This window comes from Xiphias gladius, chromosome 7, assembly GCF_016859285.1.
Source record: "Xiphias gladius isolate SHS-SW01 ecotype Sanya breed wild chromosome 7, ASM1685928v1, whole genome shotgun sequence".
NCBI lineage: Eukaryota > Metazoa > Chordata > Actinopteri > Istiophoriformes > Xiphiidae > Xiphias > Xiphias gladius.
Genome location: NC_053406.1, coordinates 13,978,894 through 14,050,982, shown reverse-complemented (window position 1 = coordinate 14,050,982; position 72,089 = coordinate 13,978,894). Strand labels below are relative to the sequence as shown.

General features: G+C 39.5%; 1 protein-coding gene and 1 long non-coding RNA gene across 3 annotated transcripts; one reads left to right on the top strand and one right to left on the bottom strand.

The window, feature by feature from the left end:
- The first annotated feature begins 12,970 nt into the window (after positions 1-12,970).
- LOC120791749 (cGMP-inhibited 3',5'-cyclic phosphodiesterase A-like) lies at positions 12,971-65,771 on the top strand. The gene is made up of 16 exons (XM_040130399.1): positions 12,971-14,185; positions 39,230-39,280; positions 47,234-47,479; positions 50,737-50,882; positions 51,023-51,138; positions 51,260-51,503; positions 51,715-51,791; positions 52,254-52,450; positions 52,893-53,030; positions 53,701-53,812; positions 54,527-54,634; positions 55,714-55,913; positions 58,740-58,943; positions 59,203-59,364; positions 63,250-63,523; positions 64,857-65,771. Exons 1-16 carry the CDS (start codon positions 13,265-13,267, stop codon positions 65,171-65,173), a joined length of 3,513 nt encoding a protein of 1,170 aa, XP_039986333.1. The 5' UTR covers positions 12,971-13,264; the 3' UTR covers positions 65,174-65,771.
- On the bottom strand, positions 38,103-59,286 carry LOC120791750. 2 transcript variants are annotated; one of them, XR_005707738.1, is made up of 3 exons: positions 59,181-59,286; positions 51,230-51,337; positions 50,925-51,125 (listed from the first exon to the last, which is right to left on the bottom strand). It is a non-coding gene; the product is annotated as an uncharacterized LOC120791750 (long non-coding RNA). The 2 variants fall into 2 exon arrangements; XR_005707737.1 differs by lacking the exons at positions 50,925-51,125; positions 51,230-51,337 and adding an exon at positions 38,103-38,359 and having other exon boundaries at positions 59,181-59,280.
- Positions 65,772-72,089: the final 6,318 nt, after the last annotated feature.

The window sequence follows — 72,089 nt, the reverse complement described above, 5'->3', positions numbered from 1 at the left end:
AGAATCTCTGAGTTATCGTTGATCAGGATATGTCCTTTAACTCCCACAAAGAACAAACCTCAAGGACTGCCTTTTTTCACCTATGTAACACTGCAAAATTCAGGAATGTCCTGTCTCAAAAAGGTGCAGAAAAAGTAGTCCATGTATTTGTTACTTCTAGGCTGGATTATTGCAATTCCTTATTATTTGGCTGCCTCAACAAGGCTCTCCAGTTGATCCAGAAGCCTGTAGCGCGAGTACTGACAGGAACTAGGAAAATAGATAATATTTCTCCCATGTCAGCTTCTCTGCACTGGCTCCTCTTAAAATCCAGCAACCCACAAATCCCTTAATGGTCAGGCACCATCATATCTTAAGGACCCTTAAGTATCTTAAGTATCTCATAGTACACTATTACCCCACTAGAACACTGTGCTCCCAGAATGCAGGCTTACTTGTGGTTCCTGCTCAACACCCACTGCTACAATTATTATTATTTGCATTATGTTCTCTTTCCTCCTGCTCTCTCTCTCTCTCCTTTTCTCTCTTTTTCACTCAACCCAATCAGTCAGGGCAAATGGCTGCCCACCCAGAGCCCTGTTCTTCCTGGTTTCTTCCTGTTAAAAGGGAGTTTTTCCTTGCCACTGTCTCCAAGTGCTTGCTCATGGGGGAATGTTGGGTCTCTGAGATAATTTCTGTTATGATTTGGTGCAGTGTAAATAAAACTGACTTGACTTGCCTAAACTTCCTCCTTTGATTTCCGAAGCTGTTCGACCATTCAACAAGCACTTCAGTTGAAGCATACCGGCCCCCTTAAGTTTGTAAGATCCTGAAGTCCTGGTCTTACTGCAGTCCAATAATGTAAGAAAGATGAAGTCACCCTTATGTTACCAAAAGGATTAGTCTGCAGACCTTAGCTGCTCCCTGGGATATTCTGACAATGAACCTCATAAATGAGAGAGGGGATAAAGTCCTTTCTAAATTACAATAGACACCTTCAACATGCTTGACTCTCAGCACTGCACTCAACAGGATGGAGTCTGCATCATTAATCTGGAATCTGAGGTTCAGGATTTGACTGGAATAAGAAGAGAAATTCTTCTGCAACAAATACGTCATGCTTTGTATATGTTCTATAGACCATAATTCCATATGATGACCAATAAAAGATAAATGTGGTATCCAGTATAGCAGAGTTATAATTCTTCCCTTCTTTTCGCAGAAGCTGTCAGGGTATAACAAATGATTGCAATAACGGACTGGGTGTATGATGGAATTCAGTTCTCACACATATGCATTTCCATCCTTTTATGAGGAAAAATGTGGGGGTATGTGACAAGTAAATTCGATAGAGCAGAAGAGATGAATACACACAAAAGAAGAAGAGCAGACTTGTGTTTCCAGCAGTATCCAAGTAGTTCTACCAGGATCTACCAGAAAGTCATTCATTAGAGGTATATTCACTCAACAAACTCGGCCAGTGTTGACAATGAGTACTTGTTTCCAGAGAGTAGGTTTCTTTATACTACCACTGACATCATCTATCAAAACCAATGACATAATAGTAAAAGTCTGGTTGGTCTGCTGTGGCAGCATTTCACACTTTCGCCAGGAAATTAACTAACCTAAAACATCCGTAGGGCGATCCAACAGCAGTTTCACTGGTAGCTGTCCAGAATAGAAAGGGCTGCAAAAGCTCATCCTCTATACTGTCCCTCAGGAATGGCTTTTATATCAGTATAAGTACACTGCATGCCAATAGATATGGATGAATTGATTGGAAGAGGTTTGTAGAGGAGAGAGCCAGGAATATTTTATCCCACAGAGAAGCTGCTTGGCAAGTCCTTCTGGCTGTTAAGCTTTGATCGTCTCATGTATTCTTGATTGGAATGGTTAGAGCTGAAGAGAATATACAGTGTGTATTACTTATTACAGTACAATAAGGGAAGGATTAAACATTCAAAACCCAAGATGAGAACTACTTTTACTTTACAGTGTGAAGCAACACACCATAAATTCCTACTCCGTTTAGCTGATGAGAGTACCATTCTTCAAGCTGACTAAATGATCAAACTTTTTTCTGTTACAAGATGTTCCTGACGTATTAACTTTTCATCACTTCCCAAGTCTCACTTGAATGTTGATTCCCTCTGCTTCATTCCATTCAAAATATTGAATGTGACTGTGGCTTGAGTCATTGTCAAAGCAGAAGTGGAAAAACTGTAAATAAAATCATATTTTTTTATATTTACTTTGATCTTTTCTGGGATCACGCTTACACCAGTGAAACAGTAAAATCCTCTTACTTTTCTCTACGGACCTTGCACTCTGACCACTCTGTACTAGAATCAATGCAATCCGTAGGAAACACTAGTTAATGTGGCTACAAATAGATTTCCCTAGAAGGCCTGTCACAGATCTCAACCTCTGTATTTACGGATGGATTGAGGCAGTATGGTGTGCAGCCATGATCTCATTTTTGTGTTGTGCCTGCCATTCAGGATTTAAGTTCAGGCTCCTTATATCACAATAGCAGTTGAATTAAACCAGGCAATAGGATGGGTTATGGAAATTAGTAATAATAGCTTTTCCCAGAGCTTTTGGCTCTTAATTGGTTTGTATTCAAGCATTTTGTATCCTATGCGGATGTATGTGTGTGTGTGCGTGTTTGTTTTAATGGTGTCAGTGAAGTAACATTATTGTGCTGTAACGTGCTGTAGGTGCCCCGGTGCAGAACAGGGAGGGTGGGATGTGGGTAGGTGAGAACCAGAGGAAAACCAAGGACCTCAAGCCAGTGAGGTAGGGCCGATGAATACAGGGAAGGTCCAGTATCGTAAAGACAGACAGGAAGACTTTGACTGCTGATCTGCGCTGACCAGAGTTCAACCAGGGACAGCAAGAAGGGAGGGCACAGTGTTCAGATGATGGGAGGACTGTGCTGAATGGACTGGTTCTGTCACTAACAGTAGGATCAGAAAGGATGTGAGGTCTGGGCCTTCTCATTGAGGATGAATGTTGCATGATACTTACACAAAAGCAGATATAAACAAAGACTGTCTGGAAGAAATATGCTGCCGCTCTCTGTAAGGATTATTGTTACGGAGAGAAAGACTTTTTGCATCAATGCCCTCGGCTGTTTCTGACCTCTGAGCAGGAGCTGTTTGTATTGATGCTGCATCTCCATTTTTTTTCTTGGTGTGTGTGCGTTTGCTCCTGTGTCCACATCTGTGTGTCGTCGATTGTGCACTTTTATGTGCTGGTGTTTCTGTTCAAGCAGGTGCAACTATGCTTAGTCTTTGTCAATAAATGCTTCAGAACTATGCCTGCATGCTGTGATAGCTTCATCATGTTATGGGGATTAATTTCAGTGGACATTTTAAGGAGGGATTTTTGCACCTAGTTACAGTGTTTTTAAAGCAATAATTTTGTTGACAGTAGAATTTTAAGAGGGAAAAAAATTGGAAAACGGTTCATATGGATAATTTACTATATTACTTTTTATTACTGAACAAATTACCCATTGGTAATTAGAATATATTACCATCCAGTTGTCCCAGTTCTGCTGTGGAGAAAAGACAGTAGTAGGAAGGGAGTGAGTACTGGATCTTACACAAGGTGATCAATGGTAGAAATCATCAGTCTCTCTTTATATGTATACACAGTATGCAGTTAATTGAAAGTTCAAGTTTAACATTTTGGGAAATTCTTTGCTTTCTTGCCAAGAGTTAAATGAGAAGATTAATATTGGTCTTGTGTGCGCACAGTAAATATGAAGCTACCGCTAACAACTGGTTAGCTTAACTTAGCATAAAGATCAGAAACAGCTAGTCTCAGTAAAGCTCTCTGCACAAAAATGTATATATGGTTTCTTTAAATCATACGGAGCGTTATGTGCCAGACTATTTTTTGGCTCTAAGCATTTGCCAGGCAACCAGTGGGTCTCCAGCAATTTACTGCTCCATATCAAGAAATTCAGTCCGGCACATAACGAAGTGATGTGTTGATTAATGAACCTTGAGTTGGTGGAAGACATATTTTATTACATTCAAACAGAGTCAGGCTAGCTCTTTCCACAAGTTTCCAGTGTTTATGCTAAGCTAAACTAACCAGCTGCTCACTTAAAATCGAATAGACGGACATGACAGTAGTATGGATCTTCTCATCTGAGTCTCCGCAAGAAAGCTAATAAACATTTTCCAGAATCTCCAAATATTCCTTTACTAGTCATCCTTTATGCATAAAGGTAACCTGTCGATAAGAGACATAAACACAAGATTGCTTGCAAACTTGAGCTGAGTCACAAAAACTGCAGGCAAAAACAAGTGCAATAAAACATAATACATGTATCAATATCCAAAAGTCTCGCTTTAAGTGTTGCTTGTTGGCACAGGTTTAACAGATTCATAATCCAGTCGGGACCCAGTTTTTTAAATGACCTATTTTTTGTGTTTTGTTTTGTTTTGTTACATGCTTCAATTAGATTGGTCTTGGTAACTGTTACCTTTAAAATTAAATAGAAAAGCGAAGCTTTGCAGTTATGATAATATGATGCTCTGACTATTGTTAAACCACACCATTAGGTAAGTACTGACAATTATTTAATCAGCTGCCCACATAGATCGACATATGCAGTAGTGGGACAAACAACAACCAAAACATAATTGTGAATAGTAAACAGGTATAAATAGACTATTAGCATAAGGTTCAAAAGCAAAGAACAACTCACACTGGAAGGGCCACTTGTCTGGAGGACAACAAGAGGCCCTTGGAGTTGCACACAAAAATACACACAATCACACGGACACATGGCCCGTGAATAATAGTGTTCTGATACACTTCTAAGTCCCTCCTCTCTCGCTCTCTCCTCCATCTTGCCTTAATTGTCTCTTTTTGAGCCCAAATTAAGCAAATTTGAGATTTTTTTGTTAGGCCACTTGGACACATGTTCTACACAAATGCAAAATTTGCATTTACATATTAATGGAAGAGTAGATACAGCATATTGTTCATGTTTGATTTTGTTTTTATTAATGAATTCATGTATGGTATGTGTGGTTGCTTGCTCACTGCTCTGTGTGTGTGTGTGTGTGTGTGTGTGTGTGTGTGTGTGTGTGTGTGTGTGTGTGTGTGTGTGTGTGTGTGTGTGTGTGTAGGATTGTGTGTGGATTAGGTGTTTGGCCATATATTTACTGTACATGATTTACGTGTGGACATGAATGTATCTTGTAGCTGGAGAAGTATCGAAAACAGAGTTTGGAATATAAAGCGAGCTCTCTGGTGCTGCCCCGTTCTGTCTAATCACGTGGACGAACAGGGAGCAGTCAGTTTCTCTTCGATCATTCTGTTCACTGTGAGGAGAACTCACTAACAGCTGTCTGCACACAAAACATGCACATGTGCCGAACCCTTACAGATTCCTACACCAGCAGCTCTATTCTTTGGTCATGGCAAACTTCAGTGTAACAAGCCAGTGTAATTCCAAGGCATCCCAAAAATGAGTTTCAAAATTGAGTTTCTTGCAAATACTCCATTTTAAATGCAATTGCACAATTACATTAAGGCTCAAATTGCATAATACTTTTGGAACTATGGTGCATATACAAGAGAATATGACATTTAAAAAAAATCAAGTGCATCCCTTAATCAGACTTTAAAGTCTAAAGATCTTAATAGCGTCTTAAGATCAAGAATCCAGATACAAGACAGATTTTGCATTACCCCAAAAGGACTACTCAATGAAACCACACTGACCCTTTTCCTTTCTCTTTTTAAATCCACTTAAAATATCAACACATTTAAAGTAACAGCCTCGTCCTGCATCAAACTGTGAAAACTGTTCAGCAGCCTCATCTTGTAGCATTAGTTGTCTGATATTGTAGCTAACATATAGGATGACAGTCTGTGAAATATTCATAACATCAGGCCTTTACATATAATTCATTGGTATTTTCCGTAGGCAGCCACACCTTGCATCTCTTCATCTTAAACCCCTAATGCAGTCACACCAGAATTGGCCTTATATTTGTTCTGTTTGAGTGGTATTTACAGTAGAATGAGGAGCCCTTCTTTGTGTACGTGTGTGGTTTGTAGATAGCCGGACAAACACACAGTGAGAGAGGGTCAGTCAGAGGTGGCAGATGTGAAAGGGAGATACACAAGAATAGGGACACCGTGTACAAATAAACTGGATTGAGACCAGTGGTGAAGCACAGGTACAACTCGTGATAAGACATCTTTCTTTTTTTTTCTGTCTCTTTATACAGTGAGGTCTCACAATACCATGCATACAAACAAGGGGAGCGGGTGAATGCTCATACTCCAACCACATATCCTTTTCACCTGCCATCCCATAGATACTACACACACACATATAAAGCACACACTACTAAATACATACTACATACCTTCATGCATGCAAACATACTGTATATGTACAATGGCAGGCATGGCAGTGCTCTGAATTTTTCACAGTCTGGCCCTTTCCTGTTCCCGGGCCTTTGACTACCTGAATTAAAGACAGACACACACACACACACACACACACACACACACACACACACACACACCGAGGCTGCTATCGCACTCCTGATAAGCAGGTTTTTTTATCCATGGATTCCTGAAGGGTTAGCAGACACAGCTTATCACGCTGCTGACGCAAGGCCATCCTGCTGCCCAGTACAGACTCTTTCTAATTTGACCAAGAGAGACTTACTGGTTTGGTTGTGTTTCTTGATCTGACCTGAGGAGATCAAGGAGCAACACAAGCCTTTATTAGACTGGACACCTGTTTCAGTTTGAGAGAAAAGTTTGAGCAGACTGTACTGTGGCCTTTCTGCCAGTGTCACAGATCTATAGCAAGTTTTTTCCTCCTCGTAAGACTTGGAAGCAAGACACAAAAAACATTTAAATGTATTTTTCTCGATCACAATTTCTCTTCTGGGTTACCACACTATCAAGATAAAAGTATTTGAGCTGCATGTTCCAAGTCATTACTGGTGCGAACAGGCCACTGTTGGAGATTTATTCCTGGTGGAGAGGAAACAAAACAGGATATGGTACATTTTCTGCTGCACTAACTCATAAACAACTCCTCATCAGTCATATGGTTACTATTAAGGAGAGATAGAGCCAGGCTGAACAAGGTGTGTGTATGTGTGGGATGCCTGTTGGGATCTTGCATGTGTGTGTATCAGTGTAATTATTATATTTTCCAGTTTAGCAAAGGAGGTCCATCAAAAGAAACTGAATAAAATACAGTCCATAGTTATGATAGCTATCCAACCATGCAGTGTTGCATTATTTGCCATTTGAGAATACCACATAATTATAGATGACTCAGGCAAATTTAGGGTTCTAAAGTAAACCATGGTCAACTGTCCAAATCTTAGATTATGGGCAATGACTTCTGGAGGACATGACAATATTGTATTTATTATATTTAATTATTTTTTAAAGGGTAGCACTGCATACAATGCCTTTCTGAAAATGCAAATTCTACCATGCACCCCGTCTCTCTTGCTGTGTGAAAAATCAGTGATGCCATGTACTCTTGTACACTTGTAGTACGATTATGTATTTTGTTTTTCTGTAACAGATCTCTTGATTAGCTTACTCTGTTAGCCCTTTCATACCTGTCATTAACATGCATCTTCACATGTGTCTCGACTGACCACTTGTGATTGGATCTCACCTCCCCGCTCTATAGGTAAATAAACGCAGACACCAATTTGCAAAGACCAGATGAATTGTTGTTGTTTTTAACAGGTGGGAGGCCGCAATGCAATTCCCGTGCCTAGTCCTAGACATTAAAAGAAGAAGAAATCAAAACAATAAAGACTGGGTCTATTCTTTAGCATGTTCCAGATAAACCAAATCACCCAAGATGTTTGACGTAGTCATTATATATCTCTATGGGCTTTTCAAAATGTTCAGATGTCCTGGACAAAGCCAGCTTATGTGATTAGTACAACTTGTATTTGTTTGCGAATGAGTATGTACATCCACTTACGTAGAGGACGTCCCTTGAGTAGGCGGTCCTTCAGTGTGGGCCAGGACACATTTGCAAACCATGTGCGGCCAGATGCAGCCCAGACCACCTCCAAATGTGGTGTGAGTGATCGGATCTCAAAGTGTCCTCACTGTGTCTTAGGTGCATTCACACCCGAGCTTAGAGCTATCCACTTGTGATCGGATCACCCAAGGCGCGTGTTAATGCCAGGTACGAAAAGGGTCTCTGAGACATTCCATAGCTTCGCACATCATCTGCAATCCGGTCAATGTTTCTCCCTAATCCATCAAACACTACTTGTTTCATGTAACATTCATCAAAGCTCTTGTGAAGATTTTCTTTCAAAGGTCTCAGTGCAGATGAGCTTTTATTGTCAAGCCTCTTCCTGGACTTCCCAAATCACAAGATTTGCTTGTTTTTATTGTAGTTAAAAATTTAGTGAGAATTCAGCAAAGGTTTTAACATTTCAAACCATAATAGTATTATCTCATCATTGTAGCTGATTGTAAAACTTTGAGTTTCAGTTCCGTGACTTTAACCCAAGTCATCTGACATGCTCTTGTTCATCTTTTGGGGAAAAAAAAAAAATCTTCATGATCAACAGATTTCTGGCTCTCAAGAGTAACTTTCTTCATGCTGTCAGTTTTGCATCCTGTGCATGTTCAGCTGCACAGAGATGGCAGATGGTACTACAAGCAAGTGACCAGCATCACAACACATAATGGTGTAGAGCCAAAAGGAAGATGATATGATATATTAATGGATATAGATGGACCAGTTAGTAACTCTGTCCTGAAGCTATGAATTTTATATTCCTTTTCTGTTACCTGCTACCATAAGCAAGGACCAAGATTGTTTTTATGTACCTTGGTTACAAATAAAGAATTAAAAAGATAAACTCCTTTCTGACTTCAACAATAGAGAAATGCAAAAAGAAAAAAAAAACATTGCCTGTATATGAATTGTTTTCAGTGTTTTTGGCTGATCATAGCAATGTTCTTTTAAAATGCCCATTGAAAAATGTTGTATGATGGGCATCTAAATCTGTTTGACCAGAAGGTGATGGCTCAGGAATTTACCCCAAGAGATGCACTTTTCCTTTAAGATTTTAAAGCAGCATTTACAGAGATATGCTGTATATAGTACACACATGGGTATATTTTGCATCCACCTCCACCCATCTTTATTGCCCCTACTCCACATATAAAAACAAACACAGAAAATCATTACAAGCGTACTCTTTTTTCCCCTCCAAGGTATTACAAGCCTTGCGTAAGAGGTGCTTCTTTCTGAACCTCTCGTATGATCAAACTCAGCTTTTTCTGTGACATCCGCGGGCAATCACTAATCTGGTGTACATGGTTTAGAGCAGTGAGTCGTTTGTCCTTGGAGTACAGGCTCTCCTCAGTCACTGTTGGAGTGTGCCACTGCACCCTAAACGGTAGAGTGCCACAGGCACACATAAAGAGTTTCCTCCTCGGAGCAGGAAATGGTCAGAGGAGAACCTTCAAAAAAAACTTTTCTGGTGTTTAGCAAATTATATAAATATATATGCGCACACACACACACACACACACACATACACACACACACACACACACGCACACGCACACGCACTCAACTACACACACACACACACGGGCAGCAGCACAGCCCGTGTTCTCCTTTATAGGCACTAGCACAGGCAGTCTGTTGTCTCTGGCAGCCAAACAACTAGCCAATGACGTCTCTGAGTGTGTCAGAACATGACAGATAGTTCTTACGTGCCATTATCCAAAAAGGTTATGACAACAGAAACACATTCTATGATGTCTAAAAAGCAGAAATGTATTCAAGAACACCTACGGTAGGACGAGGCTGTTAACTGTACACTTGTATGGCTTTGCGATAAACCAAAGGCAGTGACGTGCTCAGTGTCGGTTTACATTTTCACAGCCAGAAAATGAAATACAGGGATGTGTCACTGAATTGCATAACAATGCAGTGTGTGTGTGTGTGTATGTTTGAATGTGCGTGTGGGCGTAAGTGTGAGAGACACTGGGAAATTCCAGGCTCATTAACAGCAGTTAGATGATTACTTGAACTGATGTGTTTTGTACTTAACTATTTTTTCTATTCCTCACAAATACAGCAATTCAAACATAAGGCCTGACTTAAATGACAGAAGAGAAGAGAAGAGATTTTTGGATTTTTAGGTGACACACCCTGGAGTACACTTCTACATCACTGCAGCAAGGTGAGAAGTTGAAAAGATTTCCAGTTGCTGTTAAGTTGTTCTTTAACTGTTCACGTCTTCCTCTCCTACTTAGTCCAAACAACCACAGATGCCTCTAAAGTTTAATACATTATTTCTTTCATGCTACAGATTTTGCACAGGAGACATTAACAGTTCCTGACACAGAATGTAGCAAATGTTAAAGTCACAGTGAAACAAAAGTTAGAAGGTCTTTAGCTTCACTAATGTGAGTTATTTCTGAGTGAAGCTGAATGTTTGGATGGGATTTAGTTACTAGTCTGATTTAAATCAAATCCTTCAGATGTGATTGCTTTGTTTGCTCAGAAGTGGTTTGCATGGTTTAGTGAATAGATCCCCATACAGAGCTGTAGAGGACTGTTCACCTCTACCTACATCGTTAGATCAGGAGGAGAAGGTGAAGGGCTAAACTAACAAATTAGACCTCAATCCCATTCTTTGGAAATGTAAAGTGTTTGTTTTTGGTTGCGAAAATCTAAACACACACCTCCTATGATGATGTTCCTCTTCTAGCTAGCGGCCCACTCCCTAGCGATCAAGTGATGTTTTATATGGTGGTCAGGGTTAGCTAAACCCAAGTCAAATTTGATTGCAAAAATTTATGCAACCACCCACTAGTTCAAGGAGAGTCACCAAACATATTTTACGGGAAGAGGAAATACTCAAAAGTTATTTTTTGAAATACAGTATGTTTAGAATGTAACACATGATATGTGGATAGGTATTTTTTTTATTTCATTGTGTCTTAGAAGTTCTCTGTAACTTGATCTTGTTTGAATGGCTACTGTGTTGTCAGCAGCAGAGATAATTCAAAACATTTATTCATAAGAATGTGTAAATGAACAGCCTACAGGAACATTTTCTGAAGAAGCCCTGTCATCCACTCCAACAGGTCAGAACATAAAGCGGGATGTTTACATGGAATGACAGTATAAATATATACTTCCAGGATTTAGAAGTGTGGTTGTGTAAGCACCCGCATACAGATAAGCTGATGAAAGTCATCAATGACACGCACAGTTCTGGTCAGGCAATTCAAAATGATAGATGACACTGTTACAACACTTCCTCGGTACAACTGGGGGAGTGTGTCTGGACAACGTCTCTGAGGGCAAAGGGCAAAGAATGTTATTATCATGGCTACCTTTGCCAAAATGTGATTTACCATGTGTTAGTGCTGATGTACGGCAAAGACAGGGCTGAACCCTGCTGGAGCCAGCCCAGACTGAATCTGCTCCTTCACTGTGGCCGTGGGTCGCCATATATTGGACCGCGTCACAGTTCGGTGATTAATATTTTGTCTTTGAGATTGTTGCACAGTTGCCAACTGACTTGTAAATATTCAGCAAGCGAAAAAAAACCAAAACTGATTACCCGTGTAAGTAAATAAAACAAAATAAAACAAAAAATAAAATCTTTGGCCTTTTCTGCATTAAATTGTCCTCCCTCGGCCCCTTGGACTTCCAAAGGCTTCAACAGAGCTTAAATAAAAATGAACAGTTCATACTGGCAAATGTCCACTGTCCATTGTGATGGGATAACTGAAACATGAGATTTATGCCCTGATTGCACTGACCCACGTTGTATAACACCGCTATAATAAAACGTTGTTTCTACATTACATCATAACTCAAACTACTAATAGGGGAAAGAAGACACCTCATAAATTTCTGATGCATATATACACAAAACAATTTATACCCGATCTATCAAACAGATGTTTTGACAGATGGTTTTGTTTTCTCTTTCAGCAGTTCAGACACTGTAGAGCATTTGTAATGCTTTTCTTTCAGAGAAAAAATGTATATAATTTAGTTGAATTAGTAATGCTACAGAAAGAGATGACAGACTTGTAATAGCTTTATGCGATTGCATCGCATCCTTTTAAATCCTTTCATAAAATGTAGGGCACACAGGTGACGGCTGCTAACTTGGCCTAGGTCGCGCAGTCTGCCACACAGGAGGCAGAGGATGATGTGATTTAGGATTTTAATCCAGAATAAAAAAATCATGGGTAGCAAGATGATTATTACCAGAGCTATATTCTGCTTTTTTGTTTGTTTGTTGGATTGTGCTTTTTTTTTTTTTTTCTTTTTTTTTTTAAAATGGTACGGCTGTTTTTTTTGGAAGTACATACAGTGCATCCATGAAAATGACATGTGTAGTAAGTGCATGTCAAGCGGCTAAAGGAAATTGAAATAAGTAATTTAAAATTACACTTACAGGCACTGAAGATATTATGTAAATAATGAATTCACACAGGTTCCTTTTATGGTAAAGTGTCTTTGACATGTGATTTTTGACCTTAGGCAGGGAAATTGTATCGTTTAAAGTTGCGGTACCCCTGTGATCTCCTGTCATATTCATGCAGTGTAGTGTATCTCCAAAATGTATCACAGGATTACTACAGTTCATTCTTATACTGGCCTCTCCATCTTCCAGAACAAGCCAGGAAATCTTCATATAAACATGGCACCCATCCACAGTGAACTGAGTCACATCCAGGGCAGCCTGAAGAGTGAACAGAAACACTGGAAAGAGCTAAAACGTGACGGAGGAATCACCGGAGCGGCACAAAAAGAGGGATACAAAAAAAAAAAAAAAAAAAAAAGGGATAGTGTCCAGTGGGAGGGGAGAGAAAGAGAGGGAGGGTGACCGAGAGACTATGTGGAGGAGTGGAGGCAGTGGCCTAGATGTGTGAAACGCCAGGGGTTGCCTTTTGGTTCACTGGTTGGCTACCAGGGGCCACTCAATAGTAAACCAAATGTATGGGGATGTTCTGAGCACCCAAACTACAAGAGAAGTTGCGAACCCCATAATCTGGCAGTTTTGAAATGATCTGAATACTTTTTGAACTTGGGTTTTGGGAGGCAAGCATCACTGACCAGTATTTTGGTGCCAGCCGCGAACAGACAACATGCATTATCACGGGAAGTGTAGGTGGAACATGTAGACACTCACACAGAGGCTAAATCTATTGTTTTCCCGGACGGTCAGCGCCGCGTTCCACTTGACTGATAGCGATGGCCTTGGAGGCAGACGGCGACAGGGGTTCATCTAGAAGCGCTCATGAAAAACATCCCCAGGCAGCACTGGAGCGCTACATGAGGACATGTGTCACCCCGTTGCACCCGGACGCGGGGAGCCAGTCGTGGCTGAGACTCGCCGTGACATGGACTTGCCGAGGAGTGTCGTCTGCGGTCTGCGTTGCCTCCGTCTCCGTTATTCTCGCTCTGCTGCTCAGATTGGTTGACTGGGATGCGAGCAGCAGCAGCAGCAGCAGCAGCAGCAGCAACGGAAATAGCAGCGGCTCCGGCTCTCGTCTTCATTTCGCGGCGGGCTGCGCTGTGGAGCTGCTTCTGACTGCGTGTTACTGCGTCTCCCCAGTTTTTACACTCGTCTGTGCCTTCTTCTGGGTCGGGCTGTACCTGATCCGCTGCGGGGTGCTCATCCGCACCGCGTTTTTTTTGTTAGCGGTGTGCCACTTGGGCGAAGCCGCGGCGCAGTCCCTGCTGCGTGGCGCCGAGGAGCAGCTGCTGTCCCTCCCCGCAACCCTGGTAGTCCTCGGCTGCCTGGGCAGCGGGGCTCTGCTGGTCGTCCGGCTGGGTCAGGGAGTGTCGATCCTCATCTTCATTAGCGTCATCAGGGCCGTCTCCCTCGTCTCTCTGAGCAGGGTCCGGGCCAGCTGGAGACCCTACCTGGCCTACCTGCTGGGGCTGCTGGGGGTTTTGCTTGCGAGGTATGCTGACCGGCTCCTGCCGGCCTCAGGGACCAGCGGGACGGGGTGCTGTGGCTCTGTGACCGGGGCGAAGGAGGAGGACATCCGTGTCTTCAAAAGGAGACGGAGGTCCAGCTCCATAGCGGCCTCGGAAATGATGGCTCATAGTCAGAGCAACAGCAAGTCCCACCGAAGGACTTCGCTGCCTTGCATTCCGCGGGACCAGGTACGACTTGTCCAACTTTGGACGTCAGAACCGGAGCATAGTGAATGTTTTGTTACTGCTTTGGTTGTGACCTTTCAACTACTGTAGGCCCGTAACGCGTTTGGGTTTCCTCCGTCTCTCTCTGATGGCATGTGCGACGGCTTTACGCGCACTTCCCTTATGACATCGGGCCAGGCGGCATAATAGAGATCGTAGAATCGGGGTTTGTTATTATGATACTAACGGTTTCTTCGCTCCAAGGGGCCAACATCGACAGTTCACCAAGACCCATCACTAGTCTAGTCTTTTCGGGATGTACGCCTGCTACGGTGTTTTGATTCGCAGCCTCTTTTGCGCCGCGCAAACACTGCGGTTTACCTTCGGTCTGACACTGCTGTTAATTTGGTCGTTGTGCTGTGCGCTATGTTTGTGCTGCTGATAAGCGAATGGATGGAGCACTTAGCATGCCAAGTCGCTGTGTGCCCGTGCGCGTGTGCGCGTGTGTCTGTCTGTGTGTGCGCTGTGCGTGCATAGGTGTGAGGTCACATCTAAATATTTTGAAAGCCTCTGTTTATCCTGGGTGCTGGCCAGTGGAGTGGTGCACGTGTTCCCGAACTTTACACATTATGGAGCCAAACTGGATGCAACTGTGCCCTTATAAGAACCTGATCTTGTGCTGCACGTTAAGACTGTTGCTGCGGGGTCGGCGTCGGTGGAAAGAGGGGATTGCGAATAGTCCGAGGTGAATTGTATATCACCCCGTTCTTGCTCTGATGTGTTAATTAAAAGAAAGGAAACCAAAGCTGTTGTATAACTCACTGATGCCGGAGGTTTTTGGAAACTCTCAGTGTAGAGAATCGGTGGGGGGGGTTGTTTAATGTTACCCGTGATATTTAGCTGGACGTGACCAAAAATCCATGAATGAGGTGGAGGTAGTCTGCCCTGAATACTGGTTCAATGAGCTAACTTTGAGCTTGAGGCGCATCTCTGTTTGTTATCCGACTTGAGTTGCTCACGTCCCAAAATAGCCCTGATTTCAGCTCCTGAACACACTTTCTTAGATGCGTCAGTTTATTTGTCATTGAAAAATATTTATCTTAAGTTTGACACTGTTTAGGATTGATTTTCTCAGAATCAATTAGTCAACATCTTGTTTATGTTCTGATTCAGATGTGCAGGTGGAAAGATGTATATGTTACAGAGCAGCCTCCCATCAAATGCTTTTCACTGTGATTTACTCCTGGTTGTGCACTGGCATGCCATGACATAGCTATCTTTATGTTTTTACAGAGAGAATTGTGCTTTCGTGAATGCTCTCTGCTTTGCAAAACAATGCTCCTTTTAAACTAAAGGGCATATACTTGACAACCAAAGTTTGAAGTAATTCATAAAATCTTTTCCCTTATTTCTACATAGGCATAATTACTTTGAATTAAACCATGTACAATATATATATGAGGTTTTACATGTGCTGAATCTACAATATTTAGCTTAACCTCAACACTGAGCCTATACCAAGACGCCAGCAAGACTAACAACTTTGCAGTTATGGGTATCACCTATAACTCACTACACCTTCAATGTCACACTATGACTTGACAGAAATTGAGTGTCCACTAAAAACTTACATCCAGTTTTAAGCACTTTTCAGATGTGTAATGCAGTGCATGATTAGCCTTACATCCAAACCTAATCTATATTTTTTTGCTTCAGTTATTGTATTATATTTATAATCACGGAAGTACTGGAACACATTTTTCCATGCCAAAGGTGAGCTGGACAAAAATTCAGCCCTAATAATCTACTTGGTAACACAAATGTGTAGAGGGGAAATTTAAGATCGTAAATGCATCGTTTAAACCAGAAAAGGAGGAAAAATGTTAATAATCTAACAGGCACAGAAAGGGGAGTGGAAGTTTTCAGCACGTACAGTATTAAACAAATGTCGCACAAGATTTACACAACTTGCAGTTATCTGAAAAATAGCATGATACACAAACTTGTACACATGTCCATCCGCTCGCTTGTTCACTCACTCACTCTTGCTAATACTTGTGCTCTGGGCAGCAAATATTCCATAATTAACATATTTGGATAAATTGTTATGTATATCATGTTATGCAAATGATACCTGAATCTGATCATCCCTTCATACCCATGAATGTCTCCTCTACTGAAGGTTGTTCTCTTGCGGTCTTTGCCCCCAATTGTGCTCATGCCCTCTTGTGACAGACTGAGATAAAACCAAGAGATGTTGGGGGAATAAAAGAGAAGCTGGTGATGTTGTTGCCGCATGAGAAACAGAGACGGGGATCCATACGTATGTACAGTGGGGATAACCAATGATCGTCCTGACTGGGTGAGCCTGTGCCACAATCATCCACGTGTGACTTAGCTAGAAATCAATACATGAGAAAAAAAAAAACAAAAAAAGAAAGAAAAACTTAATAGCAGTAATTAAATGGCTCATCTATTCTCTCCCTTTGATTTGTGGTGTACTGTAGTTGACTGGGTAAATGCTCAGAGGTATATACACCTTACACAGAAGTTGAGTTGATTTTCTGTACTTTTTTTTGTAAAGTAGCAGATCAATTTAAAATGAGTTCCTGTCACTTTGTATTAAATCATTCTTAACTTTCCCACTGCAAAGGGATCACTAGCTATCATAGTTTACAGTTACTGAGCTCATTTGGTGAAAAATCCATGATAGGGATTTTCAGAATCCTATTTTATTTAGTTCCTTATTTATTTATTTTTTTCATCTAAATGTTTATATTATTAATTTTTAGTAAACATATATTTAGCCTTTTATGAACAAGCCTGAATTTAGTGTTAGCATTTGAAGCATAGTTTACCTGAGCTTGTACTCTTTCTACATGTGTGATAGTGAGCCACCAAGGGCCCCACTGCAGCAGAGTCGTTCAACTTTCATAGTACCCTGATCTGGAATCACACAATTGGTCCCATCCCACAAATTGAATTCCCTCATTTGGAAACTTAAGTTGATCCCACATCAGCTCTCCAACTCTCAATGCTTGGTTGTTCATTGCTAACTGGTATCCAGGGAACGCTGAGTTAGGGGACTATCTGAACTATTAGAACAGCTCCATTACCCGTTCTACCCCGCCTTGTCTGGAACAGCAGTGATGACAAATTGAACTTTAAAACTTTAAAAAATCACAATTGACCAGATGCTGAGGACAGCATGTCCCTCTGTCGCATCGTTGTGTAATCTATGGGACCAGTGAGAGGAACATGGAGATTGATGTAGGGCACAGAAGGGGAGAAACACAAACAAATGGATTGCACTTTGGGTGCTACCAAAATGCTACCAAAATATGCCACTTTCTAGATTATTGATTCATTGTACATCATGTAATAAGTGTAGTTGTAAATTTAAAGGACTTTTACAGTATATATATACTACAATACTACATAGAGAGGTGTGCTGATATCTAAAAATAATGGGTGATTCCAGTTTTTGGCCACTTGCTCAATGTAAATCCTGTCATTTCAGTTCTTTTATGGTCCTCTTCAATAATTAGTTGCCAACTTTTCTCCGTCTGCTGTTTGCTGCTCAACAATATACAGTACTTTGTCAGAGCTTGTGTGCTAAAAACAGTTGCCCGCTGCAGCTGTATACAGTTTTGATGGGAGTAGTGAGCCTGAGACAAAACAATAAATGTGCAGTCTGTAAAGCCACAACAATTGCTAAAAAACTGCAGAGTCAGGTGCTAAATCTCAGCTGGCTCCTCACTGTCAGCTCCCCCTTTCACATTCTCACTATTTCACTGTAATAGAAAAATGTTACTGAAATAGGATTCACATTTTACCAATGGTTAGATTAGTTTTACCTGTGAGTGCCTACACTGCTGTAATGATAACCAGCAGTTTAATGCATCTTGCTCTGTGATTTAGAATGGTGGTTAATCAGTTTATTTTGCATGGGGTATATCCTGATTCACAAAGATATTTTGCTCAACACCTGCCATCTAGTAAGAAACAAGTATATGCCATGGTATGAGAGATATACTTTGAGGTTCTATGTTTCAAAATTAGCAACATTATCATATAGTTAGTTGTAACATAGATTTAGATTTCTGTGACCCAGGCTGTCTGAAATCCTTCCCTATTTGCTACTTAGTGCAAAAGATCTTTCCGTCAGCTTATTTTGTGTCCAAATTCTAAGTGTAAAGTATATTCATTATATATTGTCCTCAAAAGTTTACATAACGGAGTGATAAATCTATTTACTATTTACAGTACTTTGTGCTAAATATGTGAAAATGCAATTCTTCACCTTTGCTAGAAGTGTAAATTAAAGTTATGCAACACTAAGCCTGCATGTCAATGACAATGCAAAATGAAGGCGATTCATCAGTGTCAGAAACGTGTAACTCACTGTAGAGCAGCCCTGCCGTCAATGAGTACAGATGCCCCTGGCCCAAGGCCCAAGCCAATGCCGAAGGTCATGAAAAGGTCTATGGGTGACCCTTAAATGGGATCAAGCATGACAATTAACTTGTTGACTTATATCACGACTGCTCACTTTGTATGTATTTAAATATGACGAAATGCTGAAAAAACATTTCAACCTGTCATCTGAGGCTGATCTGATGTGATGATTTTATCCCCCCGTCGATAATGACCCAATTCCCAATGGCCGGCCTGCGATAGAGTAAACTACTGAGTGTTAATGGTGAATGAATGAACAAGGGATTGATTTTTGGACATAGCCCCAGTCTGCATATCAACTCATATGGGATCAGGACCCCACACTTAAGAACTCCTAATTATTCAATATTTTAAGAATGCATTTTACATTTCCTTATGCCTTCTAGTACTGCTGCATGTTATCAAACTGACTGATACTACCTTTGCATGAACACACTCACACACGCTACTTGTGAAGGTTTAGTCAGTCACTGACTATTTTGGAACCACCATTGGTCCATTCGCTTTAGGCATTACAGTGCAGACATCTGAAGGCGTTGAACAAATTAGTCAAATCAAGTACTCACATTTTCTTTCTCTTCCCTCCTCCTTCCCTCTCTCTTTCACAGTCTCTCCCTGACACAAACACGCTCGGTTTGTAGGTACGGTTTATCCATACTGTAGATAATGAAGCTCTCAAGAGTGCAGTTGTACCTGAGAGAAGTGGGGGTTTTCATCAAGCATTGGTTGTGCAGTATTTATGAAGCAGGCTGGTGCAGCCTGCCAAGCCAGAGGCAAGACAGGCACTCTGCTGAACTTGAAGCTGCAAAATAGCACTGGCTCGGGTTTGGTGCTTTATTTCTGTGTTTCTTTTTTTGTTTTTTATTTTTTTAAGATGAATAGGATTTATTGTTTTGCTATTGTACTGTTATGCAGGACAAACGAGCTTATATTAAAGTCATGAGAGGTTTCTGCACTATCCACATGATACAATGTTGAGTCTTAAGGATTTTGATGTGAATTGTACTTGGTTATGATCTTTCTGGACTAGCTCCACACAGAGGCCTTGTGTTTTGACAGAAGTTGTCTTTTAGCCAGGATCTCACTGGGATGGGGATTCTGGGGAAAAAGGCCTCTCCTAGTGGTTTTTGGGTCACATGCAATTGAAAAACACTCACTGTATACAAGATAACAACAGCCATAAATAGAATGTCTAAAAAAAAAAAAATCAGCAATATTTCCAAGTGTTTTTTTTTTTTTATGTTTCACCATGCAGTTTTCTTTTCCTCTCGATTACACAGTGGCAGTAGTTCATTACACAAAAGCTAGCAAAGGACCAAAAAAATAGTTCAAGAAAGTTCCGATAAGCCGCTCTACATCACATCATGTTAAAGTACAAAGCTGTAGCCGGGTGGAACAAGTTAGTTTTCTTGTAATGTTGAAGTCTTTGGTCACTTGAAAATGGATGTCAGACCTTGAATAAGGCTATCACTGTGCTGCCCAACATAGTCATCATCTCATCATCATATGCAGTAGCTGTGTCAGATGGGAGGGGGTAAGGAGGGAGGGAGACAGATTTTAAAGCAGAAACACGTGCTCTGAAATCTATTTGAGGGAAGGCCCACATTCTTTCATTGACGCACATACATTTCCAGGGAGACACAACCGGTTCCTGTTGCCAGATCTATCTTACTTTGAGTGGCATCCATGCTTATTATATCTTCCTATAATAGTAATATATAACAATAATAACAATAATAGCAATATGTAACAATAACAACAATAATATTAACAATAACAACAATATTAACTATTATTATCACAAAAAATAATAATTATTATTATCATATAATGGAAGATATTTTTTTATCTCCAATAAAAGGTTTTAACAACCTTTTTGCCAGAAAGAATGTTGATACTGTATGTTTCAGAACCAGGCAAAACCTGGGAAGATGTATGAGAAGAGATGAATATTTTGCCATTTTCCATTCACTCTGATACACTCAAAGCAAAATCTGTTGCATTAAGTCTACATTACATATTGGGTTTGTGAGGCTCTTTCTGCTGTTACTTTACTCCACTGTATATCTAAACAATAAAATAACATGATTTCTTGTTTTAATATATCAGAACTGAGGCAAACACCATTTCATCTTTGGACTTACTCATCTTTAAGTCGTTCTCTGTGAATTTGATACTAATTGATGGTGTGCAGAAACATAGTTTTGAAAGTAGATCAAAGAAGGAACACAGTGGACTTTTATTATTGCCAAATTGGGCAAAGTTGCAAATGCATACACACGTCACACAAACAACACAAGACCTTCCTCATCTGCTTGTTGAACACATCACACAATCAAGATATTAAGGGAACACATACTCCAACTTGTGGGTGTGTGTACGTGTTTCAGACACACATGGATAAAAAGCATAGAGAAAATGCAACTAAACTCTTCCTTCATATATAACTAATAGTACGTAGGTATTATGTATACACTACTCTCTGGGAACTTGCGTCAGTCTCAGTAGGAAACACAGTAAAAAGGATTATGCTTTCATCCAAAATACATGTAAATCAGTTACAGATAGTGAAAAAAGACAGATGAATGCAAATTCAATTAGGGGCCAAAAGCAGCAGTGCATAATAGGATAAAATATCAGCTGTCCTACTCTTAAGAACTCTTGATTCTTCTTTGCTAGAGGAAGAGAATGAAAAAATGTGAGATAAATAAAGTGAGCCTTCAAAGAGCAATGTTGAGCAGAGACTAAGGTGGGAAAGAAGTGGAGTTTGATGTGCAGAAATTAGGCCAGAATAAGGGGGAAAAAAAAAAGTTGGAAAGTGGGGATTTAGGAGCCATGTCTGTGTCACCAGAGGTGCAGCTGTAGCCTTCTTGAATGGATCATTTCATTCAAAAGAAACACTGAGAAAAACAGCAAAGGTAGGCGGAGTGGCAGACAAGGAGGACAGTGGAAGAGAGGAGGAAAGATGGGTTTTTAAAAAAAAAAAAAAGCGATTGAAAAAAAAGAACACACTGGCACTAGTACAGGCTGCATTCAGCCCCAAGCAGCAGTCAAACAGCCAAATGCGAGTGAGTGAGTGTGTGTGAGTGAGACAGAGGATGGGGGGGGGTCTTGCTTGAGGGGACCTAATGCAGGAGATACTGCGTGTGTGAGAGAGAGAGAGAGAGAGAGAGAGAGAGAGTGATGGAAGGGGAAAGAGAGAGTGTTGAAAGATTTGCTGGGGAGGGCGAGGAAAAGAGGGGGAGTGAGAGGAGGTTTGCTGCCAAGCACAGCAGAAGTGTTGATGGTAAAAGGACAACTATCTGGTCCTCGGCTCAGCCTCTCTGCTGCCGTTCTCAACACACCATCTCTGTGAGCTCTCACTTGGACTCGCAGACACACTGCTGAGGGAAGTTTGTGTGGATCGCATATGGTTTTTGCAACAGACATTGCACTTGTGTGTGTGTTTTTGTCTGTTTCCAAGTATACAGATCTATACCCTACGCTCCCACAGAGAGAGGAGAGAGCAGGAGAAAGAGAGCAAGAGCAACAAAATGTGTGTGTCAGAGCAATCTCCACGGCTGGCTGCTGAAAGGTCGCAGCAAATAATTTTAACCTGGGCTGGCCACTACTGTATACACGTGCTCACACATTCACACACTCACACACTCACACAGTGGCTTCTCTGCTGGCTGTCCACACGAGGTTTGGTGGCCTTGGACAAGGATTGCCTTGTTACTCGATTCAATGGTGTGTTTTAGCTCCAAAATATGCTTGGTGAGAGGTGAGATGGGGGGAGGGTGGTTGGCCTGGGCAGGGGGCAGCATCGATGAGCAGAATCTAGATCTGTCCATACGTCTGTCTGTCTGCTCCTCTCCCTGGTTGACAGTCCACTGCATAATGAGATGGCAGTGAAAGAGAGTTATAGACAGTTCTGTTCTGAGTGTTTTGTGTGAGCGCTTTACTTTCATGACATTTGTCAGTTTGAACTTTCAAGTAAAATCAAAAGTGCAGGTCCCACTTCACAAAGCATCATTAGTGATTCCCTGTCTCTACCTACTGCTTTTTCTCTGTTGAGCATGGGCAGTTTGGGAACCCAGGAATCCGTTAAGGATAAGAGGTGAGATTTTTAAACTGTGTTTTTGCAGGAATGGTTGGCATTTATTCCTCTATGTGTTCTTTCACTGCTGTGCCCTTGGTCTGCAAACTTAGTTAACACCTACTGACATACCTGGGAGCTGCCCAGTAGCACTACAGTGTTCCAGTGTTACTGACTGAGCGACCTTGCTTTAAGAATATTGACTGTTTTATTTGATCTTTTTATAATTATCAGCAAATCCCATAAAAAGTAAGTGTAAGGTAGCTGTAATAAGTAGGAAAACAAAATAGCAAAGTACTTTAAACACTGAAGGGCATGTCTGAGCGTAGACAGTAGGTCAGCCCAACGCAGAAATACTGTACCTTCCAAGGATAACAAATTTGCTGTTTATGTTGTTTTTCCAGAATAAACTATACTAGTCTTTGTCACCATAAGGAAGGAATATGCCATGGATATGCCAATAGTTTTTGGAAGACAATGGAATTCTTTGGTATGGAAGAGGCTACATCAGGTTGTGGCTACAAAGACTAGTTAGCAGGATACATTCATTGTTGGTTTTTGGCATTTTCAAAAGTTAAGATAACACTTTATTGATCCCCATGTGTTACAGCAGCTGAGCAAGAGTCGGAATACATATACCTAGAATAAGATTAAAAACACATTAAAATGTAGAATAGAATAAAGAATATAGTACAAATAAAATAGAAATGTGGCATTTCGACAGTAATAAAAAAGATCAAACAATGCCAGCCTCATAATTTAAAAGCAGTACTAGTTGGTCTTGGAGCAGAGGGTATTACTTATTCAGTAATCTTGCACTGTGACACCATTTCAGGGGAAATGTGTAAGAAACCTCATTTAAATGTAGAACCAATTAAAAATTATGTCTTTGGCCCTTGTTGTCTTGCATTTTAATTTCTCCAAACCTCTGTTCCTCTACATAGATGAGTGAGATCATTTATGCCCAACACTTAAGCACTCCCACCTCATAAAGTCAGCAATTCAGTAAACGTTAGGCCACTCACAAGTTTAACCTGTGACTCTGTTAGCTGAAAAACCTGCATGACTGAAATGAGAATTACACAAAAAACATCTCAAGACAGAGACTGGGCTCAAGTGGTAAAGCCCTAGTCGTAAACTGAGCAAAAAGACTAGGAGTGAATGGGGCTACTCGCTAAAATGGCCGTGACTGTGACGACAACAACAATATATTACAACATATATTTTGAGTTTTGGAGCGCGAGCTGTTAACATTTCCCCCATATAGTACATGTGATATGACCCATAACGGTAGCTGTCATTATTGATTAAAAATATTTATTCCCAATGCATCTTTGACAAGTGTCATGTGATCATACAGATAAGTGTGTTTTAAAGCACTAAAAGCCATATTTTAAGATGATTTGATGACTTTGCAAGGAGCACTACAAAAAAAAACAAACCCTTACTCTACTGTATTAGTCATAAACAGTGATTTGACACCAATCTCCAATTTACCGTAGCTTATTTGCACATACTATGCATCAAAAATCTTCATAGCAAGATTAATGTTAGACTTCTTTCCTTTTCTTTGGTGGGTATTCTGCATAGTTAAAGTAGTGCATAATAAGCACTGCATAAAGACACATGTGGACACGCACAGTACACACACACATAAACATAGCCCGGCCTTGGTGAAGCTCCCAGATGTGCTTTGTCCTCATAAAGCAGGACCTCTATTCAGATTGAGTTGAAGTGTCATTTTGGGTTAGATCACTGAACCAGTCAAGCAAACTCTCTCTCTCTCTCTCTCTCATTCAAATACACACACAGACACGACACTTGCTGTCAGCCTCATATGTTTGTCACAAATGTTGCAACACAATAAGCAGCTCAGTTTCCTCAGCTGCCTCCATAATACACAGCTTCCAGGAGAAAAAAAAAAATCTCTCTCTCTCTCTCTCGGCAAATGCACAAATACAGGTAGGTGTGTGTGTGTGTGTGTGTGTGTTTGTGTGCGCGCACGCGCCCTTCTTAGTGGTTTATGTTCGGTCAACAGTCTGCCGACAGTGTGTTTGTCTTGGACGCCTCCAGCCTGCCTGTAGATTACCCAATCAGATAATCAAGGGTATAATTGCATCACATGCATCTGGGAGTGTTTTTCCCTTCCATTATCCCTCATAATGCACACATACACGTTGCGCACACACATACACACACATGCTCCAGACACACATTGATGACGTACATACAGCAGCTAATTGCCAGGGTTTGTCTGTGTTGGGACACAGTACCTTCATTTGTGGTCTCATCCGGACATTAAAATGTAAACGCTGTGTCTTTGCATGTCGTTCTCTTTTTCGACAGGAGAGCTTCACAGAAAGCTAAAACGATTTCGAGAGAGTGACTATGGCGTACCTGTTCCTTTGAAACTGGGTCTGAAGATATTATAATGATGGGGAAGTGGACCGTGAAATGATGGTTAAGAGAGTACAATGTTACTTTGCTTCTGATGTTTAAAATAACTGGCTTGGCATATTTCAGTATGAAATGGGCCCTCTTACTCACAGGCTGATCCAAGGGACTCATTTTGTTACATTGTACTAATGTACTAGGTTTTTACTCAGTTTTTTCAAAATAATTTTTACATTTTCAACATTTGGTTTCTTGCTGGACAACATTTATCACGTATCTTACCAAATGTAATGGCATTTTGTACAAAATGTAATTAGGTCGGAAGTGTATTAGTTTGGTAAAAGTTACAGAACTTTATTTTATAACTTCTCATCTCCTATAGGGGATAAATTCTTCAAGGACAATGCTTCAAGGCCCAAATCATGATCCAAAGGTAAAAAAGGAGGAGCTCTGACACCAAAACACAGGAGTGGAACCTCATTCCCTAATCTAATGTCTTTTAATACAGGAGTTATTTTTGGTGCTGTTACACGAATTAACAAAAAAACCCTTTATTTGTGCTCAAGCGAATAACACACGGCTACAGTACATACTCACACTTGTGTTAATTTTCAAAGGGCAGATATGTAACAGAATCACCTGAATCTGGGTTCTTCTTATTTAATCCCAACTGTAAACAATGAGGGGAAGACCTTTGCTTGCACGAGTCACTGCAAAACCCAAAATGCACCTTATACTGGGACGCAACACTTTTTGAGAGCATGACTTCTGAAATTCAGAGCAAAGTTAAACAGCCATTAGGTGAGCCTGCATCAGAAGTCCCTGCTTTATGACGTGGGATCCCATCCTTTCTCGTGTCTTAAAATTAAAAGGAAGTCCTTTTTTAAAGGGATGTGCAAAGTAAGACTATAATGAAACATTCTAGAGGAGTCATCTTAAATTCAACATTTGCACAGCCCAACTCTGTAAATAAATAGCATTTCCCTGGTATGTCTTGTCTTATATCAGGGAGAATGCACACACCCGGATACATTCAGCCATTTCTGAGCAGTAAATATAGAGTTTTACAGAGGACAAAACATGTTGCTCCATATATTTTTTTTGTTCTTATTATTGTCGTCTCATTTACAAACCTTGATTTGTGCTGCAAGTGCAGATACTCTGAGGCTGCTTATGGAAAATGTTTTTGAAAATTTCTTATTGAAAGAGACAAATGAGAGACAAATCAACTAAACAAATTTGATCCATACATATATCATCCATGCATTATAGTACAAACCTCTTAATGAAAATACACCTCACCTCAAAGGTGAGTAGAACTTGCTTTAAGCTTTGAAGGGCTTTCAAAAGGTGAAAGAAATATAGTCATGTAAACACTACTTCGGTGCATTATTTCATAGTCTCAAGCTGCAGTACATAGGCTCTGGGGAAAAGCTTTAGCGACTTGATGAAACAAAAAAAACGAGAAGATGTGAAAGTGACTGCAGCAATAATTTGGTTAATATTTTTCCTCAGGGCATTTTGCCTCTGGCCTTGGGCTTCTGTAGTCAAAAAAAGTCCCTCTCTCTTTCCCCTCTCTCTCTTTCCTCCTCTCAGCCTTTCTCTGCCTCTCTCTCTCACTTTCTGTCACTTTTTTGTCTGCCTGTCCCTCTCTGTTTTCTCTCCCACTCACCCGATTTCCTCTCTGTCCAACTTTCACAGGACAAATGCCAAAGGCAGTATTATTGTGTCCTCAGCTGCCATCACTCACTGTGTTATGTAAGACACTGCTGATCTGTGCGTGCGTGCGTGCGTGCGTCTGTGCATGTGTGTGTGTGTCTCTCTGTGCATGTGTGCTTGTGTTTTTGCCTGGCTTCAGTCCTGATATGCCTTCTCTGAATTCACAACATCCCAGTATATCCAAGCTGAGGTCAGACCAGTTTCAGCTCTAAAGATATGTGGTCTGTTTCAACCTTGACCTCTTGAGCTATGGCTGGGCTGTGTTTGAAATCTGTATAGAATTGGCTGCAGGCTGGTGGAGAGAACAATGAGATGTTTATCTGAATGATCCAGGTTCTGGTCCTTATTTGGCAAAAGGCTCAGTCCACATAAGAATAAAATAAATAAAAATCAGTGGAAAAAAAAAGACAATTTCCCCTGGTAAACTTACAAAATAAAAACTGTCATCACAACTCAACATGTTCTATTAGTCTGATCCACTTGGACACAATATAAAAAGGTACACAATATGGCTGAGAGGGGGCCTCTCAATATAGTACTTTATCGATCTGTGGGTGTCACTCAACATGTATTGCAATTACGATATTGTAATTCCATATGACTTTGTGATTTCTGGTTACTTTCTTTAACTTAAAGCACTTCAATGAGATTAGACAATAGACAAGTTGTGGCCAACTAAACAGTTTAGACCCACACTTTGTCCCCAAATTTGGACTACTTCCTATATAGGCTCAGCCCACAAGCCAGCACAGGTGCTTGTCAATCCGCCGATCAAGCTGGAGCTGGAAACACACTTCACGAAAGTTAGATGAAAAAGACCACGAGACACTTGTTATATCGTCTTTTTTTGTTACACCAAACAAATTTGTCCAATGTTAGAATGATTACGATTGGTTATTTCAGCATGCAGTTAGAGCGTGCATGGAAACCAGTGACCACAATGTAATTAACTCAACCTAAATTTATCAGATGCAGCAGACTGTCTTTGAGATTAATGATGAAAAAACAAACTTAACCATTTCTCATTTCCTATCAAGAAGTAAAGTGGTTTGTGTAGTGTACCATGTTGGCCAAATTTGCCTTGTTGCATTGCATGCCTTCCAGCATCACAATTCCATATTCATACATGTTTACATCGCAGTGTTCTTGCTGAAATGACCTTGCTTGTTAACAGTGAATGTCGATGTCACATTCAACTTGTTTTAAATAAAACTTTGCACCAGTTAAAAAACAGCAGATCATAGACCATATCTGTCATTTTTCCTTTGCATTGTGCTTTTATAAGACTTTTCTTTAAGGGTGTGTTTAATCAGGTTTGGGGTAGAGAGTTTATTTCAGGTTAAGTTTCAATATTCGTAAATAATTGGATCCATTCTATAAATGGCACCCTGCCTGTTTTCTCCCTGAGCTGTGGTAAAGCATCACAAAGTGAGTGCTTGGTTCTCATCTGAAGAGCAGACGAAGGAGTTGGCCTTGGGCTGTGATGTGTGTACAGGATGGTACACACACACACACACACACACACACACACACACACACACACACACACACACTCTCTCTCTGTCTCTCTCTCTCTCTCCGCCTGTCTTGATCGCTCACTCACACAAACACATACAGAGCCACACGCTCACTCACACACACACACACACACACACACACACACACACACACACACACACACACACCTACACACAAACACACACACACACACACACACACACACACACACACACACACACACACACACACACACACACACACACACACACACACACACACGCGTATGTGTGGCCTGTTTGGTTCCTTTAGGCTTGACGCAGCTTGTGCTAATGTCAACGTGTTCTATTCTTTCATTCAGCTTGTTTTCTCCGGCATCTTTCTCTCGCTTTCTCTCCCTTTATCCTCCTCCCACTTTTTTCCTTCTCTACCTCTGTTTCTCTCTCTCCAATCTCATTCAACAAGGAATTCATTGAGTAAGTCCTTATTGGATGAAGCTGCTCTGGTGTGAAACATGCTGAGTGTCCCTGGTCTAGCCTGAAGACAAGGCTACCCAGAAGAGGCGCTTTCTTTCTATGGATTTGTTCCCCTTCAAATTTCCTACTTGGTGTTTTTTTTTTTCCTGTTATTGGTATCTATGTTCAGTGTTTACTAAGTGCTGTCTTTTGTGTACACACACACACACACACACACACACACACACACACACACACACACACACACACACACACACACACACACACACACACACACACCAACAAGAGTCATAGGTTTTGTATGGACTATTCTATTGCCTGTGTATGTGTGACTGGATGAGAAAGAAAGAACTGATATAGAGAAATAATCATATCATATCATCCTCATGTTATTTAGTAGATACTTTGTATTTACAGGCCTCTAGTGAGGGGCTTTGGTTGATGTTTCCCAGGAGAAATTGCTCAGATAAACGGCCACAAAATGGTGGGTATTGCAAATGGCAATAGCCCTAGAATCTAAAAATTATAGGGTTTTTATTGCAAAGAATATTGGTTTAATAGTTTGTAAACTTGCATTTATTAATTCTGTTTAGAAAATAATATGAAACCCCCTGCGTGCCCATAGTCTGCCCACACAGTTGCAGGACACAGCTCAGAAAACTGCAAAATAAAAAAATTAAAATAAAAAAAAAAAGCTAAATAAATCAGGTAATACCACAATGCCTCTGTCTTCTCTTGTGAGATCCTTGTCAGCATGATACCACAGTGAGATGAATAAAAAATGTTTTACCAGCATACACTGTACTGAGCCAAGCACCGGCGATCCTAATAACAAACCCTCTTTGCTGGGTCCTAATGTCAGCTCACTTTGTATGTCTCATGATTCTGAGCTCCATACAAAATACATAGCAAATAGGAACCGTAGCTAGTTCGGCGCACTTAAAAGGTAATTCGCGTTAATTAATTTTCCAACAGGTAAACAAATAGAAGCTTAAAAAAGTTACATTATACTTGTATTTTTAAAAGTTTACATCTGTTCACACAAGGGAAGACTTTTAATGTTTAATATAACATTTCCAAAATACTAAAAAAAACAGAACACTTAATGATATTGATATTTAAGCTCATTTTCATTATATAGATATATAAGACGGACAAAGAACAAACAAACCAAAAAAAACAAAAACCCTGACATCAATAGCCACCTCTCACTGTCTCAAACAGGAGGAAATAAAAAAAGCTTATCAAATCAGGTAGTGCCATAATGCCTCTGACTTCTCAAATAGTGATGCTTGACAGCCACCATAACCAATCTGGAGCTCGTAATTATGAGATCTTTTCTCGTAAGCATGAGATAGTAAATTATAATTGCTAGATGAGGTCTCCAAAGTTTTTTTCTTTGGTGAATGAATGTGCTTCCGTAGAAATATTTGCGCCACAAATCTAAATCTGAAGTATTGTAGAAAGTTATGCTTCAGCAGAGATGTCTGTTACCAGTTATCTTCCTTAAAAAGTGTCATCTGGAAGATTTCAGAGAGGAAACATGAAAGAGCAAAACTTCAAAAAGTACAGACACAAAATGGGATGAAAGTCATTATGCATGCAGCTCCAAATGGAAGACCAGTGTCTGGACGCTCACGTCGTTCCCATGGGACTCAGCCTGAAATACTAACGCCCGGCAACGTCAGTGTCAATCAACGAGAGCAGAGAGCTGACAGAGAGAAGTGGGTTGTGTGAGCTGTGACGCACTCCCCTCTCACAGTAATAGTAGAGAATGACAAGCTGGCGTCAGTAGCCTAACATGGGTACAACAACACAAGGGAAAAGCACTCCACTTGGCCATGAAGCCTTGGAGGGAGGAAGGGAGGGAGGAGAAAGACTAGATGAAATGGTGTGTGTGTGTGTTTCTGATGAGTTTTGTGTATGCATGAGGGCCCGTTTGCATGTGATGCAGCTTACTCAGTGAAGTAAAGATGACAAGTAGATGGTGCAAGAATATGAATGCACACTGTTATCATTCTAACAGTTTTGAATGGTATAATTTGAATTTGTGTGTTTTATAAGTATTATTATTACTCTTATTATATCATTACTCTGTTGTATTTGTACGCATTATTGTTCACTCATTCACTCAATCCTTCATTCACTTTAATACAGTCATATGAACAGCTGATTTTCGATGAGGGACACATGGCTCTAGGTTTGAGTTGTTTTAGTGTTAGTTTATCAGTGTACTGTTGATTCCTACTAAATTCCATTAGTATGCCAAATTAATCTTTCAAAGCGTAAATGTCCAACAAAAAGAGATCATGGAAGGGATGTTTTTCATTTATCAGTAGGGCTGGGTAATATGGATGAAATCTCTTTCTATGGTACCGTATATTCAATTTCACATTGCCATGGCAATATACAGTATATCATGATATAGCTGATCTGGAAATTCAATTGAGGAACCATTTACAGATAAGAGTTAAAAACCTAAAATAATAAGGTAGTTCATCAGAAGAATGCAAAAATGCTAGATGTATTACACGGATATCAGTGAAAATGGTGTAACAAAATCAAGTAATTGCTTGAAAAATTCCCAATTTTATCTAACACAAGCTTCTGGCTTGACATTTTTAATGACATCTCCATCATATGACTCTTCACCAAAACTTTCTAAGTATCACACAAATTTGGGCTGGATAAAAATCTTTTGTATAAATGTTATTTTTAAGAAAACCACAAACATGTCGATTGGAGAAGTTTACATTATTTTGTTGAATTGAAAAAATGGTTTCAATAGGGAAAAAGTAAGGTGGCGAAAAAAGTACTGTTCTCTCTACCAGAGCAAGACCAAGGGCATCCTTTTGGACTGCTCTTGGGCTCAAATGAATGTAAATTCTTTACTTACTGGCGTTTCATCCTAGTTTTGGTCTGGTCTTTGCCTTTCTTAATGTTCAGCCGCCTTCACCACTCACTTTTGGCTCTGTTACTCTCTCTTACACAGGTATCGTACCGTACACTTGAGCTAGCCTCTGTTCTTTTCCTTTGCTGGGGATACATTATTTTATATATTACAGCATTATTGTGTTTATTTAAAAAAAATATACATAACACATCATTGAGTGCAGTGTTAAGTGAAGGTGAAAAAAAAAAGAAGGATAGTTTTAGTTCAGCATTATGATTAAAGTATTTCATAAGATTAACTGCCAACACATGAAACATGAGACCTTTTCATATTAGTTTAACTGCAATCGATCAGTTACTGATTACTGATTTGGCATTTTGATTCTAAGAGACAGTTAACACAGACAACTTTCTCTGTTCATGGTTCTTCGGGTCAATTTTAATGGTTAAATTAATTTACAGTGTTGTACTTTGTAGCATCTTGTCTTATTACTCAGGGTGCGGTTATATTAAGTATTAAACACATATATGGATACAAGGCATCATGCTACAGGACACATTATCATATGCTACAGTTCATGCGTCAAACATGAAAAGGAGAATGCAAAGATGAGCTGCACAAATCTAATTTTGCTGACAGATGCATGCATGTGCTTACTTGAAAGTACATGCAAAGCCCTAGTCATGCAACTCTACTGTGGAACACGCACACATGCACACATACATCTATGTTGGTGGCTGCCATCAGCACAATCCATTCACATGGGAAAAAAAGGTTGGAGATACAAATGAAATGCTGAAAATAATGACATTGCTTTTCTATAATTCAAATCCTAATATTTAAGTGTATTTTCTGTCAGCATTAACTCATTTTTCATTTTAGCACGTGAAGTCTACTTTATGTGTACTGCATAGTGTGAGAAAGGCTTTCAAACGCTGTGTTTTCCCCCAGCTCTCACTTGAATTGCCTTTTCATGGTGAAATATAATTAGTAGAACAGTTTTACTAATCTCCAAAAGTACGTTTAAATTGGCTTTTTTTTTTTTTTTTTTTTTACCAATGTACCGTTATTAGCAGTATGGCGGATGGATGGCAATATCTGTTGATTGCACTTTGGTCCAGAATGAAATGTTTCAAAAAAATATTGGAACTATATGGATTGCTATGAAATTTGGTTCCGACATTTACTGTATGTCTTCCCAGTATGAATTTTTATATCACCACATAACAATGGTGATCTTCATCTAGGACCATCATCAGGTTGAAATTTCTCAAGTCAAAAACTTTGGTTAATTTACTTAATAACTGCAAAATTATACAGTCCCATCAGTCTCTGCTGCACTGTATGTTTAGTGCTAATTAGTACATGCTAGCATGCTAACACTAAGCCAAGATGGTAGTAAATTGTATACTTGCTAAACATCAGCATGTTAGCATTTAGCTCAAAGTACTGCTGTGCCTAAGTTTGTCCTCACATAGCTGCTAGCTTGGCTTTAGACTCTTAAGTCTTGTTTCAATAATAAAAACGGAGCTCAAGTGTTTTGTATTGATTACATACTGTACTTAGATCATTTGTAGTTTTAAATAGTTGTAACGTTGTTGGCTCAGGTGTAGAGATCTGGTGGATGTATCAGTCGCCACCTCACACATGTACACACAAACACTTGCTTGACAGAGTGACGTGAGTGTGTAATGAGATCAATAAGCAATCGCTGGTGTGGTCTGGTTTCACAGTGCATTGACAGGACCCCTGATACGCTGATTGGGAACAATTAGCATCAGTGAGCAGCACTAACATGGTTTGGAGTGATGACGATGATGAGTGCACGTCTGAATTCATGTGTGTGAGTGTGTGGGTGGGTGAGTCATCATCATCCAGTCCAGGTGTCCCATCTCTCCCTCTCTCACACACACACACACGCGGACACACACACACACACACACACACACACACACACACACACACACACACACACACACACACACACACACACAGGCAAACGGTGCATACACAGGCAAGCTTTGCCAAATCCATTTGGCAAGCTCACTGTGTTGGGTGGGTAAATGGTGATTCTTGGGGTCACTATGAATCAGTTTGTATAGAAAACATTAGGTGCTGTACCATGAATTAAACGATCTGCTTTAACTGCCCCATGGGAATTTGGATATTGAGCAACAACACTACAACACAATGATGAGCCTTTGTCAGAAGCCTGACAAAAGCCTGCGAGGTGCTACAACAGGGAGCTGAGATGAGATAAGGCTGAAAGGCGATGTTCCCTCAGATCATCTTACCTTATCTTATCACAGGAGCGCTGGGCCATATTAAACAGTATCGCATAATTGACTGTTGGTATAATTTGATCATATCATTTTATCATTGTACAATTCTGTTGTCCAAATGAATGATTTCAGGCTAATTTTACAGAAAAACTTTTAGGTTTGTAAAACTGTATTGTCTAATGTAATGCAAACTTGTTATAACACAGCTTATCGCACTGAACATTAATTCGATTTTTGGCTGGACCGCCAAAGCGGGGCCAGCCCTATAAACATGAATGTCGCTGCGTGATAGGCGATATTTCTAATTTAGCGCCTTTTTGGCCAGATTAACTGACTTTTCACAGCCCTTTAGTAACTTTATGTCCTAGAAGCACCTAGTGGCAAATCTGGCGGCTTTTTGGACAAACCAAACTTACTTTTTGTAGAAGACAGTTGCTAGTATCGCCCCTCGAGCTGGAGGTCGGGCTTTCCCTCCACAGGCACACCTCTCTCTAGTCTCATTCAACTGACTGCACAACAGCTGACACAGACATGAATGAGCTTCTAACTTTCCCTCTGAGTTATAATTTTACAAGTAAATATAGCCGAAATCACAGCACAGCTTAACTTATGTTTGATTTTGTCAGCTGATGTTATGGTTATAAAAATCAGGATTTTAGCAGTGCAGAGCAGCAGCTTGGAAATGGCTTGGAAGTGTCTGCTGGTTAATATGTAGTCTAAATGGGCTGCATTTCAGTCAGTATTTCCTACTTGTTCCATTGTCTGCCAACAGAAACAGAAAAACATGTAAATGAGAACAGCTTTTTGGGGAATTTTGCTGTATTAAATGACTGTATATGTGAGTGCAGAAGCAAACAGATAAGGGGCAGTCTAGCCACATACTAGGTTTAACTGTCATTTTGCACACATTCCCTTTCCTAAAAATATTCATGTTAATATCATAATACTGGTTTGCCCATTCATCACAGTCACTGGTGGGAATCAAATATTGCTAATTAAAATTTCAACCACTTGCATCCATCAGGGTAAACAGAGCAGCAGCATTTTTTTTAGCCCTTTACTTCTAGAAATACTGCTGTATCACCCATAGAGATGAAAAAGTGAAGATTAGATAAGGTGAGATGAGGTAATGATACTGTATACCTGCTCAGATACAACACATGCTCATTTTGTGTCTCATTGTATTCACGTCAGTTATTCACATTATGCAGGAGTTCAGTAATGTAACACAATGATAGAGGAAATTTCATCAATGTATTCATTTACTATACATTGTTCACGTTCTACTTTAAAATTTCGATATGCGATCATGACTCTCTCTCTCTCTGTTTGTGTTGTGCCCCCCCCTTTCTGCCTCCGTGGGATCTAGTAAGAACAGTTGCTGGCCAGTAGGGGTTTGGGTCTGGCTTGCTGGGTTCTTCGGGAGTCGAGTGTCTGAGTCGTGACAAACAGAGAGTGTGCCATTGCGTGCGCGTGCACTTGTGTGTGCTTTAGCCATTGCATGTGTGCAAGTGTGTGGGTGTGCATGCGTAAAGCTAAACTCACAGACATTTCGTCCGGGCAGATCTTGTGTCCCTTTAGCCCGTACATGGCTTTATCAAAGGATGTCATAACGTACACAGTTACACACACAGTGCTTTTGGTTTAAATAAGAACCCAGGGTTAAGGACAGGCCACACAATGTGAACAAGATCTACAATTCCTGTAAATAATCCCAAATGGGGATTCATATTGTCAGAGTGAATTTACATCGTACTTCCATGTTGTAACTGTGGTGGATAAAAGTAGTAATTTTTACAGTGCAAAACATGTTTTCTTTAAACCTGTGGGGCTGCCGAAGAAACGTCTCTTTTTATTCTTAGTTTTCAGGCAGTTTATTTTTTTAATAAAAAGTGGGTCACAACATCTGAAAAGCTTCATGATTATGGTTTTGATTGGTATTTCTTGTTTCCTTGGTGTAATGATGAGATTGATTAAGGATATGCATCATTACACTTCATTTAGTGTTCATTTAGGATTAGTCAAGATTAACATACAGTAACTTATTTATAATATACATAGTAGACTGCAGTTTTTCATGTGTCATTTCTTAAATTCTTTTTAAAATGGGAGAGTCTGATCAGTAGGTTCTCCCGGGAACCAAGCTCTAATTTGTAACTGATGACAATTGTTCTCTGGCTTGTAGCATGACCAAGTTTGGATCAGTGGTACTCTCTGGATAGTGTTTTGACTTATTTATTTATTTAGTATTCCAAAACACACTCAAATCAGGTGAAACTAAAGGTACTAAGGTATAAAGAGTTTTGGTGTCCGAGTTAGACTGGTGACCTGACTGTTAAGGTTGCAGTCCTGTTGTCTGTCCAGTGCATGCTGGGAGGGGCTCCAACCTCCTTTGAACCTAAAGTTTTTAATGGAAAGTGAATATAAAAAGATGTTTAAAGATTTTCCTGTCATCTCTCCATAAATGCGGTAACTGTTGTGAATTCAGAGGGAATGTGTGTCCATTCAGGTTATGTATCCAAAAAAAATTGACATAACTGTTCAGTTGTATAAAATCATGGTTTTTTTTAAATGCATTCTGGTGTTTGTTTAGCTTTTAGTTTTATCTTCCTATTAAATGTAGTGGTTTAGCATAGGACGCTTGTCCCCGTGAACAGATTTAAGTTGTGCATATCACAAAAACACCCTTGAGACTAGCAGTGTTCATGTAAACAAAAAGAGCTCCCCCTGCAGTGTGCAGTGTGTTTATGCATGTGTTGGTTATCCCAGCAATGTAAAACGCAGGTGTGTGGGTTAAGATGAACCATCCCTACTTGCACATGATAACAACGGGTTTTTTTTTTTGTTGTTGTTGTTTTTTTGTTTTTTTTTTTCAGCCAAATACTTATTTGAGTGTACTGATTAGCTCCGTTTATATTTGCATGAGTGAAATTAGTAGCAATATACTTAAGACTGAATGATAGAGCTGTCAAAGATTATGTGGCTCAGAAGTGCATTAGGCCGCCGTGATTTCCCAGCCTCTTATAGACTTGACACGAGAAGTGCATTTGAAGCGTAATGGAGGCCATCAAGGAACAGCAGAGCACAGAGGAGTATAGAAATGATAGAAGCTGAAATGTGTGTGTAGATTGTGATGGAGAGAGAAGGGGGTCATTTGATTTTCTCAAGTCTGATTTCTGCCATGGTGCAGCACTTTGACGGCATCATTACTTTAACATAGCACCTTGTTAAGGGACCTTACTCTTAAAGAAGTAATACAAACAAAAAAGGTACAGACAGTATTTAAAAATAAAGTCTATATGTTTTACATGCTGAAGGAGCTCAGTGTGATTTGGCATTACAGCGCTTTCATTCTTCCAAACAACCTCCATCCCATCCTGAGGGGCTCACATAAAACATGAATCCGCTGTATTAGGCAGATTATCTCATCTGCCTTTCAAGATGCAAAGTCATCTCCAGCGGATGACAGTTGCACTGTCAGGTCATCTCATTTTATGACATCAGCCTACGAACTATGACAGCTAGGGTAACACACACTCACGGGCACACACGGACATGCACACTAGGCCTGGGACCAGTAGTTAAATAATAAAGATTATCATCAAGAAGTAAGCAATATCTATTATCAAATTTACACATTTGTTTTGCACATGAAACATTCTGCACACTGACCTGATGCAGTCAGTTAAGTGGAAGGCACAGCCAAAGCTGTGTTTAAACATTGAAAGTAAATACAACTTCGAGCTTGTTGTAAGTGCTTGTTGTAACCACATTCAGTGTAAGTGAAGAGGGTAATCTTTATTGTATGTCCAACTGAAAATACAAACGAGTTTAATGACCAGCAGAAGCTAATTAACATAATTCTGTGAGTTGTCCAAGCTACAAAACAAAGCTCTTAAATTTTGCCTTGTAAATTTGCAAGCTAGCGTCTCGAAACACGACTGGATCATTCTGATATTTTAAAAGAGGATCATGTCGTTTGCTGTTCAAAAGGACCAGCAGAGTAGTGAGTCTTTCTGAGGAACCTAGCTAATTGCAAACGTCATTTTCAAGTTAGCAGATGGCTAAGTAGGAGTCAAGTGTATTGAACACTACTCTCTAACACCAAGCCAGTTTCGAAATAACGCTAAATGTTCAAAGAGAGTTTCTCGAAACACCACTCTGTATTATTTTATTATTTTAAAAAGGACAGGACCGTGTCTTTTTGCTGTTTAAAAGGAACATCATAGGGGTGAGTCTTTCTGAGGAATCTACTTGATTGCAAGACATTTTCAAATTAGCTGCTAGCTAGCTGCAGACACACACACACACACACACACACACACAGATGCACTGATTTGGTCTCTTGCAGTTTTCCTCGTTGTTCAGTTTCCCTCATCGGTACAGCAGTTGTTCAATCTTCTGTTCAGCAACAAAAAAATAAAAATAAAATACTTGCATTGGCTTTGTTATTTAGTTACAGTTTTAAACAGAGCAGTTGTTAGTTCGGCACTCAGTCTAAGCTGGACTTGACATTTTGGCTCGCCTTCATCCCCACTACACCAGCTGTTAATAACATGTCAACCTGTAATGTAGGTCGGCGGAGTGCACACTTCACTGATACCACATTCCATGATTTCTGCATTGTCTCAAATGTCCGAATTCAAAGTTACCTCTTGCTGCCATTTCGGGCCACTAGATGTCTACTGCAGCTTTAAAACAACCCTGTTATATTTTGGGACATACCCCTGCTGGCCATCTTAACACAGTTAAGACTATCAATATCAATTTCATCCTTGTGTGTCCAGTACAGAGATCAGTCTGGGATGTGTTTTGTTTAGTCTAGCTCAGCACCAAGTCTGGAAGTAGGAGGAAACTGTTTTCTGGCTCTGCTAAAGGTGCCTTCCAAAAACTTCAAAGCAACCATATTTAGCGAAAGCCACAAGGAAGCTCATTGTGTGACTATGAAATTGAATTACACTTTTCTCATACTGAAGAAAAATAAAGAACCATTGCAGTGAGAGGAGAACCAGAGGGTGGTGGTGCGTGAGGGGTGCGGGGAGCCGTGTGTAGATCAGCCCTCCAGCATTAAGGGTGTCGTGTCCTTTTCTTTTTCCTCATTCTGCTCATGTTTCATTTTTACATGGGTTGACGGAGAGAGGGACGTAGGGAGAAGTAATTAAAGGAGGGACAGTGGAAGAAAAGAGGTTCTGTACTCAGGTAGTACTCTATAGTGTCATGGAGCGGGCAGGTTTCTGAATATTCCTTCTGTTTTTATTCTTCTATCTCCAGATTATGTGCCAGCCAGAATGGGACTACAAGAGAGCTCTGAGCAGATCCCAGGTCAGTGCATCAAAAAGGAAAGGGGGAGGAAGGATGTGTTTGAAATGTATTTGTTTTTCTCAGCTTATTGTCGTAGAATAGCACTTAACCTGTTATTGTGCGACATTTTTAAACAACACATTTTAATTATTTTTTGAGATGATGAGAGAGACAGATGTGTTCAGGTTTGAAGATTGAACGCATACCTGGTTCCTGCTCTTGTAAAACGTCTCCTGGAATGCCTTCTACTTTGTCTTATTAATTTGACTTTTGATTTGTACCTAAAACTCTCTCCTCTTTCCTCAAATGGGAGTTCAGTGCTTAGTGATATGGCTAATTAAAAAATCATAAATACATGGATGTTGTGTCAATCTTGAATGTATAGAGGATTTTTTTTTAATACACCCAAAATGAATTTCAGTTGCCATTTTTCAGCTGGATGATCAACTTTTAATTCTGCTCCGGCTAGCACTCAGCTACTAACATTAACTAACACTGTAGGTATTTTTATCCAATCTTTTTTTACTTTATATAACTACAACAAATAACATTATAACATATTTGGTCATAAATGGACACTCTTTAAAGCGGCTTTATGTAACAACAAACTCACAATAGTGTGCATTTTCATGTAGCTTATCAAGCCATTGCAGCTAATGTGTTGGAATCATCTTTATGCCTAACTGTTGAATTACACTCCATCTCTTTCCTTTTTTGCCATGATTTGGTCTATGAATTGATAACGAAAACATCTGGCTCTCTTTGGCTTGCTTAATGTTTGACTTTCTTCAGAAGTCATATTATTTAATATCTATGCCATTTTTTTCTGGGCAGGCTAAACTAGTTGCTGCCCAAGGTTTTATACAGAGCAGCATCTTTTTGGTTTTGACTGGTTCAGATGACTAAAATAATGAACTAAAAGCTGATGAAACTTGCACAAAGCAGCAAAGTTGGGTGTTGACTCTCAGTTGTATCAGCAGTACTAGCAACATTTTCACTTAACTGGGAGTCAGTTGATTAAATGTTAATATAAACATATTGCTTGATGTATCAGGCCTTCACGTTAGCAAACCTGTTAAGATTCAGGTTGAGAAGATTTATTCAGACAGCACAATGACATGTAAAGTACAAGATGGACTAAAAAGAAAAGAAAAACAGCTAATGCTCATCAAGGACACGTCAGGACTACGGTTTACTTCCATTTATACCTGGAAAGCCTGGTATTATTTGTGTCTAAAAACGTTGTCGCTTGGACAAAGTTTGACTTGAATTTTTCATTTTCACAAAGTAAGTCATGTCAAGGTAAAATAAAACATGCAGTTCATCTATATATCAATATTACTTCGGTATTTTTTTTCTTCATCCAAAGGGGGGAATGGCTGCAAAAGTTCGAGAACCACTGGTTCAGTTCAGTTTTATTGCCTCTTTTTTCCGACATGGTTTGCATTGTGTTTTATTTTCACTGGGATTGTAGATTAAGTTTGCCCCATTTTTAAAAAAAAGTCTAATAACAAGTATTGTTATTGACATGCTCAAATCCCCCTCTCCATTCATTTGGGCAGGAGAAATTATTTTAATTGTCATATGCATGCAATGCAAAGTAAATGCAGATCACTGGTTGAGAAAGAAATTCATAACAATCAGAGTTAATGGATATAAACTTTTTAAAAAAGGTCAGTAGTCAATATTTTTCACCACAGATGTTGCTGGTTTGACTTTTCCCACCAAAGCTTTTACAGTTTTTAAAAATCAGCGTAATCTTTTCAACAAAAATAATAAGACTGTCTTTGTGCTATATTCACCACTTATGTATTACATTGTAGATTTAATATTAATACCATCCAGAATTTTCTCCATAGTGGACATGCAGCTTCAGCTTTAGCCAATAGCAGACCTACCATCTTAACAGACTTTTATTCAATCAATATGTGCCTCAGTTTCCTGATGTAGAAGGCCCTGTTCTGATAAAACACAGTTCACGCTGCTCGGTTGTCATGCATCCCCTGCTATCAGAGGAAACACTTGACAAGCAGTGGGCGTAGTATGACTGTGGCCAACTAAGCCCCGAACAACTATTTTATGGTCCGTGGACGAGTCACTTTGATCCTTGTCCTGATGTATCCTAGCAACCAGGTATTTTCAATACAACTGATTTCTATGTACTGCAGGTCTTCTCATCACTGAACCACTGGTGAACATTTGCCATTGGCAGTTGCAGAGGCAGGGGCGGTTGAGAGGACAGAGGGAGGTTCGTGAAACTGCAGAGAAGAGGAGAGCTGAGGAGAGGAGAGTGTGAGGAAGTGTTGGTCGGCTACGTTACTGAAATGTCAGTTGCTTTGGATAGAAACTCATAGGAATGTGACATTTGAGCCTGGGTTGAAGTAAGGAAAGAGAGCCTAAAGCTATTGTATCATCTATAGGAATCTAGATAGAAAGAAAGCAAGATAGCATCCGGATTGAGTGGTTGTGTTCAAACTGAACACGAATGATGCAGAGGAGGCACTCAGCAAGTATCATGGGACGCCATCCGGACAATACACATCCTCCTAAACAGGTTCAGTATTGGTTTAATTGGAGTCTCTCCCCTTCAGTCTGGGTGTATGCCGTTTAATGTGCTGTATGTCCATCTACATGTTATTTGTGCAGAAAAAGGAAAGCCAATTAATCAGTAATAACGAGATGGTTTAAATAGGACAACTTGAAACAATGTTTAAAATTAAGCATCTTGATACAGCCTAGTTCTTAGGTCAGTTAAGCATTTGAGAGACTGGTGTTCATAAGCAGGAGAGTGAGGCCACAGTGGAAAGATTCAGTGTTACTACTGTTCTTGGATGGGAACTATTTGTTGAGCAATATGTCCTATAAGGGTGGATGCGGCATCTATGCATTATATATCTATGTGTTATCACAAGACAGCGTAATGGGCTGCATATTTTCGACATCTTCAACTTAAACTTAAAGAACAATTGCATCAATATCTATTGATTTTGCATCATTTTAACACATTGTGAATATGGGAGAAATTAAATATATTGCAATGATAGTTACAAACAAATGTAGTCATCTTGGCCACCTCAGAAAACTCAATTTATACATCTCAGCTGGCTAGTGCACCTTCCAAAACAGATACTTTGCTAGTCATTATTAGCAAATTGATAAATACATTTGTTAAGGATTAATAGCCTTGCAACTGTGAGGCGCTCCTGCTCTGCAATACTGCAACTGTTTGCAATTCTGCAATCATCCTCGCGTGTCCAGAACATGAACTCGGCCTCTGGCATGCTTTGCTGGCTACTACTGCTTCAGCATTAATTGCTAAAGCTGAGAGGTGTGAAGGCATTCTACATATTTGATACTTTTTCTGTACTATTGGTGTAGTAGTACAGAAACTATGGGCAGCCCCTCACTGTAGTGCTGTATTTACAGTTGTTGTAGATTAGACTGTGGAGGAGCTCAGTTGGCCCGGTCGAGTGAGCTGTTCTCTTTTTCACTTGACTGGCCATGGCCTGCCTGTGGACTCTGCTCAGCTCCGCTTTTGCTCTATGTCTATCACTCTCTTTCTCTTGCTTTATCTCTCCATCGTTCTCTTTATCTTTATCTCTCTCTCTTCTCTCGCCATCTGCCTTTATGCCTGATCTGGCCGCATATCTACTAACTGCCTCTCAGGACAGGGCTTTGGGATTGTGATAGAGAGGGAAAACTCAAGTAGTAGGAAATAGCTGATATGCAAGAGGAAGAAGAGGTAGAAGACAAGAAAAAGGATACTTGGAGAAAAATAATAGAGAGAGAGAGAGAGAGAGAGAGAGAGAGAGAGGGAGAGAGTAAGGGGAATGGCATTACTTTACAGAGCCGGTGTCAGCAGTGAAAATTTGGTTTTCAATCTGAATCCTCACCATTTTTGTGGAATTAGCTTTGAACTTGAGTTTGATGATAATGTACATTGCCATGATAAGAGCACAGAAAAACATGTGTACTCAAAGTGAATAGTCACAAAGTGGGCATGGTTCTGGCATGATAACTAAAATCTAAATCTAGCATTTTAAATGCGTGGGCTATCTTACATAAATTTCAAGTCCAGTTACCTGTTTTTGGGACTGGAAATCCTTATACAAGCTCCTTGTATTAGGGTGCATTTTATATGATCAAAGGTAAAAGTAATTATCTTTAATAAGTTACGAAAAATTATCAAGGGGATTTCCAGTGGTGTAGGGTTTGTACACTGCTGCTTTTGTACTTTTCTTAGCCAAAAAAAAAAAAAAAAAAAAGTATAATGAGATCTAATTCAATAAATATTCCAGCAACAAGTCTTATAAAACTGTTTTTTGTAAATTCAGTATTGATTCAATATCATTGTCATTTTTGAATGTTTACCTAAAATTTTAAAGTAGGACCACGTGTTGGGCATCTAAATGCCCAACCCTGCTCTGAATGGATATTGGTTTAGTTTTCAACATTGATGATGTTATGTGGCCTGGATAGTGATCCAAATCAGTAGTTCTATTGTTAGGAGCTTGATGTACACAGGTCCTATTATACTTATCTGTGTACATCATCACAGGCCAGTGTTTAATATTGTCTTCTGTTACAGTGCACTGCATTTGTTGGGGTTTATGACTCATCTTTCTGTGTGCAGCATGTACTGCATTACCCTGAAAGCCTGACAGACTGATCCCAAGGGGCAATTCTGGTACATGCATGCCTGTGTGTGTGTGAGGGAGTGCGTGTGTGTGTGTGTGTGTGTATACACATCTGTGTGTGCCCACTGTTGATTTACTCATTGACCATTGCTCCGCTTGCTGTCTCCTGTGGGCCCTTATGCTGAGAGGAATCGATAACCTTCTCCCTCGCCTTGCCTCTCCACTGTGTCTCTACCAGAACAGCACTCTGTAGCACTCCATCAGCTCAAATGCTTGTGCATGTTGCATTGAATGCACTTGTAAATGCACACACATACTGGAGTTTTTTTTTTTTTTTTTAATTCTTAGGTAAAATTCTAATATCTGCAAAGTTAAATATCAGTAGTCTAACACAGAAAAGTTCCATAAAACAGCTGCAACAGACACACACATTCAACCGTCCCCTATCTCACTCTCTCCCTGACATTAGCTAAACAGAGTCCATTACTGCCAGGTAATGGTTGAATGTCACAATAGCAGGATGTCATAAAGCTCTGGAGTGGTCTAATGGGTTTTGTTCAGGTTGAGGTGACACATGCACACTCGTACATGCACACATAAAGACACGCGCTCTTCCAGGAAACTGTCTTCTTATGTGCTTGATACATTTGCTCACCTCATCACAGCCCTGATCCCCGACATGTTTGAAGAGCTAATAAAATCTGTTTAAAGAGGCAAATTATGAGAATCATCTGTCACTTTGTTTGAATAAAGAGGGGTGGTCCTGCTCTAGTTACCTTCTATGTTCCCCCTTTACTCCATCCACTCATCTTTATGTTTTTCTCCCTGAGATTAAGCTCTACCACAGGCAAACATGTGTATGTGAGCTAGAGAAAAAGCGACAACTTGATTTAACTAAGGACCCGAATAGAGTAGAATACGTAAAAAGTGTAAAAGTAGACAACTCCGAGGCTCAGGATATGAAAAACCACTGAATGAAATCACAACCAAAGTGAAAAACTTCGGCCCAGATACAAGCAGAGTGGCAAAAGCAGAGGTTGCTGCCAGTTGCTACACCGACAGTAGTAGCCTCAGGGGGGCAGGCAGATGGGAGTGTGAAGGCTTATGGATGGAGTGATCATGTGCACTCATTTGCTTCATGTGTTGGCACATTGGGGGAGAGAAGGATCCAGGAGGAGGACACGGGTTGAGGATGAGAAAACATCTGGGTCAGTTTGAAGATCTGGATTCACATACAGCCATTGTTCCATCAGCTCTCCTATTACTTCCATTTCAAAATTTTTAATTTTACATTAACAGCATTTTATTTTTGGTTTTGATTTCCTCAAAGTGTCAAGAGTAGAGAGACAGATACATGATAGGAGATATTTATATTATCAGCTCAACAAAGATTGTTATCAAAGTAATGATGGCCAAAATAGTAAATGGCTCGTTGCCATAATTAGGCTACATAGTTTTTTCCCCCACAGGTTTGTTTCTAATACTAAACAGCATATGAGAAGAGAATAGAGAGGAGGCTGTTGGGCTTTATGGCTTTCTCATAATGATAAACAAATCTTTGCTATAAAAATGCTTCACACACACACACACACACACACACACACACACACACACACACACACACACACACACACACACACACACACACACAGATGATTTCATTATACAGGAGGTCTCTACTTGACCTTATTAATATTGGCCTTGTCAAAAGTCCACTTCATTTGTATACATATGTGAGGCTGGCGGAAGTAGGGAATCCAGTGATACTGTACCAACACTGGTAAAAAGGTCCTAAAAATGGTCTTCCAAAGAAAAGTCTAATCGTTTCTGTATAGTTACCAAAACTTTGATATTGTATTAGCATTAGTATCGGCAAGCAAACAACATCTAGCGAGAAAATCGAGAGAAATCAGGCCGTGTGCACCGTTTAAGGATTCAAATGTGTCAAGCTCCTGCTTTTTGGTCCAGTTGCTGCCAGTCATTCCCATTATTTTAAATATGTTAACTTACATACATCTGTTTCAGTACAGTCACACATGAGTATTTGTGTTCTTGCAAGGTTTTGGGGTGGTTTCTTGTTAACACACCTCTGATCATAGTTTACTAGTCTTTTAGTGTGTAGTCCACTCCATCCAACCTTACTCAGTTGTTGGAAGTAAAAATTTCTGGCTAAAAAAAGACTGTTCAATCACAGTGAATCAATCAGTGATCAGTGACATTTCCACATTACGCATAAGTAAATGACATATTATACATCTTAAAAACACAATTTAACTTATTGGTGATGACCTTGGCACACAGAAATGTCATGTGTATTTAATATATTACAAGAAAAAAAAAAAAAAGAATGGTGCATTTGGAACTTTTGGAAATAGTTTTTTTTCCAGATCAGTTCTGATTTTCTGATTTTAAACAGTTGCCTAACACATTCTTAAAGGCAAATTTAATGCAAAATTTGGAATTTTTAGATTGTCTTTACACTTTTAAGAACATTTAAGTTTTTCATGATTGCATGAAAAACTTGGATGATTGGTGAATTACGTCCAAATCCTACAATGTCTTGTCCCTCTTTCATGTATAAATTGCGTCTTAGGCTTCCTCCAGACTCATTTATATGGACTGACTTCGCTTACTGCAAATGCTAAATTTTGCATGCACTTATACATACTGTACACGTATACTGTGTTTGTGTGTGTGTGTGTGTGTGTGTGTGTGTGTGCGTGTTTGGGGTTGAAGGGGTGTGTGTGTGTGTGGGTGGGGGGGGGCTACATTTGTTTCAGAATGTGAGGAAATTGATTATGAGCTAAAGAGGAGCTGATTAGCACATGCTGACATTAACGGTGGAATCAATTATTAGACCAACACATGGTTGACCTATGACATAGATGAACCTTTGGGCTTATCAGTCAATATGCTGAATCGTTGACTTCTAAATTTCAGCAGGAGTGGGCGGGGTAGGAGTGAGGTTTGTTATTCTTAACATGGATTTTATAGGATGTCTATTGATGATGTTTTTATAGCTTTGATATGTTTAGCACTGTCAATTTTCCTTTCCTTTCCTAACCTATTATTCTCACCCCAAGTAGCTGTCCCAACATGCTACTAGCTTTATTTTCAACTGTAAGATGTTTAATTTAGTATAAAGCCAGATGCCCACACACACAGTACATGTGACGTCTCCAGTGTAGGGCGAAAAATATCCTCTCTCTCTCTCACATATAGGGATTTACAAGCTGTGTGTGTCATTGTGGTGTGACGTTTGTTCACCGCATCATTGCCTAATGACGGATTGTTATCTCATTGGCTTCCTCTCCTTCCCTCTCACCTTCTCTTCTAGTCTTCGGGCACCAGTGTGGTAGTGGACATTGCAGTGATGGGTGAGGCCCATGGTTTGATCTCAGACCTGCTGGCAGACCCCTCGCTGCCCCCTAACACCTGCAGCTCTCTGAAGGCTGTCAGCAACCTCCTCAGCACCCAGATCAGCCTCCAGCCACTCCACCGCACTCGCATCCCTGCAGACACACACACCTTCTCTGACTCCGAGGAGGGGCCCGAAAAAGCAGAGAGACTGGCCATTCCAAAGGTAAATGTTTGTCTCTGGAAGTTCACTCATCCGCTAATAGGAAGCATTCATTGTTCGCCCAGAACGAGAAGCCTCAACGCTCATTGTAAGAATTAAAATAATCGTTCTCAAACACAGCTGTAGATTGTTGTACAGAACTGATTAATACTGATGAGGAAAATCAACACATCAGTGGTTCCCATTCTTAGGGTCGGGACCTCTCAAAGGTTCCCTAAATAAATCTGACGGTTCACAGGATGAATTAAAAGATTAGAAAAAACAAGAAAACAATCCTGTTACAAAATTTTTTTTATTCTTGACTTTACTCTAATATTTGTTTTTTTTCTTCTTGTGAAATACCAAATATACTTTCACCTTCACAGGCCTCTAGATCATACACATTAAACAATAATTTCAACTCTTAGACCATTAGCTTCGGTGTGGGTCACAGTTAGTCAATTCATTTTAAGGGGTCACAAGGAAAACAAGACTATGTCAAAACCTAGTATATGGCTGGACATAGGGTCAATGTGCGAAACTGAGGACACAGTTGGCAACACTGCCTGTAAACGCCCCCTAATGACTTAATAGAAACTGTTCATGCCAATTCATTTTGAAAGACTAACAGCCAATGGGGAAACTCCAACACTCGGGCCGGCTGACCAATGGTGTAACTTCATCACTCAGTCAGTCAGTCAGTCAGTCAGTCAGCGACAAACGTTTCATTCTTCTGCCTTTTCAAAATCTGGCACCTACATTACCCACACAAAAACCTGACCGTTGACAGCTCAGTCAGAGATTTGGATGTGTTATGCTAGTAGTGGCTTAGTGAAGCCTTGAGCAGAGATGAGGAGGGGGTTACAGAGGGGGGTTCTAACTCCACAGCCCCAGATTTTTTTCATTCTCCTCTGGAAAATGTTATACAACGTTTTCCACATAAGCAGTAGTGCCTAGTCCTATATACAAAAAAAATCAATGGAGTTTAAAGTTAAATAATGTTTCCCAGTAAAAGCAAACATCATAATCAGTTAAGGAAAATATCAGGCCAGCTGTATCAAAGTTACGTTTTGTTTTAGTTTTGTTGTATGCTGCAGTACATGCCAATACACACACACACACACACACACACACACACACACACACACACACACACACACACACACACACACACACACACACACACACACACACACACACACACACACACACACACACACACACACACACAAATGCCCAGGTATGCCTCTTCCATTATACATCACCCCCATTTCCTCCCTCACTGCTGGTGTAGTGTGGGGCTCTGATGTAGCCAACAATGACGCACAGACTTCCAGAGGGCTTTTTAATGTTTTACAAAGCCGGTGCTTCAAAATGTATGCATGCACTTAAGGAGGCAAGGAAACTAAATAAAGCGTGTGATGCAATGCAGGATAACCTACCAGGAAAGTGACTAGCAGCTTTAACACTGCCTGAGTGCACTCAAATGCTCAACCCAAGTAGTGGAACTCAATAAGATGCTGCCTCATTTTAGCTCATTGGGGATTTGTGAGTCTGCATGTGGCAATGGGTTAAAGTTGGTGATTCAGCTCAGTCGTGCTGCCCTTTTGAATGGCTCTGAAGTAAGGACAGAAATAGCAGTTACATAAAAGGTCATCAAAAATGTTGGTGACTGGGGTCATTTCTTACTCTGGTTTTGACTTAGCTTAACAGGACACCAAAACACTTTGTTTCATTTCTCGTTAAAAGCTTGGAAAAAGTTTAGAACTTTTGCTTGTAGTTTCTGTCAGCAGTATGTCATTTGGCTTTCATCTGTCTTTTCCCAATGTTCAACTCCAGCAACTCCAGTTCAGGCTGTTTATCTACTTTATAGCAGCTTCCTATGTTCAGCAACCTTCTGGTGCACTGATTTATGAATTTATATTATTTCATATTACTGCCACAAATTTTCCAAAGCACGTTATAGTGTTACAGAACTAGTGAGATATTCATCTCAACATAGTGCGGAAATAAAGAGACAATGTAAGACAGCATGCAGCAATCCATCATAGTGAACTTCATGACTACTTTTATTTTTTGTCAGCTACATTGTTGTTGTATAATAATGCACTGCAGAATGTTTCAGATCTGAACTTATTACTACATTAACAGACAATAATAAAATTCCCAATAGCAAAAGCAGACATGATGATCACAGTGATTGATTTCCACCATGTGCCCTCTCTCTTTTGCTCATTTTTACCCTCTCTCCTCCTCTGTCATTTTTTCACACCAAATTAGAGAACTTTGATGAGCAATGTGAGATCATTATTGTGCAGGTGTGCATTTGGATGGCAATGATGCTTGATGCTTTTCTTATTCTGTACTATGTGAAATTTTATCCTCTGTTGCCCCTATTATTCCACTCTCACCCTGTGATCTTTGTGTATGTGTTTGAGAGAAAAAGAGAGAGACAACTGTGTAAAAAGATAAAAGCTGACAAATAGTTGAGTTTAGCGCATGGCTTTACAACAAAATTTACAACACTGGATAGAAAGCACACCAAAAGGGGAACGGACCTGTCTCCTTTTTACTTACCATTATGTCTTCCATATGCTTTTAAAAAAAAACAGGACCAGGGCTGGAAGAACCAATATGACATCCTTATAGTTTGATGTCTTTACTTTTTTTAAATGGAGGAAAAGGAGGCAAAAGAGTCGCACTAGAAGAAATAGCACTACAGTATTTGTTAGTTCAAATATAGGCCTAAGGCTGAAATGTCTAATAAATAGAGCTACATTCTACTGTGACATGGCATTGCAATATTTGGGATAATTAAAAATATCTTTCTTTGAGATTATTAAGAGTTGTAATGATTAAATGTAAGTGGATATGGAAGAATTTGAGCAAAGTGAAAAGACAGCAAGTGAGACTTTTCTGTCCAGAAACTGTTGATGTAAAATGCACGTATTTTTTCAAAATCACAGGCTCTAGGTTTCAAGCCATGAAGGCATGCAAAGAGTATGCACATTATTAGATGAAGTCATTGAAAAGCAATATGTCTCCCTATCATAACATATACTGTACATAAAAACACACAGGTTGGGCCACATCTCTGAGGTTTCTCAAGAAGTGTCCAATAAGATGAAGTATTGAAGCGTAGTAGCTTTTCATCAAAAAATCCCTCAATTCTGAGATTCTGTCCAGTGCCTAAGTACGCTAACGGTGGCTTACAGGCCTCATCCAAGTCTGTGAAAATTCTCTGAATGTGTATACATGTGTTTTGTGTGTCTGCATTACAGCGACTAAGGCGGAGTCTGCCCCCAGGGTTGCTGAGGAGAATCTCATCAACGTGGACCACAACCACCTCAGCTACAGGGCTGCCCACCATTGAGCCAGGTCCTGTACGCCGAGACCGCTCAGCCAGCATCAAACACACCACAGACGGGTAATGTCATTCAGTAACTGACTGAATCACGCACTCACTACACCAAGAGGAACACAATAACTTTTAATAGTAAGAAATCACGGTAATATTTTTCGGTTACATTAATTTATTTATCTGACTGTTGCCTTAAATCAAACCAGTGAATCATGGAACAACTCAGTGATGATGACCATCTCAAATAGCCGCTCCATGTCTGCCTCCTGCGCTGCCTCTGTCACCTCCAACCATCTTTACAGCAAACCACTGGGAAGACCAGGTGTGTATGTACAAACCTACTTTACACACTGAGTAATAGTTGAGTATACTGAGTAAAGTATGAGGATAAAAGAGGTCTTTGATTATATTACATTTTTTAAAATTGGAAACATCTTTTTCAGGTTTCCCCCCCTCCAACGTATCACCTCTGGGCTCTCCGTGCTCGTCTCCTCCCATCCAGGGCACTCCTGTCTCCAGTCCTACAACAAAGACATTTTCAGTGCAACTTCCTGAGCCGGATGGGCCAATAACAGAGCAGGCCCCTGGCTCTGTGGCCCCCAAAAGCCATCACAGAGCCTTAACTCACAGCCAGAGCGCCCCAAGTTCCACCACCCCTCATTGGCGGCCTCCATCACTCTGTGGCAGGTAACATACATCCAATCACACGCTAGATAACATCTTAAAGGTTACATTCACAAATATTGGAAGAAGGCTTTGAAAGCACCTCTGTCTGTATGTGTGTCCGTTTGTGTGGAAATGAGTCACGACATTAATAATCAGAGGAAAGAGAAGGAACAGGATGGACCAGGATTTGTTCTTTGAACGTGTCAGTCATTCTCTGCTCTGTTTCTATCAGCTGTGGCAGGCCTTTCAACAATCGACTAAACCACGGGGTAGAATCTGTCGACAAAGGAGACAGAATACCCCATCCAGGTAAACAGCAAAGTACAGCCTGCAAGCTCTCGGCTTATGTTTAATATTACACAAACCTATTTCAGCTGGGGAACACAATGATAATAACAAGCCACCCAGCCATTTTGAGGGTTAAAAATTGCCTGTTCCATAGAGTCCAGTAAAAGCAGTGTCCTAGGAGAGAGTCGGTCATAGCAGTGTTTCCACTAGTATTCCACAAACAAAACACAGTAATGAAGCAGAAGTTTCCAGTTTGTCTGAAACATCTGTAAATCTTAATTTAGAGAACAATATGTTGTACTACCTTGAATGTATTGAACTTTCAAACTTTAACCTGACTGATAAATACAGACTTTTCACCCAGCTTTTAATTTGATTCACTCACACTGACCTTCTCCACACTTGGCCTCAGTGTAACTTTGGATAGTCACCAAGATAGTTACATTAAATTGCACATTTCTAAAATGTGTAATGTTTCCCCAGATGAGCGCGCAGTAGCTTCATCAGACTATGACAGCACCTACGACAGCACCTATGAGACCAACCACAGTGACAGCAGCGACTTTGCACAGAATGAAGAGGAGGGAGAAGGAGGCAAGAAGCCACCTGAAGCAACAGAAGGTTGCAGGGAGTATCCAACAGAGGGTATCGTTCTTTCCCCGCTCCTGCCATCACCAGAGGTAGGCAATCAAACAGGCTTAATTTGGCATTGAGAAAACAAGGCTCAGTTATCTATTATGAGCTTTGACGTGCTTCAAATCCCTCCAAAGACAAAAAGAAACAAAGAAAATGGATTTCTGCAGAAAGAAGATGCATTTCTTTCTCAATAAGAGCGAACGGGGTTAGATTTTTACAATTATTTAACCTTTATTTCCTTACTATAGAGAGACATACTGCTTTATAACCAAACTGAAGATTTTTGAAAATGCTTTTCTTAAACACTGGAAACCAAGCAGTGGTGTAGTCTGAGTGATTTGTGAACTGACTTAAACTCGCCTGTTGATGACCATCAAACTGTGGTGACTGAGAAGTTGAAATGATGAAACCTATTTTACTGTACCTGCACATATTTGTCTGTATCTTTCTGACCTCTCCTCTGTACCCCCTACCTTTACCTGACAGGACAAGCCGGTCTTGGCCCTAGAGGCTCCAGTAATGCCAGGGCTAGAGACTCTCTTGAGTCAACTCAACAACTGGAACTTTCCCATTTTCAGTCTAGTGGAGAAGACTCACGGCAAGACAGGCTGCATCCTCAGTCAGGTAAACACTAATTAGTGATGTCGCAATCCATATGACATTTATTTTATGAAAATATATCAATACTGACTCAATAAAAACAAACACAGACAGAATTTGTGCATGTAATTAGCAGCTTAACATGGTAGTGGCATTCGCTGTCAATGCAGGCAGTGGAAAGAGTGAATTTGCATCTTAAGCTTGCAACAGCACTAGAAAATGAAAGCAAAACTCAGTGATAGATTTGACTACTTTCTGAAGCTATGAAAACTATAGTACGGGCTGGCAGTCTAATTCAGTACGGCAGGATTATTTTGATATATGAGGAGATTTGATTGTTCAGACAACGTTGCCATTACCATGAAATATAGATCTGACTGAGCAGTCAAATCCCCAGGAGATTTACCTGAAAATGCCTGAAAACACAAAAATTTTGTCACCTAGATACTCTGTCGTTAAAATGTATTGTTGCAAAAAAGGTATGTTATCCTTTAGGTGAGCTAAAACAATACTGTGGAAGGACAGGTGACAGGATCCACAAGACTGAGACTTAAAAACCCTGGTGTGAATGACGCCATACCTTAGTGTTAAAATAATTTACGAACGGGTTAGGATATTTATTGTTAGACATGACGATACATTTAAATCTATACAGTCTCAATAGTCATGATGTTTTCCTTGTGTTATGTCCCAGGCTTCCTATAGGCTCTTTGAGGACACAGGTCTGTTTGAGACCTTCAGGATTCCCGTACAAGAGTTCATGAACTATTTCCATGCTTTGGAGAACGGATACAGGGACATCCCGTGTGAGTAGAAGGTCCTCCCTATGTTTATCAAATTGTTCCTGTGGAATCCTTTTTTACCTTTATCTGCCAAAAGGTGGATGTACTGCTTTGTCAGTGAAGCAAAGCACCACTTACACTAACGGGCCTACTTTCTGCCTCAGTAATTTGTGGCATGTTCATGATATCAAGTTTACCGATGGTTAAATTTTGGTTTGATATCAAAAGCTGATCACATCTAATTAACTATGGTGTTTATGTCAATTCATGGTGAGACTGGAGATGTACCTGACAGATAGCATAAACTGTTAAAATGGTTTTACTATGAAGAAAGACATTTGCAAGCGACACGAGCCTAACTTATTTTGTAAAAATGCCTGAACATTGATGTGATGCCAAAATTACAGAACTAGTGAGATAACAAGTAAACAGTGTCTCATCCTGTACATTTAACATAACATGCCAGATGCCCAATAACACAGGAGCATTGTCTCTATTTGACCTATAATGTTTGAACAATGTTAATATGGAAATTTTCAATAACAGAGACATTTAATTTAAATGTGTTACAGATTCATGTCTGAGTGGGGGCTTTGTTTTTTTTTTTCCAATTTAATAGTGTCAAACTTTATAAAGTTTAAAACTACTCCAGCTGAGTGGCAACATGTATGAGATTTCATCGCAGTGGTCTTACTGCCCTCCACTGGTGTGAGTTAGCATTTATTTTATTCTCCCCAGATCACAACCGGATCCATGCCACTGATGTGCTGCATGCTGTTTGGTACCTCACCACTCAACCTGTGCCAGGCCTGCCCAACCTGCTGACTGAGAATGGGTTACACACTGGTGAGGACGTTTTACACACATAGTCATTTCTCATGACCAAACCTTCAAGATCGTTCCCTCTTCCCCATATTCTGGGTTATTTAAATCTCTAATTATGTTTCCATTCTGTTAGATTCTAGCAGCAGCCTTTTGATTGGTTCTAGTGGTGTAAATCATTAAGCTATTCGTTTTCAATCATGGTTCTTTGTTAAAACAAATTCAACCTCAGTGCACCCCTTTGGTTTAGGGGTTAAGACACCAATCATGAACCACAAAGGTCAGATCTGGCTAGAGACCTTTATTTATTATATCTCTCACTCATTTCCTGTTGTCTCTCTCTATTTTCACTTTCTAATAAAGTCATGTCTCAAAAATAACTAAAAAACAAGTCCAACCTCATGTTTGATGTTGTTTGTCAAATTTGTTTTCTCTGCCTCTTTTTGACTTTCCTTAATTGAGTGGGGAAGTTCCGTGGCGGGATAATATTTGTGCCCGGATAAAAGATTTAATATAGCAGTCGTACAAGTGTCACATATATTCACAGAGGTAGGTTTCAAAACAAACAGAAACTGGGTCACAAAAACCTGGTGGATAAAAGTACGTATACAAACAGAGGAGAAGAGTAAGCACACAAAGAGTTACTTATTGTATGTGTACATGACTGCGCCACAAGACAAACAGTTAATTAATTAGGGGTTACATTTAGTCTTCCTTATGGGTCCTGACCCAGAGGCAGCACTTACAACTTAAGTGAATGTTTCTGCTTTATCTACTTACATTTGTGTAACAATTTTATAAATAAATTGTGACAGCAAACTATCTGGGTGCACCCACTTTCACCTTCACATTTCATTAATCTATCAATTTTATTTTCTCTCCATCTGCCATTTGATATTACAGTGACTAATTTTACAGACAACAATATCCTGGTGATAGATACTGCTGAGTACATGGAGTGAGTCAAAATTCTTACAGGTCCTTCCTGAATAAAGTAGTCTAATAGCAGCTTAGGTTTTACAGTAAGTAATAAAGTGGCAGCATTTCAGCAGAGAGCACCGTTAATGACTCAGCATCGTTTCTTGTTCTCTTTCTGCCTGTAGACTCAGAGAATGGCATTACACCTGGTGCCACAGGCTTCCTGGTGTCCAAGATGAGCTCTGTGGTGAAGGAAGGCTATGGCTCCCTGGCTAGCCTTATCCCTGGCCTGGAGCTCATGGCCCTGTATGTAGCTGCTGCCATGCACGACTATGACCATCCCGGAAGAACCAATGCCTTTCTAGTAGCTACCAGTGCACCGCAGGTAAATAAATGTAGGTGTGCTTCAGTGGACCTGCAGTCCAGTTGAATGAACTGACGTCTTATCATCAGATTAGTCAGTTTTTTGTCAGTAAGTTCAATTAACCTATTACCACTACTGCAACTTCAGTCAGCCACCTCACAAGAAATCTGTTTATTTATGTGAATAAATGAAATAATATGAATCAATAATGAGTATGTATAGCCACTATCCATAAGCAAACAACAAGATCAGACATTAATACATTTCTACTAAAAAGCACAGACAGAGAACAACTCAAGCTACCATGTGACCATTACCCAACAAAGATGTCTAATGATTGGATAAAATATATCATCTAATGAACTGAGATGGATACATCTAAATCAGAAATCTGCCTGGTATGCAGCAGACCAGGACAGCAAGCTTCAGCTATGCAGCAGATAATTTAAGCATGTTAAGCTCTTTAAATTTAATTCCTTGAAGAAGACAGTTTCTGTTAAGAAATGTTCTGTGGCATTGATAAGTAGCAGATCACATTAGTTCACTGATATGAGTATAAAGTGCAGCTGTGTGTAGCCCCAGCGTAAACCTTTAAAATAGTTTAGATGATATGATGTGAAGATTAGAAAACCCAGCTGTTAAAGTATTACAAAAATAATTCATTTAACAGCTGAATATCGAAAGTAAGTATAAATGTGAATAACAAAGCTTAACCTATGTGTTAAAGCAAAACAGGAAATAAATTATTTGAATGTGAACATTCATAATAATGAAATCCTAGTATTCATATTTCACTACAGCTTAAAAGGTGCTATATATATATAAGTTTTTTGCTATCGCTACATAGCCAACGTTATCATTAACAGCTGTTTACCTGCCAGTTTCGAAGAAACATTGTGAGTTCAAAATCAAACTTCATTCCTTTACAGGCCAAGAGCTGTCTCCAGCATTAGAGAGCAACAGCAATGTTAACCCTTATTTTCCTTCTATTTTTTATCACTTCTTTTTACTTTTATTGAATATTAGCATGCTAACCAACTAACCCCAGCCCATCCATTCTTGTAATACCACCAGGTAGCACGTAAAGGAATGAGGTTTAAATGTTGAGTTTGTAACATTTCTTCTAGACTGGTAAGTAAAAAGCTGTTAATGCAAATGTTGGCTTTGTAGTGATAGCAGAAACGTACACATAGCACCTTTGAAGAACTTAAAATTGTCGTATTGCAAAAGACAACCAACAAACATAAGAAAAATTAGCTCAACCACTTCAAGTAAGTAATTCAAAACTAAAAACTTTCTGCAGAAATTTTGAGTGTGTCTGCATCTTGGTGCATATCTAGGATAGCTGGCTGCTGCTGCTGCTGCTGCTGCTCTCTAGCAGCTTCTGCAACTTGCTTGCAGCCACACCATCAATAACTGTCCACACAGAGGTGCTATCACAACAATTTTTTGACTATGTGAAGCATTTCACTGTGGGCAAGCAGTCTGCCAAGTTTCAATTCTGTAGGCTTTACAGTTTGGGATATTAATGATTTTATGCACTCCTCATTGAAAAATGAATAACTCATTCAATATAAAAGATATCAACAAGCTGTTTACAAGCTAAAAAGGCATTGTCATGCTTGACATTTTAAAACTGGAATCATGTTTCAAGCCACTATTATGTGGGAGTTCTATTAAGTAAATGTGGTTTCCTCCCTATTTTGACCTATTGGCAAAAAAGTTTAAATCTTGGCAGTCTTTTTCATGGTCACAGCCTGTACACTTGAGCCAAATTTAGTTGCAAGTGGATGAAGCATTCAAGAGTTAGAGCAGGTTGAATTGATTTGGCCACACCCATTAAAAAGTTTGTTAGCCAATCATGGAAAAATGATACCTGCTGATTTAAATCACACTTATGGGCAGTGTTCACGGTCGTCCAAACATGGACGGTAGCACATTTAGTGAAGCTTGGAAGAAGCATGTCGGATAAAGAGTCAAAAGTATGTCTAGCAAAAAATTAAAAATGGCAGAAAAATAATTTGACACAAATTGGCATTGCTGATATCAGTCTCTTCAGCGTAATCCACGGAATAGAACGACCCCAAGACATTAGCCAAAACATTTTGCAATATTTGTTAGCTCATTTCTAACCATATGGTGGCGCTACCACTACTATTGTACATTATGTGAAGCATTGAAATATGGGGAAGCTTTTCACCAAGTTTCAGTTTAGAAGTCTTTATAGTTTTGAAATATTCATCATGTTTTGCTCATTCCCCATAGCGAACGATTAGAAAAAAAGTCTTTAAAAAATTAATATAAAATCTATAGTTACAGTTATCAGCACTAAAGGCATAGACACTTTTCCCAATTGAGCTGTACTCTGCCTGGGTTTTCTTAAAGCTGTGAGACCTGTTACGTAATGAAATTTGTACGGAAGATGAATAACAATAATAACAATAACAACGATAACAATAAGGAGAATAAGCAGAAGAAGAAGATGAAGAGGGAGAAGGAGAAGAAGCAGCCCGACAAATAATAATAATATGCCTTCTGTGCTTTTCACAGCAGCCACATAATTAATACCAAAAACTGCACATACTGTACGTAGAAATCAGAATTGTAGTAAGAATAAGAGGGGAAAAAGCAGCCAGCAGAAGCCACACCACACACTCATGAAGATGAGTAATCTGTATGCAGGTCGGGTCTTTTCACCTTGATTTAGGCCTGAATTTAAAAAAAAAAAAAAAAAAGATTTTCATCCTGAATCATATTCAGACAAGAGCATGACATAATAAATAAGGCCAAGTAAATTCCTGTGGGTTGCATTAAATGTTAATTTCACTTTCTCCTCTTCCACTGTAGGCCCTTCTATACAATGACCGATCAGTATTGGAAAACCATCATGCGGCTTCAGCTTGGAACCTCTTCATGTCTCGACCTGAGTATAATTTCCTGATTAACCTTGAACACGTGGAGTTCAAGCGCTTCCGTTTCCTAGTCATTGAAGCCATCCTGGCCACAGACCTCAAAAAGCACTTTGACTTCCTTGCAGAGTTTAATGCAAAGGTAAACATTCAAATTTGCTGTGTAAACTGTAGTAAAAGCGACCATCCATCATCCAGCCGTAATTACTGTTGTGTCACGGGTTTTCTCTTCTCAGCTCCTGTTTTTTTGTTTAATACTTTGACCTGTTCCTGTAATAAAAATGGTCTTTTCTTCCAGATTGTCCTAAATTTATGTTGACAACCGGTCTGTAGGGAATTCTTTACAATCCATAACTGTGTTTCTCTTTTTTACACATACCTCTCTGTGCACATCTCCCCAGGTGGGTGATGAAGGAGTGTCTGGTATTGATTGGACCAATGAGAACGACCGATTGCTGGTGTGCCAGATGTGCATCAAGGTGGCTGATGTCAATGGACCGCTGAAGTGTAAGGAGCTACACCTGCAGTGGACAGAGGGGATCGTCAACGAGTTCTACGAACAAGTATGCCTATAAAAATGTCTGCAATCTAATGGGAAGAAATTCGTTGGGTGGTGTCAGGATAAATAAAACGTCACTTTTAAGGTTATTAGCATTTGGACAGATAGAACCTAGTTCATAAATGATTGGGAGTGTATGGTACTGAACACAGGAAGAACTGAATTATATCCGCTGAAAAAAAGTACAGCCAGGTGGCATTTTTTAAAGATACACGTAGCTACAACTAATGCATTCTAATGCAACAGTCCTGCAGTAAATCCTCCCCTCATGAAAGTTTGAATCTGTATTAGAAAGGTGTTGAGGAGTTTGAGGTGTTTGAGGATGTAGTTTTTAGTGTTTTGGACTGTATAACATTTTACACAGAGGTGTTTGTTTTTAGCCTAGCCTTACTGATATAAATGAGGTGGACAAAACAATATAAACACCTGTCCTCATAACGCAATATGGTTCAACATTACCACAAACTGCAGCCTGCTGTAGTCGACTGCACTAGTTTTAGCTGGGTGTTCCTAATAAACTGCCAACTGAGTGTATATTAAAGTGTAAAAAAAAAAAAACCTTAACAAGATGAAAGGTACAAAAAAGTGGACACAGAAATGTACATTACAAATGTGAAAAACTGAAAGAAAAGAAAAACTAAAGATTTTATATTACAGAAGGTACACTTGTGCAAATGTGTAAATTTAAAGCCCCTGAAAACTTAGTTTAAAATGTAATATATATATCTATATAAGTAAAATGACTGCTGAGTGTGTAGCATCACTTTGGAATTTGATAAAAACAGGAATATCAAATTAAATTAATAATATAATGAAAATAATATAAATATTGGATAAAAATGGCATTTTAATGCTCCATTGATCCTTTTACTTGCCTTCAACAGGAGGGTCATAGGTCACAGTCAGCTGCATAATAGCACCTCTGCAGATGATAGGGATTTTGTTCCTTGATCAAGGACCCTTCAGCAGGGTTTTATGCGTGTGACTGCAGGTTCCCTCTGAAAGCATAAAAAAGCATAATTGGATTAGTTGAAACACTTACCTACTAGCTTATGAATTTGTTAGAGGCTACTGTAAATGGATGCCTGGCAACAAATCCTGCTCTTAACTAACAATGCCTCCGGGTGGTCAGTTCAAGCCGATAAAGATAAAATCTGATTAGCCAGAGAGATATGATTACTTGCCTAGCAGCAACATGTTGTAAGTAGAATAGCACTAATTTGAGACTCTTAAGCCAAAACTGAAGCTAGTGCAGATTTCTTTTCTCAGTGGTATCCATAATATTCATTCTTCTCATAATTTATAATCTTTGTATTTGCACAAGGATGTACAGGCTGTAACAGATATTTGTTTTGTTTATGTTGTTTATTCAGTCAATTTTCAATGAAGGTAACTTGTGTAACAAGTATAGCAGACCACTGTGTATCCACTGAAAACCTCTAATAAGAAGAAAATGTTAAAAAAAAAAAAAAAAAAAAAAGTGTCCTCCCTCTGATCCCAGTCTGATGCTTAGCATTCTACTACTCCTCTCAAACCTACTCTTCAGTTCTCATAACAGCTTTGAGAGAACTGTGTATGTCCTCGGAGCGGGAGCATCAGGGGGCGGGCGAAGTGAGAGAAAGCGGGTGAGAGATAGTGGGTGTGCGTATGTTTACCTCTTCAGAGGTGAGACAGATGACCTAAATGTGTCATCCTTGACAGTGCTCATTCACAGCCACACAGAGGAAGATCACAAGTAAGGAACTGGGGCTCTCAGTGGCAACAGATTCAGTACAGACGTGTACACACACACACACACACACACACACACAAACAAATGCATTTACATTATGCTCTGCCATGCACCACTTTAATATTCAAAATATTAGCAATATTATTATATTATAGTGTATATAACAGCTCTCTCACCACACTCGTGCTCTTACTGAACATATATACGCAAACACACACACACACACACACACACACAACCTATTAAAAAAAAAACAAAAAACAAAACACTAATGCAGTGGACTGACGCCATCCAGGTTTCTGGTTGCCATAGCAATTGAAACCCATGCGCCTCTGACCTCCTACAGAATTGCTTTGAAAGCCCTGACATTAGAAAACAAACACAAAAGCACAATACATGGCTGTCACAGTATATGAAATGACAGACACTATGCAACAAAAACCACAGCCAACTGCCCGTATTATCAAAAAGTGGTCAATAGAATTGAAAATATTCCAAAATAAAAAAGTTCCTCTGTGAGGACAAGTATAAATTCAATAGACAATTATAAATTAATTAATTTATATTTTGTTAAGAAAAACATTTCATACGATTCCATTTTTCATTTACTTATTTTCTACCAAGAACAATGCTGGAACCAGCACAGAAAAGGTAGATTTTGAAGGTTACTATAAATATGTCCACAGTTTGTGGGAAGATGCACAGTGCCACCGGGAGTGAAATCAGAACAACAAATGCAAAGAGAAGATTCCAACCATCTTGGCTGTCTAAGACATGTGTTCATCTCAGCTCTTTACTTACTGATGCAAAATAACAAAATGTAAAAGGAATGAATGACAAATATCCCAAGGACGAGGAAGGAACAGCATGGCTTCACTTTGGCTTACATTACAATATGACTACATTCTTCTATATATGGATATATCGCGAGGGGTCTGACTTTTGAGGTGGTTACACCCAAGCCTATGCACGTTTGGCGGCAAAAAATAATTAGTCAGAATATTTATCAATGGTTATCTTGTGGATACAAATGATTCCAGTCACCATTACTGTGGCAAATCTCTGCAGGCAGTCTTATTTACATGATTTATACCTACAGATCAGCCATGGATGTTTTTCTATTTGTAGTCTTCTTGAACTACTTTCAGGAGGCTGTACCTAGAGGCAGTGTATCTGGGACTCTCTGGGCTTTATACTGTACTCCAGTGGAGTACAGTATATCTGAGTTTAAACAATCAGTGATATAGAGTTTATCCTACATGTGCGGGCCTGAGAAATTTTACTATGTCATATATTAATATTGAATTTAATTTATATAATGTGGTACTTTCCTTAATAGAGTTACAAAAATGGAAAAAATCTACAAATGAAACAACAAATGCAGGGAGTAATACCCACAAAAAACAAACAATCAAAAATATGAAACACAGAGAGAAACATTAATTTACAAAAAAATATAAAAGAAGTTAAAGATGTCTTGTGTCTAAGCTTAAAAGGTGAAGTGTTGTAAAGTCTGAAGGTTTTAACTGTAAAGACTGTCGGTAATTATTTAACTTAATTCAGCTGCATATGTATTATGCTTTTTGTAATTATGCCATGTTTGTATTTGTAAAAAGCCCTTTGAATATTCAGTCCAGTAACAAAGCAAACAGAAAAGACTGACCTATGTTTGTGCTATTTTTAATGCAATCATCAGGTGCGCAGTGGGTAAATCTCTTTTCCATCATCTACCACTTGCTTGATTGCTCAAAGTGAAAGGCTGGCACCAGAAAAACTGATTAAAAATAATGAAAAATAACTAAACAAAATATTTGTATTCCTGTATTATCAAATGAGATTTTGGCTTTTTATAGTGACTTTAGGTGGACTGAAACAAAAGCCTAAAAATATTTGTTCCCTACTAATTTTAAGAGAGTTTGCAAAGTTTGAATTCAGGTATCCCATGAATTCTTAAGAACTGATGTTCAGTTGACTGAGGAAACTGCAGGATTCATTTCAAGCCAATAACTTGTTTTTGTCCTGAAGCTATAAAAATGTGGGGCAGCAGAGAAAAATGTTCTCTCTGTCATCACTGTGTAACATAAATGTTCCGTCTTACACTAAATTTATCTTTTATCATTTATGTCCACCTGACTTATTTATGATGTACCCTTCTAGGGTGATGAAGAAGCAAGCCTGGGCCTTCCCATTAGCCCATTCATGGACCGGTCCGCTCCACAGCTTGCTAAACTACAGGAGTCGTTCATCACTCACATAGTAGGACCACTGTGCTCCTCCTATGACTCCGCTGCTCTTATGCCAGGACGCTGGGTTGACCCACCTGATGGCGGGATCGAGCCAGAAGAGGCAAAGGAAGAACCAGACACAGAAGAGGAAGAGGAAGAGGAAGATTTGGCAGATGAGGGCGCATCAACAAGTTCTGACACCTCCCGTATGTCAACCTCTTAATTATTCATGTTGCAGATAATCTCGCCGAGTTGCGTGTGGGCTGTCATAATATCTGCCTCAGTGAGTATTTAATCTCACAGTTTTAAGTGAGTGATGTAGGCTAAATAATGTCCTGTTGCTTGGTGACACCTGGACTTGAAGAAATTGTCTGAGTTTTTTTTGTTCATCTCTTGGGGTGAAATTAAGGTCAAGTTGGTTAAGGTTTTTTTTTTTTTTTTAGGTTGAGAGTCACAAAAGGAAATCAATCACTGGGATTAGTCTGAGAGTTTCAGTGGTGCCAGTTGATTTAAGACTTGGTCGATTCGGAGAGGAACAGGATCAAATTCTTAAGCCTATATCCAAGTAATGCCCTGTTTCACCTCTGCTTTATTCACCATGTGCACCAAAATTAATTTCTAAATGGGACGTAAAGGAGTATTGTTTTCTTAATTAATATGAAAAGGTGGTTTCAAAGTATTCATGCTCAGAAGAGCACCAACATCCATTTTATCATTATTTATAAATCAGCACATTGTGTATAATTATAGCTCATTTTCTCATCTTATGGTACTTGGGCAGTTCGAAAATAATTTAAAGTTGAGCTGTAGATTTCAGAACTGCTGCTGTGTAAATAGCACATTATTCTTTCAGGCTTCTGTTCAATCTTTAATAGATTTAGTTTTATGTACATTTATTGGAAGGCATTTGTATCAGTCGAGACATTTCCTACAGCTGTGATATATTTGGAAATGATGCCAGCAGAGACTGCATTGGTTTTTTCTACAACATAGCTGACATGCCACTCTCATATCTGTCCGTGATATCTGAAGCTGGAGCCAGGAGACGATCAACTTTTTAACATAAAGCCAGGAAACAGAGGGACAATACCAGTCGGCCTTTGATCGGAGGTTTTAAAGAAAAGCTTTATCTAATTTCTTTAATCCGTGCAAAAACAGTAACATCTGACACAGTAGCCCCCTGCAGTCACTGGCCCAGCCAAGAAATAGTCCAGCACATAACCTCCCGTAAAGCCACAACTTGTTTATAGATATAATTTTTTTTCACGTATTATGGAGACAAGATATAACTTATTTAACTAGTGAGCTTTAGAGGTGCTGCTGGCCGTTTTTTTTAAAGCTATTTTCCCATTTCCCGTCTTTATGCTAAGTTAAGCTATCCAGCTCTGGCTGTCATATTTAATGTACAGACATGAGAGTGGTATCAATCCTTTAATCTAAGACAGCAAAGAAGAATATTTCCAAAAATTTCAATTTATTTATTAAAAGGTCATGTAGTTTCTCTGGAGCTTGTCTAACTGTTGGTTTCATGTCCGATAGAGCGACGAGCAACCAAAAACGTGAGCAGGAGGAAAGTGTTTTGCCAGATCACACAGCATCTTTTGGAAAACCATGAAATGTGGAAAAGAGTGATTGCTACAGAAGCCCAGGAGGAAGCCCAGAAAGAGGATCCGATCTGCATCGGCAGCCCCACCGATCCAATCACAGCCATTCATGAGGAAGAGGAAGAGCAAGCAAGCAAAGAGGAGGAGTCGACTGACGGCCTTGATGAAAGGGAAGAGGTGCCGGCTTTAGAGGAAGAGGAAATCCCCCTGCAATCAGAGACTTCAGGGGAAAAAGAGGAAGACCCAGAGTGATATTATGAACTTTGAGCTCCTCTTAAACCAGGAATCTGAACGTTGTCTAAAAAAATGTTTGTTTCTTTCCTAACTAAACTCTTGATATAGTAGCCAGCACATCACTTTGACACAACACTGTAGAAGATGTTTTGGGTAATATGTGCCTAACAAAAACAGGGTTTGAGAACAGGGATGATGCATGCCCAGTGCATCTGACAGGGGTAGAGAGGTAAGATGAGCAGAGATGGAGAGGCAGAAAAAGAAGCTGAAAGAGAAAGGGAGAATGATTGGAACTGTATTTGTTTTTGTTGTATTGTTTGTTGTAGTCTGGATCTGGTGTCCTGCCCTCACCCAGGCTGCCCATCCTGCACTATGAGCCAACCATGCTGATTCACTCATTCACTCCACCAGTGAGTAATACAATGTCACGAGCCCCCCTCCCCGCCCACCTTTCTTGTTGCTCCCATGCTACCAGCAAACTGTGGAGCCACTGGCTGGTTGAGGATGTGCAACAAGCCCCTTCTCCTTGAAGACAATGGGATGAAAGCCAGGGAAAAAGCTGTGTCCACTGAGGCCAGTGGTAGTACATTGTGTATACAGACTACACCTGCACAAGCCACACACACACACACACACACACACACACACACACACACACACACACACACACACACACACACACACAAAAATACTAGAGTAGAAACACAATCCACACACAGAACTGATAGGAAGTTTAACAAAGAACACTGCTGTTATAAAAGCTTTATTCTCGCCCAAGGAAAAACATACAAAACAATGTTTTGTTCATGTCAAAAAATGTTTGTCCTTAGTCGCATTTTTTCTCCCTGTCCTTTGTTACTCAAAGTCAGTCCAGCACACTAACACGTTTCCAGGGCACACGACTCAGGAAGGCAGAGACCCGTAGACAGAGAGAGAGAGAGGGAAAAAAAAAGAAAAAAAAAAAAAGAGGACTTGCAGTGTTCTTGTCCTTTTACTTGCCACTGCTTCAAGGTTTTCTTTCTGTGCAGTCTGAAATGATATTGACTTGCTGATGTCCCTAGATACATGGTTCCCTTTGTTCATGACAGAGGAACCGCAAGGTAAACAGGATTATTGATCACATTACACTGTCTTACTCAATATTATTTCATATTGTCCCTAAATTACAACACAGCAGATCATACTGTTTATCACATTCAAACAAGACACAAAACTACTGAATAAGGTAATGTTTTTGTTAAGTAAATATCATGTGTCCATATTTTATGTCACTTCCCAGCTTGTTTCCTTAATCATTCCAGTAATGTACTCACTAATGACAAGAATTCTTTATAATTTATAACCTGGTATGTAGGCCAAATGCTTCAGAAAGTTAGTAATCCAGTAAGCCATAGTGGCCCAAGCCAGAGCTGACTCACAGCTCCAAATCACTCAAGAAGATTTACATCAATAACACATTTAAAAACAAACAAACAAACAAACAAACAAACAAACAAAAACAACAACAACAACAAACACAAACACACACACACACACACACACACACACACACACACACACACACACACACACACACACACACACACACACACACACACCCACCCCCTGTGGTGCCTACTGCCATCATGGAGGTGCTGCGTGCAAAGAATTTACAAAGAAGTCTCAATCAGATCTACATTATACAATCTTTCATTATTTTGTTGCACAGGGAAAGCCGTGAAAAGAATAATGTATTCCGTTTACTCTAAAAACACAGAAAAAGAGCCACAGCTGCACACGTGTATAATAATAACTAACATATGTTGTCAATTCATTGAATCAAGTAAAATCAAATTTAGGATTAATGAAGTGCAAGCCTCAAAGTCTCAAATGCTGCTGTCTGTAATCATTGACATTGTCAGGTTTTACGTACACTAAGGAAATCTAAATATTTTGTATACTGTATGTATTCAGACCTCAATGAGAGCAAATAATAAAAGGCAGAATGAGAGATGTTAGAATTTTAGACACTGAAGATGAGGTCTGCATTCTGCATAGTTTGTTTAGGCCAGCAGAATCACCACACCTCTGGATGTTTTTTCTCCATTTGTATTCCTCAAGAAGGAGGAAAAGTGTGAACAAGAAGAACAGCCTTAGTAATTGGTAATTGGTAATGAAATAGTAATGAAAGGGGAAGGAGGAGAAGAAGCCTTTGAACCTGACTTTTTTATGAAGGGTCAGACTCATTTCAGCAGAGTCCTCTAGATGTAACTCTTTGAAGATGAGCCAGTTTTGTGTGATTCAAAATCATGTGATGATTTACATTTCCAAGTCTGCAAAATGTAGTACAGAGATAGGCAGTGCATTGTATTTGATCTGACATCAGAAAAGCAACAGGGGCACTTTGTGGATTCAGATCCAGAGATTGAAGGATTCTTTGTGTCTTCGCTTATCGATCTGTACCGGGTACTTTGAGTCAAAACTGCAAAGTGAATAAGGCGGCATGTTAACACAATTGAATGAGTTTCTTGGATTTTGACAGCACTTTTTAGAGAAGCTGCCTGAGACTTAAGTCTGACTCAAGAGGTGAGGTGGACTTGGATATGTAAAGCAGAGAAGGGTGTGATTAGTATCTGCAGTGGCGCTAGTTGTCAGAGGCATTTAATCGGCATTGATCTGTGATTTAGGGAATTTGCAACACTGGAGTTGCAAAATCCCTCCAAGACTAGCTGATGTGCACATAAGCTGACAGAAGATGCCCAGTAGTATTGAGATGCGTGAAGTCGCCATACACATTCCAAAACAAAATAGCTAACAGATCATTTGAAGCCATATGAGTTGGCAGGTGCGCTCCTGGGTGAAGGTTGATCACTTTGATCAGTAGACCAGGGAGGGAAATGGTTTCAAAGTTGAAACAGCAACATCAGTGACAAGTAAACAGCAACCAAAAAGAGCGTAAGAAAAATACAAACATCCAACAGGGATAAAAAACACTTTATGCAACCAGTCCGTGAAACATTATTTATGTGCGTTGGGTGGAAACAGACTAAGGAATCTATTAAACAGGCTTGTTTGCAGTTTTTCATGGCTCAATGAGCGATTTGCTCCGTTAATACTGTCTAAATCCTCAGCTGTATCAATTGCACTGTTATCAAAATGCCCATTGTGCAAAGGAGGGCTAAACTGTGCAACATAATGCCCTTGACTGCTTATTCCCTGTACTTACAAAAGGGTGCAGTGGTTGAGCTTGTTTTCACTGCTATGTGCTAACCAAAGCCTGAGCTTATTATTCGTGTTTCAGTTCCAGTCGAGAGCTCTTAGTATTTGTTGAAAGTCTGTTTATTTATTTATTTATTTTTTATTTACGGGAGCTATTGCAGACAATGAAAGAATTTTTTATTTTTATTTTTATTTTTTTACAAACTATAATCCAGCATAATACACAATTAAAATATCAGACAGGAGACCCCTGACAAAAATAGTCCATAAGGAAAAGAGTTAATGTTGCTTGGAAACAGAGAAAAGGAAAACACAAAGTGATATCTGACCCCTGAAACAATGTGTGTCTTACCTGCCAACACAAATGGCGGCATTGTGTTTGTAGTGTATGCAGCAAGATGCACTTGGATTTACAAGTCCCCTCCTGAACCAAATGTCTTCCAGTAGCCTCTCCTTGCATTGGCTTGTCATGATGAGTGTACATATAGCAGTAAAAATGATCTGTAAACATCAGCTGATACACAACAGCTACACAGCGGTGGGTCATGTAAGGCGTCGACTGGGGTGTTTTAGTTGAGCATTTTTGAGGCACTGTACAGCAACATAACTTTCAAACTTCAGTTATTCACAAAATAACCAAGACTGTAAAAAGCTCTGCAAGCCTCCTGCCTCCAAAAGGCATTTGAGCAGACGTAAATGACCTTGAGCTCCATGCACTGTAAATACCCCACCCCCAATACAGTATATCTACGCCTCACTTCAGTCAATTAAACAGTCAATCTAATGTTCATACTATTGCAATGGATTTTTTCCCCCAATATCTCACACACATACTATCCCATGCTCCACCTCTATGTTAGGAAACTGGTAGGCTTCCGTGGACTCCCCCCAGTTTTTTGCTTGAATTCTTTGTTATCAGAGAAATCAAAGCTCACTAGGGATACACGCTTCCCACCTCTGATCTCTTGTAGCCCTGCCTCACTAACTTTGTACTCTACAGTGCAGCAATCAAAGAGACTTAATCAAAGCTGTGATAGAATTTGGGGGTTGCTATTTTTGTTGTAAACAATTCAAAACATTCGAGCTTGTGTGTGTGTGTAGCCATTGAGGGAGTTTTGAGTACGTAATATGGGAGTGGTCAATTGTTTCCTTCAATCCTTGAACAGGTTTCAGGTCTTTTTGCTATGAAATTATACCAATCATACCATAGCAGTGTTTTTTGCAAGCTCTAGCTTCTTAACTACATATCATGAATACTTAATGTAGTTGCTGACAAATTTCAAATGCAGGCTTTATATTTTTAGATGTTTTAAGCGTATTTTTTTTCCCATATTTCGAGGCAGCCATTGGTTTCTTATAATTTCTGTACAGTATGGAAATCTGTTACCACACTCTTGAAACTTGCATGAGTTTAAAAATGTTATCAAGCTGAGCAGCAGGTCTGCATTATTTTTGATAGTGTTTTATCATTGTTGTATCCATAATGAATTTTAAATGTAGAGTGATTTGAGAATTCCACAATACTGCATTATTTTATAACTTCACGACAATATCATTGCATATATTAATGCAGACCTGATGTTCACCGGGATGCATTACATCATTTTAAAAAAAGTCTTACTTAAAGAGATGGAAACCAATGTATGCCTGGAATGGCCTGCATTCTTGTGATGGTTAGCTACTAAAGTATACAGTAATTGATTTGTTGTAAATGGGCCAACACACATAAAACCACTGGAATGGTTCCATAAGCTCCTACTCAAGAAGTTGGATGCAATTTTTTTGTGATTAAATTTTTTTTTTAATTTTTAATTCTAAATACTGTAGATAAGATCAAGATTCTTGACCACCATGGTATAAAAGATCATGTCATCTCTTGTCTTTTTGGTCTTGGTCATCATAGGTACACTGGCCAATTGTTTGTACCAAGCAATCGCAGGGCATTCATAACTCTGCTTTCTCTTGTTTTACAAAAGTTTGATATAAAATTTTGGCCAGAAAACAACAAGAGTCCAGGGTCTACAACTACAACTTTCAATTTATCAAAGCCTGTATCAGTTTCTTCTAAAGAATGAGAGGAAGGGGAATGCTGCACACTGGATTGACTTGTGCAAACCAAAGACACTTTTTGAACTTTGTGGTTTTTTGTGATTTGCACAAAATGAGCCCTAAAAAGTAGCATATTTCTTGCATCTTCTTTTTTGTCATTGTTATTCAGTACATGGTGAGGATGTCTGGATATGAATACACTTTGTTCTCATGCGAAGTCAGGACAGATTAAAGTAATAGAAGAACCGTCTTAGTGTTCATCTAACAGACCGGAGCTCATGGTGTTGTCCACATGTCTTCACTCTCTTGTTATTTTGCTGCTGTATCAATAGGCAGCAGTAGCACTACAGTGGAACTGACCAACTGTTCTGTTCTCAGACTGAAGCCCTTGTAGTTGGTTCTTTTTGATGGTTTGAACCAAAAATATTCATTTTTTGTATCGTTTGTTGTTTCAGCCAATTTAAAAAGGGAGCTCTGCTCCTGTGCCATAACATTTTCACATATAAGTATGTATGTATACATTGTTTGAAATCTATACTCATCAGCCTTCCTTTTTTGTCACAAAGGAAACCAAAACAAACTTTTTTTCCCACCACCTCTAAAGCAAGACAAACAAGGCTGGTATGTTTTTATCTACTATAGAAGGAGCTTCACAGACTCAATTCTTTTCTTCTCTCCAGTATCTTGCACTTAACACATGTAGCAATACCTACAGGATGGGGAAATTATGTGTTTCACCAGTATTTGTTTAAGTGGAAAATGACATTTTATTTCTAGATATTGTTTGACTTTGTATAAAAAAATATAAACTGTACAGATTCAAAAGTATATTATAACGAAAAACTTTTAGAAAAATATTTATTTTTACTGTTTTGTAATTTAGACACAATACTGTAGCTCCTCTATTGCCAGACTTACTGGAAGTGCCTCTCGACAATGTATTACAAAGTAACTATACAATATATTGGGATTATTAGAACCTGTCACTAGCAGAGCAGTGTTGATGTTGTAATGTGAATATTGTTGAATAATGAGATTTATAAATGCTGCACACGTGTCTGTCTTGTTCTTAAGCCATTACTACAACAACTCATGAGAGGATTTCCAGTTAGACTTAACTATGTATTCATAACAAATTTTAAAATTACTGAGTTCAAATTGTAATTATATAAACACTGTAAAATACCAGTTTGACTTCATATGAGTTCCAATGTCCAACAACACTGATCATATATTTTTAGCTGGTAATGAGTAACATGTACTCTTTACATGTATACAGTACTTGCTTCATTAAAGTATCTTTTCCAGTCCTTTGGGTCCATAATTAGTCAACTTGACACACTGTAGTCAATCCGAACTAACATGTTGTATGTCAGCTTTTTGCCTAGCTAAGTGCAACACAGTAACACTGTTCTATACACTGGTAGGAGAGCAGTGAGTGTCACAAACAACAGACCATTTATTATCTTTAGCTATCTACTCACATTCTCAGTAGGAGCAGACTGACAAATATTAATACACATGGGGAATTTATCATCTCCAGTCTAGCGGAGTAGCATTGCACTGGAATGTCAGAGGAAAGCCACAACACATAAAGAACATGTCAACTTCCCAGAGAAAGCACCAGCTCTGGGAACCTACTGCTGCCACCACTGAGCTTTGTGACTATGAGAACAAATGTGTTTTT

Bases quoted from the DNA above. Each gene is read 5' to 3' on its own strand.
- LOC120791749 (XM_040130399.1), top strand. From the start codon at position 13,265: ATGGCCTTGGAGGCAGACGGCGACAGGGGTTCATCTAGAAGCGCTCAT. The intron at 50,883-51,022 runs GTAATGTCATTC...AAATCAAACCAG, and splicing joins ATCAAACACACCACAGACGG to TGAATCATGGAACAACTCAG. The intron at 55,914-58,739 runs GTAAATAAATGT...CTTCCACTGTAG, and splicing joins TAGCTACCAGTGCACCGCAG to GCCCTTCTATACAATGACCG.